At 46.6% G+C, this 70980-nt stretch overlaps 2 protein-coding genes and 1 non-coding gene across 3 annotated transcripts; all 3 read left to right on the top strand.

Annotated features, from left to right (window-relative positions):
• The first annotated feature begins 1365 nt into the window (after nucleotides 1–1365).
• CPLANE2 (ciliogenesis and planar polarity effector complex subunit 2) lies at nucleotides 1366–8083 on the top strand. Its single transcript, XM_070759352.1, has 5 exons — nucleotides 1366–1562; nucleotides 1642–1794; nucleotides 2754–2878; nucleotides 3066–3202; nucleotides 6553–8083. The coding sequence occupies exons 1-5, from the start codon at nucleotides 1457–1459 to the stop codon at nucleotides 6863–6865; spliced, it is 834 nt and encodes a 277-aa protein (XP_070615453.1). The 5' UTR covers nucleotides 1366–1456; the 3' UTR covers nucleotides 6866–8083.
• A 2595-nt stretch (nucleotides 8084–10678) lies between these two features.
• LOC139170767 (anoctamin-7-like) lies at nucleotides 10679–36334 on the top strand. Its single transcript, XM_070758273.1, has 23 exons — nucleotides 10679–10977; nucleotides 12448–12550; nucleotides 14645–14832; nucleotides 15687–15794; nucleotides 15884–16020; nucleotides 17829–17886; nucleotides 18075–18185; nucleotides 18857–19022; nucleotides 20153–20243; nucleotides 22385–22481; nucleotides 24031–24174; nucleotides 24804–24941; nucleotides 26051–26149; nucleotides 28551–28653; nucleotides 28892–29003; nucleotides 30356–30410; nucleotides 31234–31331; nucleotides 31462–31598; nucleotides 33322–33527; nucleotides 33682–33824; nucleotides 33911–34001; nucleotides 35023–35160; nucleotides 36133–36334. The coding sequence occupies exons 1-23, from the start codon at nucleotides 10837–10839 to the stop codon at nucleotides 36157–36159; spliced, it is 2691 nt and encodes an 896-aa protein (XP_070614374.1). The 5' UTR covers nucleotides 10679–10836; the 3' UTR covers nucleotides 36160–36334.
• On the top strand, nucleotides 25531–25694 carry LOC139171742 (U1 spliceosomal RNA). Its single transcript, XR_011559796.1, has one exon. It is a non-coding gene; the product is annotated as a U1 spliceosomal RNA (small nuclear RNA).
• Nucleotides 36335–70980: the final 34646 nt, after the last annotated feature.

A 70980-nucleotide genomic window follows, 5' to 3' on the forward strand; every position in this document is an offset into this window, starting at 1 on the left:
AAACTGCAGGAGCCTGTTTCGATCTCCAGTTTCGGGCCACACAATGTTTTTAGGGATTTCGAGGTAAAGACCAGACGTATTTGAAAGCTGGTCCTTGTAGAATGCAGGTTTCCTCCCCGTCCCCTGATCTCCTGGCTCTTGTCAGTGGTAGATCGGTAAATGATGCGCAGACATGCATACCTCTTCAGTTCCCTCTGGGGTCCTCCTGCAGGAGCAAACAGCCACCACACCAGGTGAGGCTATGAGACACCTTGGAAGCAAACAGAGCAGTGGGTGACTTTAAGGCGACTGCTATCCTCTCCCCCCCATAAGTTGGAAGGGATCTTGGAGGTCATCTAGTCAAATATCCCCTTCCCAAGCAGGAGATCCTACACGGTTTCTGACCGATGGCAGTCCAGTTTCTTGAAAGCCTCCAGGGATGAAGCTCCCACAACTTCCGAAGGCAACTTCTGTTCCATCGGTTGATTATTCTCACTGTCAGGAAATTCCTCATTTGCAGGTTGAATCGCTCCTTGGTCAGTTTCCATCCGTGATTCCTTGTCTGGCCTTCAGGGACTTTGGAGAATAGCTCGACACCCTCCTCTCTCTGGTAGCGCCTCAAATATTGGAAGACTCCTGTCTCCCCTGGTCCTTCACTAAATTAGCCATGTCCAGTTCCTGCAACTGTTCTTCATATGTTTTAGCTTCCAGGCTTTTGATCATCTTAAATTGATTCAGATTAACAGAGATGGAAGGGACCTTGTAGGTCATCTAGTCCAACCTCAACTCAAGCAGGAGACCTACACCGTTTCTGACCAATGGCAGTCCAGTCTCTTCTTGAAAACCTCCAGTGATAAAGCTCCTACAACTTTATTTATTTATTTAATTTATTTATTAACTTCTGTCCCATGGATTGATTCTTCTCCCTGTCAGAAATGTTCTCCTTATTTCCAGGTTGAATCTTTCCTTGATCCATTTCCATCCATTATTATTCCTTGTCTGGCCTTCAGGTACTTAGGAAAATAACCTGACGCTTCTCGTGGACTTCAACTCCCAGAATTCCTGAGCCAATCATGCCAGCTCAGGAATTCTGGGAGTTGAAGTCCACATGTCCTAGAAGAGCCCACTTTGCCTACCTACCCCGCTCTAGACCAGCCCCGGCCAATTCCTACAAGCGTTAAGGGCTCCTCCATAGGCAGCCACGGGACCCCCATGCCCTTCCTCTCCGCCCCCGGCCGCAGGGAACCCGGTTGGAAGAAAGAAAAACCTCTCCTCTCCTCGCGGGACGGATGGGCCTACGAAGGGGCAGCGCTGCACCGCCCCCGCCTAGCAGCACCTGGTAATGACGGGGGGGCGTGGCCACACGCCTCTGACGTCAGGCCAAAACAAACCAGAGGGCGGAAGAAGCGAGAGGCCGGTTCGGACATGCGCAAGGGAAAGGGAGCGATCCTAACGCCTGCTAAATTGGCACAGGGAGATGATGGTCCGCCCGGGTTCCGTGCTCGACCCGGACTGGTACGGCACGGAAGAAGGCAGAGCTTACGCGGGCGCGCTCTTGCGCCGGGGGCAGCGGCGATCCTTCGGTGAGATGCGCGCGGCTGGAGATGCGGCTGCTGGCGGGAGGGCAAGCCGGGCTTCTCATTCTCTCTCTCCCTCGGGCAGGCCTGCTGGAGAGACCCGTGCTGGCTCCGCGGGCGGCCGCCGACGTCGCCGCTTACAAAGTCTTCGTCTCGGGCAAGAGCGGCGTGGGGAAAAGCGCTTTGGTGGCCAAGTTGGCCGGTCTGGAGGTGCCCCTGGTGCACCACGAGACCACAGGTGAGACCCCTTCCCCCTCTGCCTTTTTTTGTGTTTTCCAAACATGTTTTTGTATGTTTCTTCAGATACAACTTCATAGACCTTCACCAGTCTACTGTACTATTTGTCTTCTTTTATCATTGCTTTCTATTTTATGTTTATATAAACTATTATCTTATACTTGATTGACAAATACATACATACATACATACATACATACATACATACATACATACATACATACATACATACATACATCATTATTCAAATACAATAAACCGAATCACTTTCCAGGTTCGCTTTATATTATTTCATCTGTTCAATTGTTGCCAACCTGCCTTCCATTGAGGACCTGTAGACTGCATGAGTCAAAAAGAGGGCTGTGAAAATATTTACGGATCCTTAACATCCTGGACACAAACTGTTTCAACTCCCACCCTCAAAATGTCGTTACAGAGCACTGCACACCAAGAAAACTAGACACAAGAAGAGTTTTTCCCCAAACGACATCACTCTGCTAAACAATTCCCTCAACACTGCCAAACTATTTACTAAGTCTGCACTATTGTTACTACGTACTAGTTTTTTCTTATCATTCCTATCACCTACCTCCTCCCACTTAGGACTGTATGACTGTAACTTGTTGCTTGTATCCTTACGATTTATATGAATATTGTTTCCTGATTTCTTATTTGACTCCTCTGACAATCATTAAGTGTTGTTCCTCATGATTCTTGATAAATGTATCTTTTCTTTTATGTACACTGAGAGCATTTGCACCAAAGACAGATTCCTTGTGTGTCCAATCACGCTTGGCCAATAAAGAATTCTATTCTGTTCTATTCTATTCTATTCTACTCTATTCTACTCCATACTCTACTCATTCCAATATTCTATTCTATTCTATTCTGTATCCAACTCCTGAGGCAGGGGTCCTCCCTAGGAGCTGGTCTAGCTGAAACAGCTCTTTCTTTCACCAGGGATCCAGACCAGCGTTGTCTACTGGCCGGCCAAACTGCGGGAGAGTGGCCAGGCGCTCTTCTTCAAGTTCTCCTTCTGGGACTGCGGCGAAGGCGTGCTGAGGAAGTTTGACCACCTTTTACCCGTGAGAATCGGTCCTGGAGGGTGGGTTGGGAGGATGCTGCTGTGGAGACACAGAGATGCACACAGCCGTTTCTTTTCGGAGTTGGGAGCCCTCTTGACCAGCCACCGAGAGTCCTTCGGGAGTTGGGCAAGTATATAAATTAAATAAATAAAATAAATAAAAATTTCCTCCCCCCCCCCCCCCGCAGGCCTGCAGAGAGAAAGCGGACGCCGTCCTCTTCTTGTTCTCCTTCACGGATCGCACGTCGTTTCTCGACCTCCCTCAGCAGATCGCTCGGGTGATGGACGGAACCAGGGAGGTGGTCCAAATGGTTGTGGGCACCAAGTATCCTTTTGAGGGGCTTCTCACCAGCCTGGAACAACCCTCGGGGGAAGGCCTGACTCTTTTTCACAATAAACCCGTGATAATGAACCTATGCCACAGGTGCCACGCAGAGTTATAGCTGAGGGCACGTAAAGCGCTGCCTTGGGCCAACCCCAGCGCACTTGTCAGCTGATTTTTGGCCTTCCAGAGGGTTGACGGAGGCTATTTTTACCTTCCAAAAAACCTCCAGATCCTGTGAATGGCGAAATACGCCCCAACGGGCCTACCAGAGGTTCAGAGATTTCAGCGAGGCCTGCACGCATGCATGGGAAGGGTTGTACATGCATGCGCTGGGGGAGAGCATTCCATTATGGGTGTGGGCACACACACACATGCGCTATCACACACGCGTGTGCTTTTTTGGGCACCCAAGCAAAAAAAGGTTCACCATCCATCATGTTGGATAAACATCTGTCTGAAGTAGTGTAGGGTTTCCTGCCTAAGCAGGGGTTGGACTAGAAGACCTCCAAAGTCCCTTCCAACTCTGTTGTTGTTGTTATTATTATTGTTATTAACCGCCCCAAGTTTTTGGAAAAGGGCGGCATACAAATCTAATAAATTATTATTATTATTATTATTATTATTATTATTATTATTATCATCATCATCATCATCCCTGCAATAATAACCCATCTTTTTCCTTATTGCAACCTGTCCTTGATCAAACAAATAACATTAATAAATGGTGGAAGATCTTAAGCATCAAACTTTTCAGGAAAGATTTCATGAACTCCATCTGTATAGTCTGGAGGACAAGGGAAAGGGGAGACACGATCAAAACATTTAAATATGTTAAAGGGTTAAATAAGGTTCAGGAGGGAAGTGTTTTTAATAGGAAAGTGAACACAAGAACAAGGGGGCACAATCTGAGGTTAGTTGGGGGAAAGATCAGAAGCAAATATTATTTGACTGAAAGTAGTAGATGCTTGGAACAAACTTCCAGATGTGGTTGGTAAATCCACAGTAACTGAATTTAAACATGCCTGGGATAAACATAGAACCATCCTAAGATAAAATACAGGAAATAGTATAAGGGCAGACTAGATGGACCATGAGGTCTTTTTCTGCCGTCAATCTTCTATGTTTCTAAATATCCCTTCAAAACCCACTAGATCAGTGGTTCTCAACCTGGGGGTTGGGACCCCTTTGGGGGTCGAATGACCATTTCACAGGGGTGGCCTAAGACCATGGGAAAAGAGATATTCCCCATGGGTGTTAGGAACTAAAGCTTCCATTCTGGCGCCTGGGAACGTGTTTTTACAATCTGACCAATCAGGCGTTGACAGTGGGGGCGTCCCTCTGACCTTCCTGCCAATCAGCTTCAAGCACTGTTGAGAGAATTGGCGCTAGACTTATGGTTGGGGGAATTGGCGCTAGACTTATGGTTGGGGGGTCACCACAACTGTATTAAGGGGTCACAGCATTAGAAAGGTTGAAATTGACTAGATTAAAATACAACCATTGCAAGGATTCAGTGGGTAGCAGCCATTCCCGTAGCCTATAACAGTACAGTGGTACCTCGAGATACGAGTTTAATTCGTTCCGGACTTGGGCTCTTAAGTCGAGCAGCTCTTATCTCGAACGACTTTTCCCCATAGGAATTAATGTAAATAATTTTAATTGGTTCCAGCCCTCAAAAAACTCACAAAGTTAGTCTAAATTATGCAGAAAGACATGTTTTTAATGAAGAAATGTACATGTACATATAAATGAATAATGAAGTTTCTTTCACTTAACTTGTAAACTTTCTTAAACTTTTAAATTTACATATGTTCAACTTCTCTGCCACCCAATCCTGTAGGACAGAGGTCCCCAACCCTTTTTGCACCAGGGACCGGCTTTAAGCGATCAAGAGAGGAATGGGTGAATGAATGGACGGAGGGTGGGAAGGAAGGAAGGAAAGAGGGAAGGGACAGGAACAGAGGAAGGAAGCAAGGAAACTTATGAAAGGGGAGAGTAAGAGAGGAATGAGTGAAGGGAGGGAGGGAGGGAAGAAGGTGGGAAGGAGAAAGAAAAGAAGAAATAGAGGAAGGGAAGGTAAAAGAGAGAAAGAAAAAGAGCAAGAAAGAAAGAAAGAAAGAAAGAAAGAAAGGGGGAAGGGACAGGAACAGAGGAAGGAAGCAAGGAAACTTATGAAAGGGGAGAGTAAGAGAGGAATGAGTGAAGGGAGGGAGGGAGGGAAGAAGGTGGGAAGGAGAAAGAAAAGAAGAAATAGAGGAAGGGAAGGTAAAAGAGAGAAAGAAAAAGAGCAAGAAAGAAAGCTGCAAGCACCCCCCCGAGCCCCCCAGGCCGGCTGCAACCTTTTAAAACACGTGCGCCGCTTCGCAGCTGTCTCCTGAAGCTGAAGGCGGAAGTTAGCGTTTGGCTTCAGGAGACAGCTCCTTGGCGCTTGTATCTCGAATTTGGGCTTGTAAGTAGAACAAAAATATCTCTCCCCTCCCAGCTCTTATCTCGAGTTGCTCTTAAGTAGAGCAGCTCTTATGTCGGGGTTCCACTGTAATGGCAAATCTTTTTTTCCTTGGGTGCCAAAAACAAACATTTGCTTGCTATTGCACGCAGGTGAGTGCCCACACCCATAATGTACATACGCATGTGATTTCCCCCATGCTGCCCCATTCCCTTTACATGCACACACGCCACCCCCCCTGCTCCCCCATTTCCTGACTTCGGGTGGGCCCAGTAGGCCCATTTTAGGTTTATTGGGTTTAGGTTTATTGGATTTATATGCCGCCCCTCTCCGCAAACTCGGGGCGGCTCACAACAATAATAAAAAACAGTACAGTACACAATACCAAATCCAATGCCCACCCATCCAGTTCCAATTGAAATTAATAATCTCATAAAAAACAGTATATATAAAAAACAGGCACACAGTCAATCAATCAACAAAACAACATGGGCAAGGGGGAGGTGTTTTAGTTCCCCCATGCCTGACGGCAAAGGTGGGTCTTAAGGAGTTTACGAAAGGCAGGGAGGGTGGGGGCAATCCTAATCTCAGGGGGGAGCTGGTTCCAGAGGGTTTTTTGCCCTCTCCAGGCTGCAGAGATATTCTTGGAGTTTGAGGAAGGCTAAAATGGCTTCCCCCACTCCTCCAGAGGCCAAAACGCCCTCCCAGAGCCTCAATGCAAGCCCAAAATCTGCTAGCCAGCACACACATGCACCCTGGATCTGAGTTAGGGCAACGGCTCGCATGCCAGAGATATATGCCACAGGTTACCATCACTGGCCTATAAGAATTGGCTCAGGCCGAATTTGGCTTGGGCAGGTTCCCTTCATAGTGCTCAGCGATTCCTTGACTAACTTGTCTCCAGGTTTGACCAGTTTGCCCACACGGATGTGACAGAATCGGACCTAGTGGCTTTCTCCCGCACTTGGGGTTTGCCGATTTTGCGGACACAGAGCGTCGGTGAGCGGCATTCGGATGGATACGCCAGCCTAGCTGAGGTGGCCCACCTCTTAAACAGGCTCGCCGAACATCTCTGGCGGCAGGACCAGGTGGCAGCTGGCCTAGTTTTCTGGAGGGGAGAGCCCAGTGGTCCCGGAAGCGCTGGCTCCATGAAATCCAGGTTCTACTGCACGGGTTTCCTTTCAGCAGAACTTCCGGTGGCTCCTAATGGCCTTTAAAGCCCCAACCTTTGTATCTTCTGGCAGCGAAGCCCGTTGGGCCGAATTCTGGGGTTCCCTCGGTGGTAAAAACGCATCAAGGAAGACGACGAGTAACAGAACATAAAATCCAAAGAGACAAGCAGTAATAGCTTCCGATATATTAACCTCTGTATCTATTTCTCAAGGCTACTCAGTGATATTTTTATACACATAAGTATAATGAACCACTACTAATCTATTTTACTTGCCACAACTATCCTATCCCTTTGAATAATATATATTATATATAGATGTGTTAATAAGGAATGTAATAGAGTGGCTTATGATCTCTCAATGACAAATGTGAACAATGTTTGTTTTAGTCTTTCGTATTTGTGAAAAAAACAATAAATAAACTTTTTTTAGAAAAAGGAAGGCAAGAGGGGACAGAAGAAAGCCTGGGAGGGCAGGCCTCCGCAGATCCAATTTGTGAGGTTCCCAAGAGTTACCGTATTTTTTGGACTATAAAACGCAGCAGTGTATAAGACACATCATTTGGATTATAAAATGCAGCAGTGTATAAGACATCAAAGAGGAAAATAGGGGGGGGGGAGATTTTGTCCTCCACAGCCCCCAGGAGCATTCTGCAGGCCTCCCAAACCTGCATGTCCCATTTTTTGCAAAAATTAGGGAGTTTTGGGGAGGCTTGCAGAGTGCTCCAGGGGGCTGGGGGAAGGGGAAAAAAACGGTTTTTGCAAGAAACGGCCTGTTTTTAAACCAGGTTTTGTTTTTGTTTTTTTGCAAAAAAAGTGTTTCTGTCTTCTTCTAGCCCCATGGAGCACTCTGCAGGCCTGCCAAAGCCTCATACCCCGTTTTTGTGAAAAATGGGTCCCAATTTTTGTGGAACCAGAGTGGTGGCTTCAGTAGGCCAGAAATGGCTGTATTCGGTGTATAAGATTCACGACATTTCCACCCTCTTTTAGGGTGGGAAAAAGGTGTGTCTTATACTTTAAGATAATAGGGCATTTGTAGGTTCGTGCCAGATTTTCTTGCCAGACAAGGGGAGAACTGGATCTAGCCTGCTTGGAAAAGAGGGTGGCTTTCGGCCCTGAATTCTCTCTGGCCAACAGATGAACCAGAAAAAAACCCCATGTTTTGCCACAGATGATCTCATAAGCAAGTCTACATTCAATGCCCATTTCATTGTACAGGGTTTTTTTTCTTCATGCAAGTGAGTTAATAAATCTTTTGAATTTAGACGCTGGACATATCTCTATAAATGTGCACATACACAAGTAATCCTCGACTTACAACAGTTTCATTTAGTGACCATTCTAAGCTACGGCACTGAAAAAACAGTGACTGCCGCCCCATTTTTCATGCTTTTAACCACCATTGCCACATCCCATGGAGTCACTCCATCCGAATTCAGACACTCAGCATCTGATTCACATTTATGACAAGTGCAGGGGCCATGTGATCGCTTTTTTTTAAACCTTCCGACAAGCAAAGTCCACGGGGGAATTCGGATTCATTTAGCAATGGGGTTGCTAACTTAACAGTGCAAGGGACCCACTTTACAAATGTAGCAAGAAGGGTCGTTAAAAACTGAGCAAAATTCACCAATGTTTCACTTAAAGACATAAATTTGGGACTCCGTTGTGGTCATAAGTTGGTGTGCCACAGGTGGCACGCGGAGCCATATCTGCTGGCACGCAAGCCGTTGCCCTAGCTCAGCTTCAATGTGCATGTGTGTGCCAGCCAGTTGATTTTTGGCTCACATGGATTTTTGGTGTTTTTGGGTTCCAGAGAGCCTCCGGAGGGATGGGGGAGGGCGTTTTTACTCTTCCCCGGCTCCAGGGAAGCATTTGGAACCTGGGGAGGGTGAAACAAGCCTATTGGGGGCCACCAGAAGTTGGGAAACAGGCCGTTTCTGGCCTCCAGAGGGCCTGCAGGAGGCAAAGGAAGCTGTTTTCACCCTCCCCATGCATTGAATTATGGGTGTGGGCACTTGCGCACGTGTAATAGAGCGCGTATAACACTCTTTTGGCACCCGAGGGAAAAAGGTTTTGCCATCACTGCCACAAATCATCTCAAAACATACACTTGTATCAGATGTATCATCACTCAATATCCTATTTTTTGCCCCAATTTATACTGCTCTTTATCAGTCTTTTTTCCTACTTTCTTTGCCCTCCCTCCCTCTATCTCCTCCTTCTACCTTCTTTCTCCTTCTCTCCCCCTTCCTACTTCCCTCCCTTCCCTTTCTACTCTTTCTCCCGCTTAACCTTTGCCTAATAATAGTTCACCTTCTGTTTTAACCTGTGCATGCACACCGTTTGGGCATGGTGACTAAACATTCACCATCACTACTCTAGAAGGAGTGCAGAGGAGAGCAAAAAAGGTGATTAGGGGACTGGAGGCTAAAACATATAAAGAACGGTTGCTAGAATTGGGGATGTCTATTTTAATGAAAGGAAGGATGATGGACAGTGTTCCAATATCACAGGGGTGTCAAAAAGAAGGGTGGGTCAAATTATTCTCCCAAAGCACCTGAGGGTAGAACAAGAAGCAATGGATGGAAATTAATCGAGGAGAGAAGCATCCTGGAACTAAAATTTCCTGACAGAACAATTTACCAGTGGAACAACTCGCTTCCATAAGTTGTGAAAGCTACAAGACTAGAAGCGTTAAAGAGGAGGTTGGATAACCATTTGTCCAAGTGTGTGTAGGGTTTCCTTCCTGAGCAGGGGGTTGGACTAGAAGACCTTCAAGGGTCCCTTCCAACTCTGTTATTCTGTCCCTATCCTATCCTACACAGTATTCCATTCTACCCCGTCCCATCCTACATTCTATTTCTACTCAATCCAACATTCCTATTGTATTCTATTTTTTCATTAAAAATAATCTTTATTAAATATATACATTAAAAATAACAGAAAAGAAAAAAGAAACAATAAGATTCTATTCTATTCATTCCAATATTCTATTCTATTCTTATTCTATCCTATTCCATCCCATCCTACATTCTGTTCCGTTCCATTCCACTCCATTCCATTCCACTCCATTCCATTCTACTCATTCCAGTATTCTGTTCTGTTCTGTCCTATTCTATTCATTCTAGTATTCTATTCTATTCTATTCTTCTATTCCATGCCATGCCATACCATGCCATCCTACATTCTGTTCTGTTCTATTCTACTCTATTCTATTCTTATTCAATCCTATTCCATTCCATCACATCTATTCTACTCTATACACTACTCATTCAAAATTCTATTCTATTCTATTCCTAATTCTTAATATATTCCTTCCCATCCATCCCATCCTACATTTCTATTCTATTCTGTCATCATTTGGCTGAAAAGGTGAGAATCCGGGCCTTGCTTCTCAACCCTCCCTTCATTTTCATCACCCCCACAGTCTTCATTTCCATCCAAAAGAGGACGAACCTCCCTGCTCATGTCGCCACCTCTGACCCTCTTGAGCGGAAGGGCATTCCCTCTCCTGGGCACCGATGCTGGCTGGCCAATTTCTTTGTGATGGCTTCTGGCCTAATGCTGCTGCTGCTGCTGCGCAGCCCCTCCTCCTCCTCCAAGCCCCTGCAGAGAGAGCCAGTCTGGGAACGAGAAGCTGGGAAGCAGCAGAAGGGGCTGTAGCCCATTTCCATAGCTACGCAGGAGGCAGCACGGGGACCTGCCCTGAAAGGCAGGCGGGAGGGAGGGAGGGAAGGAGGGAGGGAGGCTGCTTCACAGCTGTCTCCCCTCTTTGCCAAGGCAAGGCCACTGCTGCTCTTGGCTGCTCGGATAGCAACGCTGCCGCTTCGACTCTCCAGAAGATGCTGCACAAGCATCTCCACAGCAGGTCCCAGGACCAGGGATGAGCTGAAGTAGGGAGGAGCGCCTTCCCTGGATGGAATCCTCTCCTGGCTTCACCCCCCACTCACGGCCAAGAGCTGATGGGAAGAAGAACGGAGCAGGTCTCGGAATTTCCTCCTCCTGCCCAACACAATGATCCGCAAGAAAACCTCTGCTCCGAGTCCGCCTGATGCCAGCCTCCTGCTCAGCGCTGCCAAGAGCTCCTCCGGGGAAGGAGGCCACTTTGGCCGACACCGCAGCTGTTCGAAATGGGGTCCCTCGCCCGGGAGCTTCGTAAGTAGACGGGTGTGGAGCCAATGGAGGGATACATAGAAACATAGAAGATTGAGGGCAGAAAAAGACCTCCTGGTCCATCTAGTCTGCCCTTATACTATTTCCTGTATTTTATCTTAGGGTGGATATATGTTTTATTCCAGGCATGTTTAAATTCAGTTACTGTGGATTTACCAACCACGTCTGCTGGAACTTTGTTCCAAGCCTCTACTATTCTCAGTCAAATATTTTCTCACATTGCTTCTGATCTTTCCCCCAACTAACCTCAGATTTGTGCTCTCTTGTTCTTGTGTTCACTTTCCTATTAAAAACACTTCCCTCCTGAACCTTATTTAACCCTTTAATGTATTTAAATGTTTCAATCATGTCCCCCCCCCCTTTCCCTTCTGTCCCTCCAGACTATACAGATTGAGTTCATGAAGTCTTTCCTGATAGGTTTTATGCTTAAGACCTTCCACCATTTTTGTAGCCCGTCTCTGGACCTGTTCAATTTGATCAATATCTTTTTGTAGGTGAGGTCTCCAGAACTGGACACAGGATTCCAAATGTGGTCTCACCAGGAGGTCTATACAGCGTGATCACAGTCTCCCTCTTCCTGCTTGTTATACCTCTAGATATTCAGCCAAGCATTCTACTCCGCTTTCCCCTACTGCCTGACCACACTTTTCACCCATTTTGAGACTGTCGGAAATCACTACCCCTAAATCCTTCTCTTCTGGAGTTTTTGCTAATAAGGTTGGGGTTCAATGTTCAGAGCATCTTCCATTCCCCTCAGGGATGGTCATGATGGAGAAAGTGGGCAAAAGCCCTCTGTGCATGCTCGGTGTGAACCTCCTAGCATCGACCCCCTTCGCAGGACCCAGAAGAGAACTGGGGCAAACAGGTTCAAACCCCTCCAGCAGGGCCTTCAAAGCTTTATAAGCTGCTGGGCGATCTGTCGTCATGCCAATAAAAATCATTAAAAGTTAAGAGGGCAAAGAGTTGTAAGGTTCCACCGGGAAGGAAGCCAGCTGTTCACCAGGGAGACTTGGCAATGAATTCAGGACCCTGAAATTATCGAGGGGTCCCATCTCCATAGAATTAATAGGATGGAGGAAAAGGGTGAGCATGCATCCTGGCCTAGGGAATGCATTATGCCATGCCAAGCCACGCTCTGTGATGTGTGGCACAGCCAATCACCCCAAAAATTGGACGCGTTGTGCCCATTGCGTGGCACTAAACAAGCAGACAAGGGAGTGCGGAGGGGTGGGGGGGGATGGACACATACGCCGAGTTTGGTGATCCGAGCCATGAAAATCTCTTAAAATACATCCTGTAATGAAGGATTGTGGTACTGTCCAATGTCTCCTGCCAAGCGGTTGGGTTTTTCCGACCCACATCCTCAACTGGCTCCAGAGGCTTCCCAGAGTCCTTCTAGAGTCCTGAATACAGTTAATGGGCTCATCCCCCCCACTTTGACCTTCTTGGTAGGATGCGGAAGAGGATGATACGGTCTACAGTTACGGCCGAGACAGATACGGTTCTTCGAACAGTCCCAGAGGAAATTACTTCAGGGATGGGAAAACGAAGATCGGTGAGTATGCCTTCCTCCACGGCATAAATTAATAGGAATAGGAATAGGAATAGGAGGGATACAACTTGTATACCTTTTAGTACATTCAGAAATATCGAAAGAGTGTTTTGTTCCAGGGCTCAGGATAGTAATAGGGTAGGAATAGGAATAAGAATAGAATAGAAATACTATAGTATATAGTATAGTATAGTATAGTATAGCATAGCATAGCATAGCATAGCATAGCATAGAATAGTAGTATAGTATATAGTATAGTATAGTATAGTATAATATAGCATAGCATAGCATAGAATAGTAGTATAGTATAGTATAGCATAGCATAGCATAGGTATGGTATGGTATAGTATAGTTTAGGTATTGGTATAGTATAGCATAGTATAGCACAGCACAGCACAGTATAAAATGGAGTGGAGTGGCATGGAATACAATGGAATGGAATAGAACAGAACAGAATGTGGAGTGGAGTGGACTAGAATAAAAGTAGAATTAGAATAGGATAGGACAGAACAGAACAGAATAGAATGTAGAGTCGACTGGACTGGACTGGAATAGAATAGAATGGAATAGAACTCTTTATTGGCCAAGTGTGATTGAAAACACAAGGAATTCGTCTTGATGCAGATGCTTTCATTGTACATAAAAGAAAAGATACCTTCATCAAGAATCATAAGGTGCAACACTTAATGAGTGTTGTCCAGGTACAGATAAGCAATCCAATCATATTAGGAACCAGTCAATATAAATTGTATGGATAGTAGCCACAAAGGTACAGTCCTACAGTCATTTGTGGGAGGAGATGGGTGATGGGAACGATGAGAAGATTAATTGTAGTGCAGACTTAGGAAATAGTTCTGGGAGGGATCTTGGATGCCGTCCCAACTGAACCCTCGCTCAGCATGCGATTCCAGCAAAGTTAATGCTCAGACTGGGGTTTGGTTTGGGTTTGTTGTGGTTTTTTTTTGCAAGTTTACCCAGATGATTTAGCCAAAGCAGAATCTTTGATTCCTCCCCAAGAGCTCTTTCCAGAGGAGGGCTACTACCAGTTCTAACCGGTTCTTTAGAACCATTAGTAACTCAGCGATGACATCATGAAGCTGGTTCCTGTCAGTGTCTGTGCGGGGGCCGCCATTTTGGATTTTACTTCTGTGCATGTGTAGCGGCTATTTTTTGCTTCCGTGTATGCGCAGGAGCTATTATTTTTATTGCTGCGGGCAGGCACATGTGCACGATGCAACCCTGAGCCCATCGGCAACCAAAGGATCCAGAAACCCACCTGACACTTTCCCAAATATCAAAGATAAGATAAGCCAGGAACCAGTTTCCAGGCCAAGGGACAGCACCTGGGGAAAATTGAAGAGCACTGCATGAAAATTAAGAACACTTTCAATTTGTATTATTATTATTATTATTATTATTATTATTATTATTATTATTATTATTATTTTTATTATTTTTATTATTTTTATTATTTTTGTTGTTGTTGTTTTGTTGTTGTTGATGTTGTTGTTACATAATTAAGTTGTTTGTTGTTATTATTATTATTATTTATTAGATTTGTATGCCGCCCCTCTCCGTAGACTCGGGGCGGTTCACAACAATAACAAGAACAATGTAAGAACAAATCTAATAATTTAAAAAACGCTAAAAACCCCATTATTAAAAGTAAACATACACACAAACATACCATGTATAAAATGTATAGGCCCAGGGGAGATGTCTCAGTTCCCCCATGCCTGACGGCAGAGATGGGTCTTAAGAACTTTACGAAAGGCATAAACCAGTCCAAGTGGTCCCAGAGTAACTGGTACAGTGGGTGCTGTGCTAAAAGACCTTGAAAACAATAAACAATGACAAAATCACGATCTGTCGGCTGCAAAAGGCCAGTGTATTTGGATCTGCGTGCATCATAGCAAAATACCTCACACGGTCCTAGACGCTTGGGAAGTGTTTGACTTGGGATATTGTGATATGAAATCAATCCCGTTTGCTGTGAATTACCGTTTTTGTGTGATAACAACAACAATAACAATGTAGCCTATTGACGAAAAAGCCTTTGGACAAGGGTTCAAAACTGCCTGTTCATTTGGGTTGCAGACTTCGTGCTGGTTTGGGAGGAGAAGGCCCGCCCCTCCAAGAAAAAGCGTGGCAAGCAGCTGCACCGTCAGGGCGAGGAGGCGGCAGTGGCCACGAGAGCCGGCTGCGACCAGGGCTACGGGCGGCACGACAGATGGAGGCGGAAATTCCTTAAAAATCTGAGAAACACCAGCCTCTTGATAGAGAAGGTGAGGTCGGAGGTGGGCTTAGAAATCGCCCCCCCCCCCCATGGATGGGCAGTAATATAGAGAGTGCCATGTTGGCATTAGAGACCGTCTTGGCTTAGTTGGCATTGGCGGGAACAGCATCCCAATCAGACGTGTCTTGGTGTCGAAATGGAATATTTGGCAGACGGCAGAGCTCGCCATCACTCAGAAAATGGCTGGGGTTTTAATCAGGGTCCCTGGGGTCTTTGCTTGCGGTGTTGCCCCCTCCTCTTCTCAACCCACCCCCAACCCAAATGCTTTTATTTATTTATTCAATTTTTTTTTATGCCACCCTTCTCCTTAGTCTCAGGGCGGCTTACATCATGTTTAGCAATAGCACTTTTTAACAGAGTCAGCATATTGCCCCTACAATCCAGCTGCAGAAAGACCTTGGATGCTTGCTTGGATCTATTGCCCCTTTACCAAGGGGACACTGTCCTCTTTCTTCACTTTTTCTATGTCCCTGTCCCCCACTCTGCTTCTCCAGAGGAGACCCGGCAGCATCCACTGGGCACAGACAAATTCTTCCCATTCTGTAGTTCAGGGCTCCCCAAACTTGGCAACTTATTTATTTATTTATTTATTTAATTTATGCCGCCCTTCTCCTTAGACTCGGGGCAGTTTACAACATGTTAGCAATAGCACTTTTTAACAGAGCCAGCCTATTGCCCCCCACAATCCAGGTCCTCATTTTACCCACCTCGGAAGGATGGAAGGCAGAGTCAACCTTGAGCCAGTGGTGAGATTTGAATTGCTGACCTGCAGATCTAGCGGTCAGCTTTAGCAGCCTGCAGTACTGCACTCTACCCACTGCGCCTCCTCGGCTGATTTTTCAGGAGGAGACCCAGAGCGAACACAAGAACATCCACTATCTGAAGCTGAGCGCCCCCTGGGAGGTCCTGGTGTACTACGCCGAGGAGTTGTGCATGCGAGCGCCTCTCCAAGTAAGCCCCTGACTAATTGTGTGTGTTATTCCGCTCCGCTTCCTCCCCGTCCTGCCACCTGGCTCCCCTGAGCTCTCTTTCCTTCCCAGGCTCACCCCAACCCGGACCGTAATAGTTCCGACCACCTGCTTCGGAAGTTGCGCATCCCCAACATCATGGATCAGAGGGTGCCCAACAAACCTGTGGACTACTACACCTGTGCCTTCCGCAAGTCCAAGCTCGACAGGTAAGCGAGGATAGGGATGGCGTGGCAATGAAGGGTTCCCCATCGCTGGCATTACCGGTACAGTACCGGTGACTGGTGTGGGCACTTACGCTTCCAGTGTGCGCACGCATGCACAAGATTTGACTTCTGTGCATGTGCAAAAAGCAAAATCTTGCATGAGAAAACTCATAATAATAATACTAATGAATAATAATTTATTCGATTTGTATGCCGCCCCTCTTCGTGGGAGATTTTGCTGATTTCCAGCGATTTCTTGGCTTCCGTACATGTGCTAAAAATCGGTGCAATCTTGCGCGTGTGAGCATTCTCGCACGAGATTTCACTTTCTTTTTTCTTTTCTTTTTTTAAATGGACATTTCCATAATGTGAATTGTACATGGTACACATCATAAAAGTGAAAAGATATAGTATAGTATTAAGAGATTATTTTTACGATACATCGGGTTTGTTTATAGTAATTTATCACTAGGTACACAATATACGTATGGATGTATATATAAATGTGGATTAATATAGTTTACATTTTGACCCTTATTTCTTTATATTTAAGTCTCGTACAGTTCAATTAGAGATTTCACTTTCTGCACATGGGCAGAAGCTGAATCTCATGCAGGCATCCATGTGAATGCATTGGGGATGCAGAGATGCGTATGCACCTCCATTTTCTTACCTGGACTGCATACCAGACTGTCCATGCTGCAACCCAATGCTGGCACATGGGCTCTGGTGCTCAAATGGAGCATTAGGTCTGGGTGTGAAGGGTTCTGGCTCCAGATTGGCAGCGGGAGCGAAAGAGAGAGTGTCCCATAGACTCACAGTGTCCTCATGTGACATATCGGGACTTTTCTCCTGCTTCACTAAACCAGGAATGGGTATGGCCAGCGCATGACTCATTCGGCAATTGGGCCTGGGGTTTGACAGCCTTGCTGTAGACAAACTCCTGAGAAGATCCTACCTTCCTAGGATTTTCCTCCACCTGACGGGAGGTGGGGTGGATTGCCGGACGAAGGGTTCAGTCTAAGGTGGCAACTGCACCCCACAAACTGCACCCCTTTCAAGCTTTGAAGAACATTTCATGTACCTTGCTCAACAGTAGTAACTGTGACAGGGATCTTGGAGTCCTAGTGGGCAACCATTTAAATATGAGCCAGCCGTGTGCAGCAGCTGCGAAAAAATGCCAACACATTTGTAGGTTGCATTAACACAGGGGAAAAATCAAGATCATGTGAAGTGTTAACATTACTTTATAAGGCCTTGGTAAGGCCACACTTGGAATATTGCATCCAGTTTTGGTCGCCACGATAGAAAAAGGACATTGACATTTTAGAAACAGTGCAGAGTAGAGCGACAAAGGATGATTAGGGGATTGGAGGCTAAAACCTATGAAGAACGATTGCAGGAACTGGGCATGGCTAGTTTAATGAAAAGAAGGACCAGGGGAGACATGATAGCAGTCTTCCATTATCTCAGGGGTTGCCACAAAGGAGAAGGAGTCAGACTATTCTCCAAAGCACCTGAGGGCAGAACAAGATACAATGGGTGGAAACTAAAGAAGGAGAGAAGCAACTTAGAAGTAAGGAGAAAATTCCTAACAGAACAATTGATCAGGGGAACAGCTTGCCTCCAGAATGCTCCAATGTTGAACATTTTTAAGAAGATGTTGGATAACCATCTGTCTGAAGCGGTGTAGGGTTTCCTGCCTAGGCAAGGGGTTGGACTAGGAGAACTCCAAGGTCCCTTCCAACTCTGTTATTTTATAATTCTGTTCATGTTGGGTTTGGCTTTGAATCTGTTCCTCTCTATTCCAGGTTCCTGGGCAGTGATTCGCATGACTCCTACTTCACCAATACACAAAGACATCGCATCGTAAGCACTCTTAGGGGTAAAGACTCCAGCCCAGTTCCAGGGCTGGCGTGGCAGATGTGGCCCACACAGAGGAAGGAAGCCTTCCTTCCCTTTCTCTTCTGTTTTGGCCGTGGGCTCGCTTTTCTTGAGGGGTGGCCTAACATTGCCACAGCCACTTCGCTTTCCTGACCAGTTAATACCACCTGCAGGTGTATGAAATCTTGGCACGGACTATTTACGGGAAACGGAAGCACGCGGAAATAGGCATCGACCGGCTGCTAAACGAAGGGGTCTATTCGGCTGCTTTCCCGCTGCACGAGGTAAGCGTGACCCCAGAGGCTTCCCGAAGGGGAACAGCAGAGCATCAATGCAGAGAGGTCGTGGCCCGAAAGGGTTGGGTCCATCTTGGCCCACTGGGGGTTGAAGAGCAAGGTCTGTTCAAGCCCCACTGGGGTCATCGGTCCAGGAAGGGGCTCCCCTATCTTCTTCCTGTCTTGTCTGTTTCGTGGTAGTCAAAGGAAAAATGACACCTGGCGTTTTTGAGCATCCTAAAGCAGCCCTTTGCTAACTTTCCTGTAATATCCTTTACATTTGTTTTTTGGGGGAATAAGTTGTTTAGCTATTGTTCTTCTTATTGGGTTCTGTATTCCAGATCTAGCATTTTAAAAGTCCCACAAAAGTTTTTGGGGATGGACTTCCTTGCCTTGTGGATGATGGGTATCACCCCCCTCTTCCTGCCTCCCTCCCTCTCCCTCCCACCCTTTCTCTCCCTCTCTCTCTCCCCCTCCCTCCCACTCACCCTCCCTCACTTTCCTTCTCCCGTCCCACTCTCTCTCCCCTTCTCCATGCCTCCTTCTCTCTCCCTGCCTCCCTCTCTCTTTCTCTCCCTCTCTCTCACCCTCCTTCTCCCTCCTTTCATCTCCCTCCCTCTCTCTTCCCCTCCTTCCTTCGGTCTCTCTCCATCTCCCTCCCTTCCTCTCTCTCTCTGTAGGGCCCCTATGAGCTGCCAGACTATGAGGTGCTGAATGAAGAGCTGAATTCCCGGCAGATCCTTTACCGATTTTGGGCCCGCTGGGCCTGCTGGTACAAGTATCAGCCCCTCGACCACATCCGGGAATATTTTGGAGAGAAGGTGGCCATCTACTTCGCCTGGCTGGGTGAGACTTGTCCATGTGGGTGCGGGGGGGGGGTAGCTTGCTTCCTTTGCCCAATCTAACCTCCCCTCCCCTTCCAGAACATAAAACATTAATCAGGCTTTGAGCAAACTCTGGGAACATGATGATTAGGGAATTGGGGGCTAAAACATATGAAGAACGGTTGGAGGAAGTGGGCATGTCTTGTTTAATGAAAAGAGGGACCAGGGGAGACATGATAGCAGTGTTCCAATATCTCAGGGGTTGCCACAAAGAAGAGGGAGTCAAACTATTCTCCAAAGTATCTGAGGGCAGAACAAGCAATGGGTGGAAACTAATGAAGGAGAGAAACAACTTAGAACTAAGGAAAGAATTCCTGACAGCTAGAACAATTGATCAGTGGAATGGCTTGCCTCCAGAAGTTATGAGTGCTCCAACACTTGAAGTTTTAAAGAAGATGTTGGATAACCATATATCTGAAGTGGTGTAGTGTTTCCTGCCTAAGCAGGGGGTTGGACTAGAAAACCTCCAGGGTCCCTTCCGTTATTCTGTTATAATGCTTTTAAAGAAAAATTTCCTGACAGTGAGAACAATTGGAACAACTTGCCTTTAGAAGTTGTAACTGCTCCAACACTGGAAATTTTTAAGAAGGGATTAGATAACCATTTGTCTGAAGTGGTGTAGGGTTTTCTGCCTAAGCAGGGGATGGACTAGAAGACCTCAAAGGTCCCTTCCAACTCTTCTCTTCTCCTCTCCTCTCCTCCATTCCATTATGCTGCACAGACCCTAAGAAAGGTCAGATCTATTGGCAAAACTCTCATTTCATTGACCCATGATTCATTTCAACCTTTCTTTAATCCTTATCCAGATCACATTGTGGTACTGGGCAATCTCCACCCATATTTAAATTATGGCTTAATCTACTGTGAAGACACCCAAAGCGGTTTCATGCAAAAACAAATTTAAACATACATGCAAATCGAAGTGGCAAGCAAGTGATTTCAAGCGCCTGAGCCTGGCCCGAACGAAGCCGTACCTGTGCTACTCATGACTTACCCTCTCTGACACATTGCCTTCTCTAGGTGGTGGGGGGGTTGGGGAGAGAAAGGGCAAAGGGTTTTTATTTTCCTGAACCCCATCTCTCTTCTTTGCAGGCTTCTACACAGCCTGGCTGATCCCAGCCGCGGCCATTGGCAGCTTGGTGTTCCTGACCGGCCTCTTCACCATGGACATGAATGTGCCGGCGTGAGTGTGGAAGGACACTGGTGGGAAGCGGGGGTGGGGGAGACATGGCTGCCTGGAGTGGACATCCGAGAGTCACCCCTTTCAACTGCGAATTCTTTCTTTCTTTTATTTTCTTTTATTTCATTTTATTTCATTAGACTTGTATGCCGCTCTTCTCCGAGGACTCAGGGCGGCTCACAGCATATAATATGACAACACAAAGGCAAATCTAATTAAATTTAAAATTGCAGTCCAAAAATTCCAATATTTAAAAACAGTCGTATCAGTTCAATCATACAGCATGCATCTCATTTCGTTGGCCAGGGGGTTGAGACCTAATTGCCCCAAGCCTGACGACATAGGTGAGTCTTAAGACTCTTACGGAAGACGAGAAGAGTGGGGGCAATACGAATCTCCAGGGGGAGCTGATTCCAGAGGGCCAGGGCCACCACAGAGAAGGCAAGTGACATTGTCTGGCTGATGGGACACGGAGAAGGCCAACTCTGTGGGACCTAACCAGTCGCTGGGACTCGGCAGAAGGCGGTCGCGCAAGTAATCTGGCCCAATACCATGTAGGGCTTTATAAGTCATTACCAACAGTTTGAATTCTGTCCAGAATCCAATTGGCAACCAATGCAGTCCGTGAAGTATTGGAGAAATATGGGCATGCCTAGGGAGGCCCATGACAGCTCTCGCGGCTACATTTTGCACGATTTAAAGTTTCCGAACACTCTTCAGGGGTAGCCCCACGTAGAGAGCATTGCAGTAGTCGAACCTCAAGGTGATAAGGTCATTTCCTTTTCCAAAATGAGCACTTACTTACTGGATTTACAGAGCACCGTTTTGTTCCCTGAAAGTAGCTGTTGACGAAGCTCTTCCTTGAGGCAGTGAGGGCGAATCTAGGGCACGGGTGCCACAGGCGTTGGCTCATGGAGCCCTATCTGAGGGCACGCAAAGTGTTGCCCTAGGCCAGCTTCGCCATGGCTTGGTTGGCGGGTCATTTGACTGAGTGGGCACGGCCAACCCGACATCACTCACAGCAAAGTGAGGCGGTGTTCAGGAGTGTGCAGAACCCTTGAGTTATCAAGGACACGCACAGAGGAAAATGTGGGATTCCAGCAGACGTCCAGGAGATATGAGTAATTATTCAGTCGTACAAGACAGATACATTAAAGTTTACACAATAGTGTTTACTTTAGAGATAGCACAGTTAAGTTAAACAGTCTGGTCATACACAATCAAATCAGTGAATATCTCTGAATACAATAATAATATTACAAGCCTTTCCTTGTCTTACATATCAGACATACATTGCAGCTTACAATATTACATCAGCCTAGGTGAATCAGCATAAAGAACAGAGAGAGCAGAGAGAGAGAGAGAATCATGCTTTCTGGCTCCCTCTTATGGCAATTTGCAGCACTACCTCTGAAAGCTATAGTACTTCAAAACATACAGACATCCATTGTTAGCTTATTTATATATTGCAAACCCAACTGTTTTGTACACAGTAGTAACAGGCGGCACCACCCCCACCGAGCCACAGCCACAGAACTGACAGAAAAGTTCGGCCCAGTCTTCTAGCGTTCCACCTGGCTGCTTCTCGCCTCCTTCTCATGTTTGCTCTGTGTGTGTGAGCTCGAGAAGGAGGAGAGAAGGAATGAGTGGGAAGGGTGGGGCGGGGTCAGTCCGTGGTATGATTTACCAGTTCCCCGAACTGCACATAATCGCCGCCACCGGTTCTATAGGACCTATCCGAACCTGCCGAATTTCAGCCCTGCCCTCAACTCATCTAGCAAAGATGGCTGTTTGTTTTTGCCAAGAATATACTGCAAAGTAAATTTTCCTCTCCCTTCTTTCGGCTATCCCCGTTATTACTAAATGTCCAATGAGGGGCTTGTATCTTGTTTCGGAAACAGATTCTCGGTTCCCGGCTCTATATACCGATGGCTGCCTAAAGCTTCTCCCAATTCACCCGGTTCAGCTGAGCTTCCATTTCCCCTCCCCTTCTTCTTACTTGCTTTCCAATCTTTCCCTCCACCCCCCCCCCCCCCCACCACAACACCACCATTGCTAATGTCAGGCTGTCAGCTCATGAAGCTCATGGGTAGGAGAGATGTGGACATAAGACCTCTTCTCTTTTCCTCCCCCCTTTTTTCTAGGAAAGAGATCTGCAACAGTGGGGGGGAGTTCCTCATGTGCCCTCTCTGCGATACTTGTGGCAACTGGAACATTTCCGAGATCTGCCCCATGGCAAAGGCAAGGGGGCTTCCTTCACCTTCTGGGGATGGTGGGGCGGTTCAAAGCAATAGCACTTTGATTGGTGGTTCTCAACCTGGGGGTCGGGACCCAATTTGGGGGTCAACTGACCATTTCAGAGAGGTAGCTTAAGACCCTGGGAAAAGAGAAATTTCCCATGGGTGTTAGCAACTGAAGCTTCTATTCTGGCTCCTTGGAACATATTTTTACAATCCAACCAATCAGGCGTTGACAGTGGGGTTGTCCCTCTGACCTTCCTGCCAATCAGCTTAAAGCTCTGTTGGGAGAATTGGCACTCAACTTATGGTTGGGGATCACCACAACATGAGGAACTGTATTAAGGGGTCACGGCATTAGAAAGGTTGAAAACTACTGACTTAGATTTATATACTACTTCATAATGCTTTACATCCCTCTCTAAGAGGTTTACAGAGTGTCAGCCTCTTGCCCCCAACAATCTGGCTAATTCAACCTTGAGCCAGTCAGGATTGAACTGCTGGCAGTGTGTAGAACTACCCTGCAATACTGTATTCTAACCATTGGGAGGGAGGGAGGGAGGGAGGGAGGAAGATAGCAATAGCACCTGGACTTATATACCACTTCATAATGCGGCACAGCCCTCCCTAAGCAGTTTACAGAGTCAGCCCCTTACCCCCAACAATCTGGGTCCTCATTTTTACCCACCTCGGAAGGATGAAAGGTTGAGTCAACGTTGAGTCAGTCAGGATCGAACTGCTAGCTGTGGGCAGAACTAGCCTGCAATACTGTATTCTAACCATTGGGAGGGAGGGAGGGAGGGAAGGAAGGAAGGAAGAGCATTAGACTTATACACTGCTTCATAGTGCATTTTATAGCCCTCTCTAAGCTTACAGAGTCAGCCTCTTGCCCCCAACCATCTGGCTCCTCATTTTACCCACCTCGGAAGGATGGAAGGCTGAGTCAACCTTGAGCCTCGTGAGATTCGAACTGCCAAATTGCAGTCAGCTGGCAGGCAGCAGAAATAGCCTGCAGTACTGCATGTTAACCACTGCATCACTGTGGCGCATAACTAAAGGGGGAACAAGGCTTCCTTGTCACAATTAGAGGGAAGATTTTCCTTAAGGAGAACAAGGGAGAAGATCTGAGATCCACTGGCTCCCAAGATGCATACATATTAGCCCTTTTGAGCCCCGGCCCGGTGGTGAGGCAGAGGGTACGGACGATCCAACTCCCCGGTGTGTAAAATGGGAAGAATTGTCCAACTCGATCACCAGCTTACTTATACATTTTTTCATTCCTCGTATGTTTGCACAGTATCCCAAAGGGCAACAACTCTATCGTAGGGAGCCACTGGAATAGGAGGGCAAACCCGGTATCCAAAGTTCTAACCCCGGAATGATTCACTCTTATTTTCTGACTTTGGAATCGGTGAATCCTGGGATTGTGGTGAAATGCAGGATAGATAGATGTTTCTTAGGAATGGAAACAAAGGGAGATAGCTGCCTGCATATCAGAACTTCTAGGATCCGGGAGAGGGTTTTTTCCAATTCTGTTTCTCCATCTCTTCCAGATCGGTTACCTTTTTGACCACCCGGGGACCGTTTTCTTCAGCGTCTTCATGTCCTTCTGGGCGGTGACATTTTTGGAGTACTGGAAACGGAAAAACGCCACTCTGGCTCATCATTGGGACTGCATGGACTTCCAAGAGGAAGAGGCGAGGGCTTTTTCGCCACTCTTTTCTCCCCACTGCTCTGCCCAAGCAGATCGGCCGTCATTCCTTCCTTCTGCTGCTGTGCAGGAGAGATTCTGCAAAACCCCAGTGCAGTGATGATGAACCTTTGTTTGTTCATGTGCCAAAAGGAGGGTGTGTGGGTGTGCTAGCATGTGCGCACATACCCACACCCCTTCCCTCCCTCCCACGCATGCCTCCCCCACTGCCATCCCCTTTCTGAAGCCTGGTAGGCAGTGGTGGGTTCATACCAGTGTGGTCCAGGGTGCCGCATTGGTATGAACCCACTGATGCAATTTTTGGTGATTTTTTCCTGGTGTCTCCGTGTCGGAAGAAGCCCACGGGCTCACCCTCGTCTTAATGTCTTCGTCTGAAAAACAGCTGAGAAGCTCCTTCTCAGGAGACGTCGGGGAAAAAATTGCCGAAAATTGCACTAGTGGGTTCCTACTCCTACGTCTCCTGGTCCTTAAAATCCATGACCAGCTGAGCCGGACGTGGACCACTCAAAACAGAAGGCATTAAAAAATCCTCAAAATTAAACTAAACCTCCCATTGAATTCAACAAGGTTACTCTCTTGTCCATTCCCTTTCCTCTCCTACTTTCCTCCTCCTAGGAACGTCCTCGCCCAGAGTTTGCTGCTATGGCCCCTTGCCTGGAACAGAACCCCATCACGGGACTAAAGGAGCCCTATTTCCCTGAGCACGACCGACTATCACGAATCCTGACTGGATCCATGGCTATTGTCATCATGGTGAGGGGATGTTTGTCAGGGTTCCAAAGAGCATCTGAAATTAAAGGCACAGATTTCCTCAAAAGTTCCAATTTATTAACAGAACCATGTTGGCACATCTGCGCGAAACTCGAATCTAAAGCCACTAGGGCAGTGATGGCGAACCTATGGCACAAGTGCCACCGGTGGCACACGGAGCATATCTGCTGGCACGCAAGCTGTTGCCCTAGTTCAGCTCCAACGTGCATGTATGTGCCAGCCAGCTGATTTTGGGTTTGCACAGAGGCTCTGGAAGGGCATTTTTGGCTTCCCGAGAGCCTCTGGGGGGATGGGGGAAGGCATTTTTATCCTCTCCTGGGCTCCAGGGAAGTCTTTAAAGCCTGGGGAAGGCAAAATACAAACAAACAGGTCCCACCAGAAGTTGGAAAACAGGCCGTTTCCGGCCTCCAGAGGACCTCCGGGGGACGGGGGAAGCTGTTTTCGCCCTCCCCAGGCATTGAATTATGGGTGTGGGCACTCGTGCATGCACAATAGCATGCATGGCCTTTTGGCACCCAAAAAATGTTCACCATCACTGCACTAGGGTTTCTCCACCTAGTTTAAAATTCATTGCCTTACCTGACAGCGGAGACACCACGATCATGAAGATGGTTTTCCTGGGGTGAGGCTCATCCATTGCACTCCAGGTGGGCTGACCCCTGCGATTTCCCCAAATGCAGGAAACTCGACTGCATAATTTGTGGTAGTGGGGGACTGCGTTCACACTTTCCTCTGAAACAGATTTTTTTTTAAAAAAAATGCATTGCCTTGCTCCCACACCCACAAGTTCATCACGTTGACTGGTCATCTTCTGTCAACGTGTCCTTTACTCCCATCAGCTTCCGGGCAAATACTGAACAAAGGATGACCTTGAGAATCTAGAAGGAATTTGTTATGGCTACATTTCTACATCCCTCACGCAACAGCCTCTCCCACGTTCCCACAGCAAGAAGGCATTCTAAAGCATCACGTGTGGCAGGCCAAAGTCTCCGAAATTAAACGATGGCTTCGCCCTGACACGGGGGAGAAGAGACAGCGATCCCTGTTCCAAATCCCTGATGCTCCTCTCGTGTCTTGCTTCTCCTCCATAGCTCTGTGTCGTGATGATCTTTTTGGTGTCGGTGATCATGTACCGTGGGATTGTCAGCACCGCAATGTACCACACCGGAAACAGAGTCCTGATGACACAGGTGAGAGCTGCTTGGACCTCCTCCCCCCTCGCAAGATCCCTTTGTGCTTCCCTGGAGATATCCCGTATCCTTTCTCCAAATTTAGGATTTCACAAGAGAATAGAATTAGGGACAGTCCCTCTTTCTGTTTGCACCGAGGGGAAAAGCATTAGTGAAAGCAGAGCTCCATTTTAAATCATCCACAGTCCAGTTTGGTAGCGCTCTAATACAGTGACGGCTAACCTTTTCCTTGTTGTGTGCTGAAAGTGTGTGTGTGCCAGCATCCATAATGCAATATGTGTGTATGAACCCTCGCGTGCCCCGCTCCCACCCATGCACATAAGACCCCCCATGCATGTATGTGCAACCCTCCTGAACTCCTCTGCTCCCTCTGGAGGGCCTCCAGGGCCTGAGGATGGCCATTTTCGCTCTCCCGGAGGCTCAAAGTTTCTGGAGCCTAGCGAGGACAAAAAACAGGCCTCTCGGAAGTCCAGAAATGGGCTGTTTGCCAGGCTGGGGAGGCCGTTTTCTGCCTCCCAGAAGCTCCTTCCCAGAAGCCCTGGTTTCTGACCTCCAGGGCCTAGGGGAGGCCCTTTTTACCCTCCTGGAAGCTCAAGGGAAGCCTCCAGAGTCTGGGTTGGGTGAAAAACAAATCTGGAAGTCTGGAAATGGGCTGGTTTCTGACCTCCGGAAGTCCAAAAACAGGCCTCCATAGACTGGGGGAGGCCATTTCCGCTCTTTCGGAAACTCAAGTAAAACCTCTGGAGCCTGGGGGTGTGCCCCACCCTTCGTGCATGCACAGCAGATACCCAAAAATCAGCTGGCCGCCAAGAGGTGCCTGGACATGTGCGATGGAGCTGAGCTGGGTGATGGCTTGCGTGCCCGCAGAGAGAGCTCTGTGTGCCACCTGTGGCACACACACCATAGGTTCGGCATCATGGTTCTAATACAAGGCCCACAAGACAACAACAGCAGTAATATAAACAGGGGCTTTTAACCTGCCTTTCGGCCTTCTGCTTGATGGCCATAGGTTATGGCAATCTGAAATCACTTTCTGTGTAAATATTATCTTGAAAGCCTCAATGTCAAGGTTCCAGGTAGCATCCAACTAACTCAGAGTCCAAATACTCCTCAAAGTTATAATTTATTGCTGGAGCCATCCTGCAATAGGAAACCTGAATCTGAGTTTCCCACCCAGTTGTAGGTTCCACATCCCTTGTCCCCCACCCACAAACTTGTCACATTGCCCACTCAGATGGTGCCATCATGACAAGTCCTCCTTTCACTTCCGCCCAGGTGGATGGACACAGGAAGGCCTTGAACCCCTCGAAAGAATGCTTTGGTGCTGCATCTGTTCCTTCATGAAAATCACCCCTCCCAAGTTCCCATAAACATCAAGCCTTGTATACATTGTGTGGCAAGCCGTTAATTCATCACCAACTTCTGCACCAGCTTGATATCCAGGCTGCTTGTGCTATAATGTATATATGTGTGTGTGTGTTTGTGTGTGTGTGTGTGTGTGTGTGTGTGTGTGTGTGTGTGTGTATATATATATATATTTGTTTTCGTAGATTTTCACGGGTATATGTATGTAGATTGTTCTGAGTTCGGGTTTTGCCCCGTGTAATATTTTGAGTGTCTATGCGACGTTTCGGTTTTGTATTTTGTATTTATTTATTTATTCATTCAATTTTTATGCCGCCCTTCTCCTTAGACTCAGGGCGGCTTACAACATGTTAGCAATAGCACTTTTTTAACAGAGCTAGGCTATTGCCCCACAATCCGGGTCCTCATTTTACCCACCTCGGAAGGATGGAAGGCTGAGTCAACTTTGAGCTGGTGATGAGATTTGAACAGCTGACCTTCAGATCTACAAGTCAGCTTCAGTGGCCTGCAGTACAGCACTCTACCTGCCGCCCTTCTCCTTAGACTCAGGGCGGCTTACAACATGTTAGCAATAGCACTTTTTTAGCTAGGCTATTGCCCCACAATCCGGGTCCTCATTTTACCCACCTCGGAAGGATGGAAGCCTGAGTCAACCTTGAGCTGTTGATGAGATTTGAACAGCTGACCTTCAGATCTACAAGTCAGCTTCAGTGGCCTGCAGTACAGCACTCTACCTGCTGCGCCACCCCGGCTCATTCTCTCTTCGGAGAAGGGCGGCATACAAGTCTAATAAATAAATATAATAATAATAATAATAATAATAATAATAATAATAATAATAATAACAACAACAACAATAACAATAATAATAATAATAATAAATGATGATGATGTCAGCTCTTTGATTTATGCATCTTTATTGCTCTCTAGAATCTCTCGTTGGGAAGTGCAAAATGAGCTCCCTTTCTGGGCAGAGGGGTGTTGAGGGAAGAGAGACCGGGATGAAGTGGGGCCTCTTTCCCTTCTTTTCCTGCAGGCAGGGAACATTGCGAATATCAGCAGCTCCATGGTGAATTTGGTGCTCATCCTTCTGATGAGCCAGGTCTACACCTCCTTGGCCGAGAAACTGACCAGATGGGGTGAGTGGAAGTTCTTACCACAGCCCAATAATTTTTCTGCTTTTATGAAACTCACTTCTTCCACATTGTTTGGGAAACTGTGGGCGGAGGAAAAAGCATTTCACAGAATTGGCACCTTCATTGCTGATTATCAGGATTCCCTCTTACTGGAAAAGGAAGCCTATCAGAACTCCGGCCGGTTGAGTTGGCATCTACTGACCCAACCATCCTCCTCCACCTCTTTGCTTTCCCCTTGCAGAAATGCACCGGACTCAAACGCAGCACGAGGATGCCTTCACTTTCAAAGTTTTCATTTTCCAGTTTGTGAACTTCTATTCGTCTCCTTTCTACGTGGCTTTCTTCAAAGGCAGGTAGGGGACGCGGTGAAAAGGTTTCCTGCTTGAAGGTTGAGAACGGGAGGGGGCTCCTCAGAGGGGGGAGGTCTTTGCGCAATCTGGCCCTTCTCACAAATCTAGGGAAAGGCCCAGGGGTGGAATTCACATAAATTGCGGGACCGCCTTCTGCGCATGAGTCACACCGACTGGTTAGATCCCACAGAGTCGGCCTTCTCCAAGTCCCATCAACTAGACAATGTCATTTGGCGGGACCTAGCGGAAGAGCCTTCTCAGTGGGGGGCCCGACCCTCTGGAATCAGCTGCCCCCAGAGATTCGCACTGCCCCCACCCTCCTCGTCTTCCGTTAAGAGTCTGAAGACTCATTTGTGTTGCCAGGCTTGGGGCAATTAGATCCTAACCCCCTGGCCGACAAATGTTATGTATGATTGTTGTTCAAATGGGTATCATTGATTTTTTAAATATAGCAAGCGATTTCAGAGTAGTTTATTTAATTTTACTTAATTGGATTTAGTGTATTGTATTGTATTGTTCTTTTTTATATGTTGTAAGCCGCCCCAAGTCTCCGGAGAGCGGTGGCGTATGTATGTATAAATAAATAAATAAATAAATAAATAAACAAACAAACAAACAAACAAACAAACAAACAAACAAACAAACAAATAAATAAATAAATAAATAAATAAATAAATAAATAAATAAACAAACAAACAAACAAACAAACAAACAAACAAACAAACAAACAAACAAACACACACACACACACACACACACACACACACACACACACAAATAAATAAATAAATAAATAAATAAATACACAAACAAACAAACAAAAAAATAAAATAAAATAAAATAAAATAAAATAATAAAATAAATAAAATAAAATAAAATAAAATAAAATAAAATAAAATAAAATAAAATAAAATAAAATAAAATAAAATAAAATAAAATAAAATAAATAAAATAATTTACCTACCGGTTCACCCAGTAGCACCAAAAATGTGAGCATGTGGATGGTATTTTCCGGTTCTCCAAACTACTCAAAATTGCTGCTACCGGTTCGTCCAAACCTACTGACTACCACCTCTGGAGATGCTAAGCCAGATTTGAGGTGCCTCCGAGTTGAATTGGGGCTTCCCCTTGGGCTGAGACCTGCCCTGTCTTTTCAGCCTGCTCTCTCAAAGTTTTCCTCCAGCCTGATTAGCCAAATCTGAATCTCTCCCTGTCAAAAGTCTGTGCTGGCCCAGAGTTGGGTTCATAACACAAACACACAGCAAGAATTGAGCCTCCTAAATCCTCAAGGGCTGGACCTGCCCATCCTCAGATGACTTTCTGTTCTTTTCAATACCTTCCATTTTTCCCAGCAGGTTTGTGGGCTACCCTGGTCAATACGGACAGCTCTTGGGCATGAGGAATGAAGATGTAAGTAGCAGCGAGTCCTTGTGCACCTGGCATTTCTGGGCACTGGCACCTCAAAAGGATTGGGCAGAAGCTGCATCCCACGCCATGCGTATCCGCCTTTTCTTTTGCTGCACTGTCACTGCTTAGCAAATGGGTTTGGTCAGTGAATGCAATATTGATTGATTGATTGATTGATTGATTTGATTTGTATTCCGCCCTTCTCCAAAGACTCGGGGCGGCTCACAAGATACATTATAAAACAATGCGTACAAACAAATCTAATTAGTTAAAAACTACAAGCTAAAAACCCAATATATTAAAAAGAATCAACCAATTCAATATTGCAGAGAGAACTTTGTTAGGCCTCTTTAACAAAGGCCACGCAGAATAACAACAGAATCGAATGCAGAGTAGAGTAGGGAAGGGTAGGGTAGCATAGAGTAGAAGAATGGAATGGAATAAAATAGAAAATATAGAAAATAGAATGCAGAGTAAAGTAGAATAGGAATAGAATAGAATAGAATGCAGAGTAGAGTTAGGAGTGGAGCAGAGCGGAACAGAACAGAACAGAAGCAACGCAGAGCAGAGCAGCAGAGTTCGAAGGGACCTTGGAGGTCTTCCAGTCCAATCCCATGCTTGTCCCAACTCTTCTTAAAAACTTCCAGTTTTGGAGCACTTACAACTACAAAAGTGAGCAGCAAGTGTCTTTTTAAGATTTTGGGTCTTCTTGTTCAACGTGGCCCAAAGTGACAGCTTGTAAACCAGCGCCTGGAGTTTTCTAGGCCACCTTGAGGTCCTAGTAACGGTTGGCACATCTATGCCCCCCCACCATCTCACCCTACAGTGCGGTCCCGGCGGATGTCTCATCGAATTGGCCCAGCAGCTGTTCATCATCATGGTTGGGAAGCAGATAGTCAGCAACGTCCAGGAATTCTTTGTTCCGTGAGTTGCTTCCTTGGGAAATGGCAGAGAAAAACGGGGCGGTTTGGTCAAAGGAGGGCCAGTAATCGAGGGCCATTTCCCGACCCGAGAGGGACAGCCAGACTGAAGCGGTCCATTTCTTTTCCTTCAGCAAACTGAAGGCCTGGCACCAAAAAAGGAAGCTGGCCAAGGTGCGAGGGGGGCAGATCTGCCAGGAGCCCAAGCGGTGGGAAGAAGACTACGAACTGATTGAATGCGAAGGCCTCTTCGAGGAGTACCTGGAGATGGGTGAGCAGGAACGGGATTCATCTCCTTTGGGAGCACAGAGGTTTGACTACTGCAATGCTCTCTACGTGGGGCTACCTCTGAAGAGTGTTCAGAAACTTCAAATCGTGCAAAATGCAGCCGCAAGAGCGGTTATGGGCTTCCCTAGGCATGCCCATGTTCCTCCAATACTCCGTGGACTGCAAAATGTTGGTAATGACCTATAAAACCCTACATGGCGTTGGGCCAGATTATTTGCAGGACCACCTTCTGCCATATGGGTCCCAGCGACCGATTAGGTCCCACACTCGGCCTTCTCCAGGTCCCGTCAGCCAGACAATGTCACTTGGCAGGGCCTAGAGAAAGAGCCTTCTCTGCGGGGGGCCCCACCCTCTGGAATCAGCTCCCCCTGGAGATTCGAACTGCCCCCACCCTCCTTGCCTTCCGTAAGAGTCTTAAGACTCACCTATGTCACCTGGCTTGGGGCAATGAGGTCTCAGGCCCCTGGCCAACGAAATGAGATATATGTTGTATGATTGAAGTGGTATGATTGTTTTTAAATATTGGATTTTTATATTGTAATTTTAAATTTAATTAGATTTGCCGTTGTACTGTATTGTTATATTATATGCTGTTAGCTGCCCCGAGTCCTCGGAGAAGGGCGGCATACAAATCTAATAAAAGGAGTTTGGGGTCTAGATTCAGCCCATCCCTTGGTCCAGTGAGACTTGGAGATCCTTTCTACAAGTGGCTCTCCATAGATTGAGAATGAATGTGATCACCCAGCACATGGCACAGAGATAACAGGCAGTTCAAACTGGCCCTTTTAGTGCTCCAAATCTTCCTCCCACACAAACAAATTTCAAAGCGCCTCTGGTTTCAATTAATCCAGCCCAGCGCTGTCTACACCAAGGCTGTACAGCAATGAATCTCAAATTTATCTAGCAAAACAAGAACAAAGCAAGGAGTTCAGGGAGCAAAAGATCCAGATAATAAGCCCAAAACCCCACGCAGGAATTGCAAGGATTCTTGGCAAGTTTAAACATCGGCACACAACACTCCAGTGTTTGTTCCTGACAAAATGCCCCTCCCCACAGTGTCTCCTTAAGTCTCACTCCCCAGGTGTGCCTGGTGAAGCTGGGCGGGGCACTCTCCTCCTGAGTGGCCTCCTTCATCTGAGTTGATCCTGCCTCCTCTGCACTCTCCAAGCCCTTGCATCAGAAGGGGGTGGTTCCTGCTCCTTGGCTGAGCTCTGTTCCTGCCTTCCTGCAGGCCTTGCTAATTCTGAACAGCCTGGCCTGGCCTGTCTCTGCCCTTCCCCAGTTTCCTCCAAGGCCAACGGAGCTGCCCTCTCACTCACTGCCCATTCTTGTTCCAGCTCATCTTCCACCACAGACTCTGAAAGGCGCATGACAGCTCCACTGATTGAGTGGCAGGCAGCAGACTTGTCCACCCTTCCAACTTTTAAAAGATAATTTTTCAGCAAAGCAAGTCCAAATTATATTGGATGTTCCCACTTTCGTTAAACTTAAGTTGTTTAGCATAACTCCTCCAGTGGTCCTTTGCCCTGAAAGTTTGGTCATCCAAACAGCCTTTGATTTCCACTAGAATGACACGCAGTGGTAAGGAAGGAAGAGGCACCCAAAGGAAAGTCTTGTCAGATACAAGTCTTGCTTCTCCAGCCGCTTCGAGGATTCTTTAGGATTCTTTAAAACAGTGACACTGAACATGGTCTCTTCTTTCTTAGTGCTCCAGTTTGGTTTCATCACCATTTTTGTGGCTGCTTTCCCACTGGCCCCTCTCTTCGCCCTCCTCAATAACTGGGTTGAAATCCGTCTGGACGCCCAGAAATTTGTCTGTGAGTACCGCCGACCGGTGGCTGAGCGTGCCCAGGACATCAGTGTTTGGTTCTTCCTCCTTGAGGTCTTGGCCCAGATCTCCGTCATTGTCAATGTGAGTCTGGAAGAAGTGGTGGAGATCCTCAAGCCATTCCCCCCTGATTGGTGGCTATCAAGGTCCCTCTGATGGGGGAATGTGGAGGCTATGAGTTAAACAGCAGAAAACCTCCTCCTCCCGATGACGGTCACTCTTGCCTGTTTGCCCCCAGGCCTTTCTCATCGCCTTCACTTCGGACTTCCTACCACGGCTCCTTTACCAATATGAGTATGACAGCCACCTCCACGGCTACGTGAACTTCACCCTGTCTTACTCCCCACCCGCTTATGTGCACGGCAACCATACCATGTGCAGGTGAGCGGAGGGTCTCCATCGCCAGCAATCATGGTTAGGCCTCCCACCCCACCCCATGATGCTGATCTGCTGTGGCCCATTCACAGGTACAAAGCCTTCCGCGACGCTCACGGGAACTACACCCTCTTTTATTGGAAACTTCTGGCCATTCGCCTGGGCTTCATCATCGCCTTTGAGGTGAGTCCCAGGCATTTCTCCGAGGACTGTGCACTATTTAATAGGTTTTTTTATTGTCCTTCCTTCTCTACTACCTTAGTATGATCCTTAACTACTTTTAAAATAGAAAATAATTAAATAGTATGTTTTTACCCATAAACGCTTTAATCATTATCTAGAACTGAACTTTTATAGCGATTAGAGAAAATTGAGCTACTTGCCTAATCTGTTATCATACCGAATCTTCTGGGTTCAGTTCAAAACCTTAAAAGGTTACTGTGCTCCTCAACAAATAATGCTGTCTATCATTTGCCCTTTTTGTGGCTATTCAAATAATGTGACTTAATCAACTGAAAGAGTCCAAGCACTTATTTGAAAACTTACCTTGATCGGTAAGCAACTCCCACCCAGTCACATGACCTTTAAGCCACTACCCCAGTCACATGATTGTCAAGCCCCTCCCACCTGGTCACATGGCTGGCAAGCCACTCCTACCTGGTCACATGACCATCAAGCCGCACCCACAAAATAAGCCACGCCTGCAGTGTGGCAGTAAAACTTTTGGCAGCTCATCACTGGCCCCGGGGGTGGGGGGCAGTTGCTAAAATTTCTGTGCCCAAGAGCTGATTTAGGAACAGAAAAGCCTCTGAAATTAGACTTTCGGGCTGCCCTTTTATATATCACAAAATTTCATTGCCAAAAGAGAAAGAGTGTGTATGGTATTGGCTTACCTGGCTAGGTGTTTGTAACGGCTGCTAATAAACCATGGTGGCGCAAGTGGTTAGAGTGCAGTACTGCAGGCTACTTCTGCCGACTGCCTGCAATTTGGCAGTTCGAATCTCACAGGCTCAAGGTTGACTCAGCCTCCCATCCTTCTGAGACAGGTAAAATTAGGTCCCAGATGGTTGGGGGCAATTGGCAAGACAGCATAGAGAGGGCTGTAAAGTACTATGAAGTGGTATATAAGTCTAAGTGCTATTGCTATAATCCTGGGATGGGCGGCCCTCCCTGGGCCCTCCTCCCTCCCTCCTTCTCTTCCCAGCACGTTGTCTTCTTCTGCTTGCGCCTGATTGATTGGCTGGTGCCAGACATCCCCGAATCCCTGGAAGTCAAGATCAAGAGGGAGCGTTACCTAGCCAAGCAGGCGCTGGCCGATAACCAGGAAGCGTTGTTGACGACGGTGAGTGACGACTCTTCTCCCACTCCAGGTCAGTCCACGTGTGCGGCACAAAAGCACGTGTGTATCCATGTGGTGTCTGTGTGTATTGCTCCAGTGCCAAGAGAAGAGTTCGGAAGAGGGAAGAGGGACGGACCCTTCCCGTGAACCAGCGCCACGTGGGTTTAATGAGGGGCTGTGCCAGTCGCTCTCTGGCAAGTTGCAAATTTCCAGCTGAGAAACTCAGGTGGACTTGTAGCGTGCACGCACACACACACGCACACACACTGCCACCAGTCTCTCAGAATCTGGGCCTGCCTCTTCACCACTGGTTGAGCTGTTGTCGTGTGGTGTCGTCGTTCTCTGTGTCGTGGGGTGCAGTCTGTAGTGTGATGTCTGTGCCATCTGTGCTTCTGTACGGCAAGACTGTCAGAAGGTGGGGCCCCGCGATGGGCTCTTCTCGACCACAAAGGTGACTCAGCTCCAGAATCGCAGGTGTGGTGGTGGTCTTTTTTTCCACGGGTGGTGATTGAATATGGAGCCACCACCCAGTAGGAAACAATACTTGGGTTTCTCTCTCCTCTGAGGCTCTGTTTGGCTGGGAATGTGGTCCTGAGGGCTGTCTAGATCAGGGGTCTCTAACTTTGACTACCTGAAGACTTGTGGACTTCAACTTGTGGTGTTGAAGTCCAAGGTTGGAGACCCCCTGGTCGAGATAATGGAAAAGAAATTGAGAAGCCACAGAGATAACTTCCTTCGGTAGCTGATCTGACCCGCCCCCCCGATCACTTTCACTACTTTATTAGGTTAAATAAACCGCTTCTCCCCCTTAAATACTCAGCTAAAATGGCTGCTTTCATTAGAGCTGCCCTTTCAGGTCCTGGCTGCAGCCCTTTGCTGGAGCGGTGTTGAGATCTCGAAAAACTGGAGCAAGATTTTGCTCTCTCGCTTCTAAGTAGGCTCTTCTGTTTTCTTTCCACTTCTTTTTTTGTGCAGCAAGCAGCCTTTTCTCCAGCAGTGTGAATGAGCAATACTGGTGAGGCCGAAGCATGGGCAGCAGGGCATCCCCATCAATTTTTTTGATCACCGCTCGACAGCGTGAACGATGGCCATGACGGGAGGGAGGCCATTTCCTGTGGCAGTCTTTGAAGGATCCAGAAGATTGGACATTTTTCAGTGTTACTCTGAGATAGTCTCTCTCCCCCTCTCTCTCCCCACTCTCTCCATTTCTTTATTTCTCTCTCCCACTCCCTCCATCTCTCTCCCTCTCTCCTTTTCTCTCTCCTTCACTCCCTCCTTCTCTCCCACGGCCTCCCTCCTCCCTCCCTGTCTCTTTCCCCCTCTCCATCTCTTTCTCCCCCCCATTCCCTCTCTCTCCCTCTCTCCCACTCCCACCCTCTCCACTCCCTCCCTGTCTCTCTCTCTCTCTCTCACGCCCTCTCCACTCCCTCCGTCTCTCTCTCCCCATCTGTCTCTCCCCCATTCCCCCTCTCTCCATCCCTCTCTTCTTCTCCTACCCTTCCTCTCCATTTTTTTCTCCCACTCCCACCCTCTCTCTCCATTTCTCTCCCTCCCTCCCTCTTCCTCTCTCCCATCTCCTCTCTCAGCTTCCCAGGCAAGGGGCTTGGGAGACCACTTCTGGGGCAAAGCCACTCAGCCTCCACTCCAGTTCCCTGCAGCCTTGGCTCCTGTGGCCAGCGGCTTCTTCTTCGGCCGTGCAGGTTTCAACCAGTGCCTGCATCTCCACTCCTTCCCGTCAATACCAAGGCTCATCTGGAGGGAAGGCAGGGAAACAGTTAAACATTTGATTCCCCCCCCCAAATGAAACTTCAATCAAACCACCAGAAATCCTTGCAGATGGCGATGGACGTGGGGCAGGGGAGGCCATGGACTGTGGGAGATGCGGTGCCTTCCCTTCCCTTTGTCCCACAGCTATGGCTGGTGGCTTGGGGGAGTGAAACACAGCATGCTTTTAGCAGGCTCTCCCATCTTTCTGACTGCCATGATGAGTATTCAAGAATTGCCACTGTACAGCTTGTATCAGGGGATTTAATAAAATCTGGAATGATCTGGATTTCTTGTCTCCATGAGTGGTCAAATGAGGGGTGGACCTGGGCGCTTTGCTGGTGCTATCTTAGAACAAAAGTCCTGGCGTCTTTGATATTCCTGAGTTGCTAATTTCTAGGGGGGGGGAGAGACTAGGATAGAGCAAGGGTCCCCAAATGTGGCACCTTTAAGACTTGTGGACTTCAAGGCTTACGTGTCCTGCTGTGGCCTTCTAAATGTGCGTGGTGCTAATCAAATTAAAGCTAAAGCCTAGCTTCTTATATATGCTATAATTATGGACTCCTCCACTTTTAATGCCAGAGAAAAAGACCCTAAGATATTTGAATGTGAGGAGGAGGAGCTGGCTTTTGTTTCAGAAAAAAGAAACTCGGGAGAAGAACATGTGGCACGCCAGCAGTGGACCGATGATCTCAAGTTGCAGTAGAGTCAAAGGTTTCGGAGGCAAAATGGAGAAAGGAGATGAAAGAAGGGATATGTGGGAGGGGATTTATAAACATTCAGTAGCCTGAGGGTCTTTCCAGGCAAGACTTGACAGGCTGGCAGGATGCCACGTGGCCACTCTGTCTGAGGAAATAAGGCACCGTCCTGGACGCTTCATCAAATGGCACATTGGCAGTTTCCAACGGATTCATCACAAAGACAGGCAATAAATACAGGGCGTGAAGCAAGCGGGGAAGAGAGGCACTAAACTGCCAGCATCTTTGGTGAGGAGAGGTCACTGTTGATGCTCCACTTCAAGTATATACCAGGAAGTCTGTTTTGCGAGTGGTTCTAGACCAAGGGTCCCCCAAACTTGGCAACTTTAAGACTTGTAGAATTCTGGGAGTTGAAGTCCACAAGTCTTAAAGTGGCCAAGTTTGAAGACTTCTGCACTAGAAGAAGGCCAATCAAAGGGCAAGATTCAGTCTAAAGGAAAAAAGGGGGGGATTTTTTCATGTAATTTTAAAAACATTTTCTCCACCTTAAAAGCATACATAACAACGCATATACCTTCAATGAACAACAATATGTTTGTGAAATCCTAAATCACCTTCCAGATCACAAAATATTAAGTCTATCTAAGAAAAAAGAAACTAACAAGAGAAAACTTTATATATATATAGGAACAAATCTGAAATATAATTTTGATAGCTAATTTTAATTTAAAACACGACAGACTGAGTAAATTTCCTTTATTTTTCAATTCTAATAATCCTATTCTTAGATCTTAAATTCCATTTCAAACCCATTCTAATGTAATTTAAAGTATATGTTACATATCAGTGCTGCCTCCTTTTTCTATTCTTGCCAACCGGGTTCTCTCAATCATATTTCTCATTTCTTTACCTATTTTATATTAAACTTACATTAAATGTTTTATCCATTTTTTACTTTCAATCCACTCATAAAATTTCCCCCAAATTTTATAAACAGTTTCATCAGAATCTCCAGATGTAATTTCCCCTTCCTCCTCAAGACCCAACACCAAAGCAGTAAGTGGGGAGAGGTCTCCAGCTATGGCAGGCAGAAGATGGGGAGAGCAGGGACTATGGGACAGCAGAGCTCTTGCCCCCAGAGTGGGGGCGATGGACATCAAAGATGTTTCACACCGAAGACATTCTATATTTTATAATCCTATGTATTCAAGTCAATATGTAATCCTATGTATTCAAGTCAATAAGCAACACTGGTTTCTCCCCCTGGTGGGAGTGAACCACAATGCCCAGGATTCGGTCCCTGCTCACTAAGCGCTAAATGAGAGAGGGGGCTTCTTTTTTGTTTTATGGAACTTGACCGCCATCATTTGTGAGAGAGTCAAGGCTGAAGTTGCCAGATTTTTGTTCCAGTTCTGTTCCTGGCTGAACAGCCTTCAAATTTGCAGGAAAAAACAACAACAAAGTATGGCGGAAATTAACAGCTTCATTGACTGGATCTCTGTGTTCTGGCCTACAGAACTGGTAGTAAAATAAATTTGAATCCCACCACTGGATTCGAAGTTGGGAAAGGCTAGGTGGGGACAAGTAAATAGCTTGAAATAGATATACAGTGGTACCTCTACCTACAAATGCCTCTACTTATGAACTTTTCTAGATAAGAACCGGGTGTTCAAGATTTTTTTGCCTCTTCTCAAGAACCATTTTCCACTTACAATCCCGAGCCTCCAAAACTGTAACTGGAAAAGGCAGGGAAAAGCCTCTGTGGGGCCACTCTAGGAATCTCCTGGGAGGAAACAGGGCCGGAAAAGGCAGGGAAAAGCCTCTGTGGGTCCTCTCTAGGAATCTTCTTGGAGAAAACAGGGCTACCACCCTCCCTGTGGTTTCCCCAATTGCACACATTATTTGCCTTTACATTGATTCCTATGGAAAAAATTGCTTCTTCTTACAAACTTTTCTACTTAAGAACCTGGTCATGGAATGAATTAAGTTCATAAGCAGAGGCCCCCCTGTATACCAGTCTCCCTTTATTTCTTTGTCAGTAAAATATACATTTAACACAAAATAGTTTTCTCGTGAAAGTGACTGCCTGCGAAGGCTCCGGGATTGAGGCTCAAAGGCGAAAGGGAAGCCATATGTTCCAACCCATATTTGGGTAGGCCAGGTTGCCCTGATGGAAAAAAGCTAATGGGATGTCCAACAATGACTGAACACTCCCATGCCACTCCAAAGAACCAGTTTAGAAGAGGCTGCCTTCGGTCCTGTGTAGCGCAGAGCTGCCAGGAAACGACAATCTACCTTCGTCGGAAGCTTTTGACTGATTTTTGCCAACAAGAACTAGACTTATAAATTGGAGAAGGCAGCCAGACTGGAGCTGCCAAGAATCCCTCTAGCCAATAAAGCCATTTCATTGCAGAGAAAGGCAGCTCTCTGAACAAGAAGACGCAAAGACAGCATAAATCAAGAGGCTGGCATTCCCAAAGCCTCTGCATGCAGCTGCGGAATGACCTTGGATGCTTGCTTGGAGGAGGATCTATTGTCCCCTTGTCCAGGGGACACTGCCCTCCTGCCCCAAGGGCTCCACACCTTTTCTATGTCCCTGTGCTTCTCCAGAAGAGATCCGGTAGCATCCACTGGGCACAGACATATTCCTTCGCATTCTGTAGTTCAAGGGTCTGCAAACTTGGCCATTTATTTATTTATTCAAATTTTATTTTATGCTGCCCTTCTCCTTAGACTCAGGGTGGCTTACAACATATTAGCAATAGCACTTTTTAACAGAGCCAGCCTATGGCCCCACAATCCAGGTCTTCATTTTACCCACCTCGGAAGGATGGAAGGCTGAGTCAAACTTGAGTCAGTGATGAGATTTGAACCGCTGACCTGCAGATCTAGCAGTCAGCTTAAGTGGCCTGCAGTACTGCGCTTTACCTGCTGTGCCACCTCGGCTTATGCTGGCTGGAGAATTCTGGGAATTGAAGTCCACAAGTCTTCAAGTTGTCAAGCTTGAAGACCTCTTGTCTAGTTGGTTAACCCCTTGGGGTTTTTTTTGCAGGGGTGGGTTCCTCCCAGTTCGGACCAGATCACCTGAACTGTCAGCGACTCGCTGGTGATGTAATTTTTGGCATCACGAATCCAGTTCTGTGTGTGCCGGCCCATGCTCACTGCCATCTTTTTTTCTGAATTTCCAGTCGATTTTCCTGTGTTCGGATGGCTTCTCCTTGTTCTGTGGTATGAAAAATGCCCTCCTGCCCATCCGCCGGGTTAGTACTGACCTTTATTTCTTCGCCCGAAGCCCAGATGATCAGCTCCTCCTCAGCTGTGTTTCGGGCCGTTTCCTGCTACTGAGCATCAGTAATGGGCTGCTGGTTACGCGGTCCGGTGTGCAGTCCCGGTAGGAAATTCTGGGATGCGCATACTTCTGTGCGTCCCCGATGCGTGCATGAACGTCCCCGTGTGAGATTCGGCTTCTGTGCATGTGCAGCAAGTGAAATCTTGTGTGAAGAAGCTCGCATGAGCTAGATTTCCGTGATTTTTGCTGATTTTTTGCTTCTGTGCATGTGTGGAAGCAAAAATATCGGCAAAAATCGCCGAAATCTCACTCGTGCGTGCATCCCCACACACAATTTCGCTTGTTGCATATGCACAGAAGCTGAATCTCACACCCACGATGGCCTTAGAGGGTGCACCCATAGCACTGAAGATGAGCGGCCCTTCACTGCTGAGCAAGCGCGGAAATAAAATTGCAGGCAGGGACATCGCAATGTGAACCGGTGGTGAAAGTAAGTGGAACCCAACCCCTGTTTTTTCTCCCCACCAAAAAGCCACATAGCTCAAGACGCCAGTGCGGGCACAGGAGCATTGAAGACACCAGTGCGGGCACAGGGCATTCAAGACACCAGTGCAGGCACAGGAGCATTTAAGACACTAGTGCAGGCACAGGAGCATTCAAGACACCAGCGCTGGCACAGGAGCATTCAAGACACCAGTGCAGGCACAGGAGCATTCAAGACACCAGTGCGGGCACAGGAGCATTCAAGACACAAGTGCGAGCACAGGAGCACTCAAGACACTAGTGCGGGCACAGGAGCATTCAAGACACCAACGCTAGCACAGGAGCATTCAAGACACCAGCGCTGGCACAGGAGCATTCAAGACACCAGTGCGGGCACAGGAACATTCAAGACACCAGTGCGGGCACAGGGGCATTCAACACACCAGTGCGGGCACAGGAGCATTCAACACACCAGTGTGGGCACAGGAGCATTCAAGACGCCAGTGCAGGCACAGGGGCATTCAAGACACCAGTGCAGGCACAGGGGCATTCAAGACACCAGTGCGGGCACAGGAGCATTCAAGATGCCAGTGCAGGCACAGGAGCATTCAAGACACCAGTGCGGGCACAGGGGCATTCAAGACACCAGTGCGGGCACAGGAGCATTTAAGACGCCAGTGTGGGCACAGGAGCATTCAAGACACCAGTGCGGGCACAGGAGCATTCAAGATGCCAGTACGGGCACAGGAGCATCCAAGACACCAGTGCGGGCACATGAGCATTTAAGACGCCAGTGTGGGCACAGGAGCATTCAAGATGCCAGTGCGGGCACAGGAACATTCAAGATGCCAGTGTGGGCACAGGAGCATTCAAGATGCCAGTACGGGCACAGGAGCATCCAAGACACCAGTGTGGGCACATGAGCATTTAAGACGCCAGTGCGGGCACAGGAACATTCAAGATGCCAGTACGGGCACAGGAGCATCCAAGACACCAGTGCGGGCACATGAGCATTTAAGACGCCAGTGCGGGCACAGGAGCATTCAAGATGCCAGTACGGGCACAGGAGCATCCAAGACGCCAGTGCGGGCACATGAGCATTTAAGACGCCAGTGTGGGCACAGGAGCATTCAAGATGCCAGTGCGGGCACAGGAACATTCAAGATGCCAGTGTGGGCACAGGAGCATTCAAGATGCCAGTACGGGCACAGGAGCATCCAAGACACCAGTGCGGGCACATGAGCATTTAAGACACCAGTGTGGGCACAGGAGCATTCAAGATGCCAGTGCGGGCACAGGAACATTCAAGATGCCAGTGTGGGCACAGGAGCATTCAAGATGCCAGTGCGGGCACAATAGCATCCAAGACACCAGTGTGGGCACAGGAGCATTCAAGACACCAGTGTGGGCACAGGAGTAGAGAGGCATTTGATCGGTACAGCAGAGCCACTGAGATGTCAAATGGCAGCCCCTCTCCTTCTGCCTCCCCTCTCCAAAACCCCAGAGCAGTGTTTTTCAACCTTTTTTCTTCAGAGGAACCCTTTGGTGTCGTCAGATTTTTTGCGGAATCTGTATTGTTTATGTTCCTTCAAGGTGATCCCCCAATTTTTTTCGATCTAAAAATGTTTATAGGTGAGTTGGACTGTTGGAGACCATTTTGACTTCAAAAAAGTCCACACTGCTATAGCACATTTCATGCCTGCAAATTTTTTCCTCGCACACTTCAGAAATCTAGTCCACTAACTGTGTAATTGTGCAGTTTGCACAGCAAAAAAAGATCACTGATCATGATAGCTACCATTAATCAACAGTATTTATAAGTCTTACAGGAGTAGGTCAAGTACGGGAAAATGTTCATGTGAACATTGTGCTTAGTGCTTTCTGCACAGCAGCTGTATTCTTGGCCGAATTCTGGACAGGCAGACGCGAAGTTCTTCCTCCACAGACAAAAGGCATTCTCGTTTCTTGTGTTTGATGTTTCTCATGGCTGAAAATCCAAACTCGCACATGTATGAAGTGGAAAAGAGCAACAAGTTTTCTCAGCAATTGCAGGGTACTTGTTTTCAACCAACAACCAAAACACATCCATGTTGAGCTCTGCATGTTTGAGTTTAATTTTTTTATTATTATTAAGTCGCGGTACTCCTGGCTGGCCCTTGCAGAACCCTTGGGTCCCGTGGAACCCTGGTTGAAAAACAGTGCCCCAGAGGAACACTCCTCCAATCTCCCTTCCACGAGGCCTTCAGGGAGGGGTGGGTAATTACAGGTCTGGGGATTCACTGGAGGGTGTTTCACGAAGAACCGAAGAGGACGATGCTTTAAAAAAAAAAGGGATTGGCAGGTTGTGTCTTCCTCGATTTAAGGATTTCCTTCCCTGCTCTCTTCCAATAATTTGTCAGAGGATACCGGGGGGGGGGGACACTGTCCTGTGCTGCCCATCCCCGACCTACCAAGAGGGGGAGTTTTCTGACCCCTTGTTTTCCCCATCCACTGAAATAGAAGCTAACCAGGGCGACTTTTGCAATCAGTGGCAGAAGAAGAAACCCTCCTGGGAGAGTTTGGTGTTTTGACAACCAAGCCCTTCGAAAGCACAAACCAGCTTCCCTTTCCCCGACGGGAGACTCTGTGTGTGTGTGAGAGAGAGAAAGAGTGTGTGTGTGTGTGTTTTGCTCCCTTTTCTCAGTGTCTCCTTTCAGACTGACAGAATCTAGACGTGCGGCACGGAGGACCCACAAAGGCAGCTGTCCTTCTCTGCCACTACCCGACTGTCAGGCCTACCGGAGGTTCCCAGCAATGGCGTCCCAGAAACCGGCCCCTCACGGTCCCCGGGAGAATCTGTCCGAGGCCAAGGCAAGGCCATGGCTACACCCGGGCGCCAGGTAATCTTCAATGCTCACCTGGACAGGGCTGGGGGGAAGGGGAAGAACCAAGCCATGCAGAAGGTACTTTGCTTAAGCTAGGGAGTAACTATCCCCAAGCAATGCTACCCGATGTTCCTCGGTTTCCCCATTTTGCTCTGGGGAAACACTGACTTCGGATTTGTCACCTTAACTCAGGGGTCAGCAACTCACGGCTCTAGAGTCGCATGTGGCTATTTCATCCCCCTGCTGAGGCTCTCTGTCGCCAACCAGAGAGACTCTCTGGTGGGGAAACTGGACTTCCAATCAGCTCCAGAATTTAACAGGGGGGGGGGGCTTCTGGTTAGGACCTTTGTAGCTTTTTGAGTGTTTAAGGCTGCCGACCCCTGCCTTAACTGATTTGCTCCATTCCTGTTTGAGCAGTGTTCTTCTCACCAGCCAGGCTCCAAACCATAGAAACATAGAGCAGTGATTTTCAACCTTTTTTGAGCCGCGGCACATTTTTTACATTTACAAAACCATGGGGCACATTGAGGGGGGGGGGCCTAAAAAAAGTTTGGACAAAAAAATTCTCTCTCTTCCTCCCTTTTGCTCTATTTCTCTCTCCCTCTTTCTCTCCCTCTTTTTTCTCTCTCTCTCCATCCCTTTCTTTCTCACTTCCTTCTTTCCTCTTTTTTGCTCTCTTTCTGTCTCCCTCCCTACTTCCCTCTATGTCTTTCTCTCCCACCTTTCCTCCCTCTCTTTCTCTCTCTCTCTTTCTTTCTTTCTCTCTCTTTCTTTCTCTCTTGTTCTCTTTCTCTCTCTCTTGCTTTCTTGCTTTCTCTCTTGCTTGCTTTCTCTCTCTTGCTTGCTTTCTCTCTTGTTTTCTTTCTTTCTCTCTCTCTTGCTCTTGCTTTCTCTCTTGTTTTCTTTCTTTCTCTCTCTCTTGCTCTTTCTTTCTCCCTTTCTCTCTCTTTCTCTTGTTTTCTTTCTCTCTCTGAGCTTCGCGGCACACCTGACCATGTCTCGCGGCACACTAGTGTGCCACGGCACACTGGTTGAAAAACACTGACATAGAGGATTGAAGGCAAAAAAAGGCCTCATGATCCATCTAGTCTGCACTTATACTATTTCTTGTATTTTATCTTAGGATGGATATATGTTTATCCCAGGCATGTTTAAATTCAGTTACTGTGGATTGACCAACCACATCTGCTGGAAGTTTGTTCCAAGCATCTACTCCTCTTTCAGTAAAATAATATTTTCTCATATTGATTCTGATCTTTGCCCCAACTAACCTCAGATTGTGCCCCCTTGTTCTTGTGTTCACTTTCCTATTAAAAACAGTTCCCTCCTGAACCTTATTTAACCCTTTAACATATTTAAATGTTTTGATCATGTCCCCACCTTTCCCTTCTATCCCTCAGACTATACAAATTGAGTTTATTAAGTCTTTACTGATAGGTTTTATGCTTAAGACCTTCCACCATTTTTGTAGCCCGTCTTTGGACCAGTTCAATTTTATTGAACGAGTCTAAGTTTTCCATAGGAAAAAAAAAGCTTTTCAATGGTACTGCTTTCCCTACATAATTCATCTGTAGATTGCTTTGTAAAAACAACAGTGCTGTTGTTAGAGATTAGTGGCAACAAATTTGGGAAATAAATTATAAAATGTCAATGTGTAAGATGTTTTATAGATGGTATATGACACCAGAAAGATTAGCAAAAATGTTTAAGAATAGATCAATGAAATGCTGGAAATGTAATCAGTTACCAGGCTCTTTTTATCATATGTGGTGGACATGCACATAAGTTAAGAAAGTTTGGAAACAGATTCAGCAATGGATACCGAAGATTTTGAAAAAGACTATTGAATTTAAACCAGAAATATTCTTATTAGGTATTTTACCAGAAAATTTTAATAAAGAAGAAACATATTTGATTATACATATTTTAACAGCAGCTAGAATAGCATATGAACAAAATTGGAAGCTGAATAAAATTCCAGACAAAAGAGAAATATTACGTAAGATTTTAGATTGTGCCGAAATGAATAGGCTTACTTTAAAACTTAAAGATAAAGAGGAGTCTGATTACTATAAGATTTGGGGAAAGTTTTATGAATGGTTGGAAATTAAAAATAATTGAGAAGTATTTTCTTTTACATACTTTTGAAGAAATACATGATGATTTAATTTTAATTTTAAGGAGTCAACACAGAGATGAAAGGGTTAAATTAGATATTGAGTTAAGATGTTATGATGTTTATGTTTTATTATAAATAGAAAAAGGGAATATAAGGGAATGAATTTTATAATATTGTTATTTGTAGATGAAATATATCTCGTGTGTGGTTAATTTTAATTAACTTAGCAAAGAAGAGGATAAAAAGTACATATCGAAAGTATTATTAGCGCTTTTTCCCCTCTCCGAAAGTTTAACATATCTAAGAAATCTTATTAATTATTATAAGCATTGATTCTGTTTTTTATTGCTTATGTTGTTTTATTGTACTGTGAAAGAAAAATAAAGACAAATTTTATACCCAGAAAAAAATAAAAACAACAGTGCTGGGAGAAGCTTTGCATCTTTTATTCAAAAGAGAATTCAAGGGCGTTTTGCAAATCTACCAAAAGATAGGACAGAAGGCAATAGCCAACTTCTCCCCAATCTGTCTATCTGTCTCTCTTTCTCTCTCTTGCTTGTAGAACACTCTGGAGAAGCTCTGGAAAAGATGCAAAGGAAGCTGACCCTCAGCAGAGAGAACCAAAATACAGTATGGAAATGAGCCTTTGCTCCCGGGGTTGTCTCTGGGGTGGAAGGAAGGATCCCTAGTCGCTGTTGTGAGTGGTCCACATGCAGCTCTGCTGGTAACAGATTTCCAGGACCAGGTGGCAGATGTGTATTGGGATCCTAGGCCAGTGTGATTGTCACCTGAGTCTGAGAGTGAGAGTAGGGAGAAGTTAGAGACTGAGGACCCACCAGAAATTGTAGTACCCCCAGTTATGGGATTGAGTGAGCCAGAGGACGATGGGGAATTAGAGGAGGAGGACCCCCTGTTAGATGCAAGGGCCAGGAGGACTAAGTCTAGATACGAGTATCTGAAAAGAAGGGGTTCTTGGCATTAGTAGACCTATAGGACACTTGGCCACGTCTTGTCAGTATATAAGGGACAGACTGAGGGGAAGTGGGCATGGTGAACAAGGTGTTTAATCATGCTGGATGTGCCAGCTCCAGGGTTCAAGGAATACTTCGCTTGCAAACTGTTCGAACTCATGTAAGCTCATCGTAAAGCAATCCCATCATCTGAAAAAACCCCATGGAGAATTGTAAGTTTCTATTGAATGACAGATGCACTTCAAAGAAATTTCCCTCATTGGTTTTGGCTCCCTGCCCGGGACTCACTCCTTATCTCAGAGACATAGAAACATAGAAGATTGATGGCAGAAAAAGACCTCATGGTCCATCTGCCCTTATACTATTTCCTCTATTATATCTTAGGATGGATATATAGACAATTTAGCCGAGAACCTTGCCAGCATGGACTAAATTTTAACCTGTTTTATACTGGACATTTTAATAGCAATGTAGTTTTATTTTGGATTCTCTGAGGGTGTGTGTGTGCTTTTTATTCTGATCGGACCCGGCCCAGACAGAACAGTTGCTAGCGATGCCCGGGGAGCCTTTTCCTCTTCTCACCAAAAGAGGACCAGGCTCCCTGCACAGAGGCAACAGAGCAGCAAATGAACAGAGTTACTGAGAAAGATGGCTGGCATTGGTCCCACTGGTTTTGGAGTGCTGAACTAAACATCTCCCTCTGTTCCACTTTTCCGCTCAGAGCCCCTCTCTCAAAACCTTGGGATGAACCGGACGAAGGCACCAGAACAGCAGCCCCGGGCCCTCCCTGTGGGTACCAGCCTCTCCACTGCCGCCCTGCTCTCCTCCGCCCTACTAGGGGCTGCCTCGCTCTCCCCCCAGCGCGATTACAGCTTCTCCTTCTGGCAAGAGATCCCGGAGGTGAAAAGCAGAGGGCTGCTAGAGGGCCTCCTATCGCAGCAGCGCCACCTACAGGAGGTACCCGAAAAAGGCATATAGCGGGGAAGAGAGGGCACAAACAATAGCAGAGTTGTCTCTGAGGCAGGAGGCAAAATCTGGATGATTGGGACCATGGATTGGATTCAGGCGGGGGCTCCTGCTTATCTCCGCTACTGGTGCGCAGCTCAGGGTGACTGGCGGGCGGGCGCAGGTGTTGGAGCAAGATTTTGGCTTCTGCGCATGTGCAGGAAGCAAATTTCATGAGACGATACGTGGGCACGTGAGATTTCAGCGGTTTTTTTGTTTCTGTGCATGCGCGGAAACAGAAAATCACCCAAAATCACTGAAATCTCATGCACCCACATATCCTCCTGCAAGATTTTGCTTCCTGCATATGTGCAGAAGCCAAATCTCGCTCTGATGCATGCGCCTGCCGGCTGGTCGCCCAGAGCTGCGCCTGCAGCTCCATTTGCGCTACTGGAATGCCGTCCCCTGCCCCTGTCCAGGTAGGAGCCCAATACTGATCGGGTTCAAGTCCTGACTGAGAGAAGAAAGCAAAGAAGGGAAATTCTTAATTAATAATGTCATTTGTCCAGAGTTTGCTGTATTTTAGAGCAACCTTAGAAGGGAGGTAATTGTGGCACTTTGCTTTTGAGCAGAATCCTGGAATTAGTCATTCTGAGGACAGGGACTGATTTTAAACCATTAAATGAGAGATAGGCAGGATTTCATCCATCCAAAAGTTTAAACCAGTTAAGGTTTAAAGACTTTCCAATACTGCATTGCCGGAAGGTTCAGTGGCACATGGAAATAATTTTGGCTATGTACCAGAAGGTTCCCATTTAGCTTACTAGAGAAAAAACCCAGTGGTGAAATGCTACTGGTTCACCTGGTTTGGGCATACCAGCAGTAGCGGCCAAAGGTGGTTCAGGGAACCAGTAGCGGCAGCAGTGTGAGGCTCCGCCCACCTGCACGGGTGCCGCTATTTTCTTTTTTAAATCCTCTGTGCATGCACAAAGTCTTCTACATACGCACAAAAATGCATGCAATGAACCAGTAGCGAAGGCAAGTAAATTTCACCTCTGGAAAACACCCCAAAAAACCTTTCCTTGTTGCACGTAGGCAAAGAGCTTACAATAACACAAATAGCTCCAAGTCTTCAGAAAAGGGTAGCATACAAATCTAAATAATAATAATAATAATAATAATAATAATAATAATAATAATAATTATTATTATTATTATTTATTTATTAGATTTGTATGCCACCCCTCTCCGTATAATAACAATAATAATAATAACAACATTATGTTATGTAAAAGAAGCAAAATTCTCTGATTGAACACTCAAAAAAGTGGGGAAACTCTCATTTCCCAAATGTTGTATGTACATATGTTTTGTGTATGTCTTTTTCTTTTCTTTGTTATATTTGAAAAAAAATAAATACATTTTACAAAAAAAAGAAAAAGAAAATTCAGCCGTAACTGAAAACCTAATAATAATAATAATAATAATAATAATAATAATAATAATAATAACAACAACAACAACAACAACAACAACTTTGACCTGTGAATTTACTGCAAAAGGGAGCCGTGCTTTGGACAGGTTGTGCTTCCCTCTAGGGCAGTGATGGTGAACCTATGGCATGCATGGCACAGGTGGCAAGTGGAGCCATATCCGAGGGCACGTGAGGCATTGCCCTATGTCAGCTCCAGTGCGCATTTTGGCCAGCTGATTTTGGCTTTCTTTTCAGCCATCCCTAGGCTTCAGGAGGTTTGAACCTTGGGGCTGATGAAAAGTGGCCTAAATGGAAGTTCATTTCCAAACATCTGGTTGGTCCATTGGGCTGTTATTATGCCATTCCCAGGCTTGGTGGTTTTTCACTCTCTCCAGGCTTCAGGAGGCTTCAGTGAGGCCTGTGCGCATGTGCGGGTGGAGAGTGTGGTAGGGTTGTACGCATGCGTGGGGGGGTTGGTACAGGAGTTGTGCTCAAGCATGTGGAGTGCATTGCATTATGGGTGTGGGCACATGCACCCATGCTATTGCCTGCGCACCTACCATAATGCAATGCAATTCACCATCACTGGTCTAGGGCAGTGTTTCCCAAACTTCTGACATATGTGTCCCCCTTCTATAATTTTTGTAACGCTTAGTACCCCTCGTCAAAAAAAATGGATGTATTTTAATAACAATTTTTAAAAAATCTTTTTTTGGTAAAGACACAAAATAATAATAAATGAAAAATAAAATTATTCCTAGTAAAATATAAATAAAAGTTATATTATAAATAACATTTATTTGGATCAATGAGAAGGATGAAATTGTTTGTGTTGAGATAAGAGATTGTCATAATTTGGTTCCCTGGTTGTTAATTTTAATCTGAGATGCCTTTCCACATCTGTTCCTCTTTTTTGACTTAATGTCCACAAATGCTGAAAAAGCAACTTCACATAAATATGAAGTTGGAAAAGGCAAGATGTATTTCAGAATTTTTGCTGAATGCGTACCCCCACCAAACCCTTCCTGTACCCCTGGGGATAAGCATACCACACTTTGAGAAACACTGCTCTAGGGAATCCAATCTCTCCCCGCAGCCTTGATTTGACAGGCACTGTAGGAATTGATCCCTGGGTTGGGCAAAATTCGTTTCCGCTCCCAGCAACCCACCTGCCTTTGTCTCCTCCGTGGCAGGCTCTGTTCGAGGTGATCACTTCCGAGGCCTCCTACCTGCGCAGCCTCCGGGTGGCCGTCTTCCACTTCCAGCTGTCTCCCGCCTTGCGCGCAGCTATCACAGGGCCCCAACTGCAGCAGCTCTTTTCCAACCTCTCGCAAGTCAAGGACGTCAGTGAGAGGTAGAGCGACCCGCTGTTCCTTTCCCTCTTCTGCTCCTCTTCAGTAACCCACCCAGGTCTTTGGAAGCCTCCATGGACAATAGCAATAGCATTTAGACTTATATACCGCTTCCTAGTGCTTTTACAGTCCTCGCTAAGCGGTTTACAGAATCGGCATATCACCCCCCATAATCTGGGTCCTCATTTTAGCCGGCCTAGAAAGATGGAAGGCTGAGTCAACCTTGAGCCGGTGGTGAGATTTGAACTCCTGAACTACAGCTAGCAGTTAGCTGAAGTAGCCAGCAGTGCTGCACTCTAACCACTGGGCCACCCCAGCAATCACCTACGCAGTGGTTCTCAACTTTTCTAATGCCGTGACTCCTTAATATAGTTCCTCATGTGGTGGTGACCCCCAACCCTAAGTCTAGGGCCAATTCTCCCAACAGAGCTTGAAGCTGATTGGCAGGAAGGTCAGAGGGACATCCCCACTGTCAACTCCTGATTGGTCGGATTGTAAAAATACATTCCAAGGCGCCAGAATAGAACCTTTAGCTCCTAATACCCATGGGGAATGTGTCTTTTCCCATGGTCTTAGGTGACCCCTGTGAAACAGTCATTCGACCCCCAAAGGGGTCCCAACCCCAAGGTTGAGAACCACTGACCTACGGGGCATCCAACATGCTCTTCTTCTTCCTCCTCCTCCTCTTCTTCTGTCCCCTGCAGGTTTCTGCTGCAGCTGGAGGATCACTTGGATCAGGATGTCTTCTTGCCGGGTCTTGGGGAAGTGGTCCTGAAAAACTGCCCTGCTTTCCACCGAGCTTACGTTCCCTACGTCACCAACCAGATGTATCAGGAGCAGCTCATGCAGCGGCTGATGTGAGGAGGGATGCAGAGGGGCAGTCCTGCTGATGGAAGAGTTGTGGGTCGCTGGCTGGGGCAAGGGGCCCACTGCTTTAGGCCCGTGGTAGCAAATCTATGGCACGGGTGCCACAGGTGGCACGCGGAGCCATATCTGCTGGCATGCGAGCCGTTGCCCTAGCACAGCTCCAACATGCATGTGTGTGCTGGCCAGCTGATTTCTGGCCCACACAGAGGCTCTGGGAGGGCGTTTTTGGCATCTAGAGAGCCTTCAGGGGATGGGGGAGGGCATTTTACCCTCTCTGGCTCCAGGAAGCCTTTGAAGCCTGGGGAGGGCGAAACATGAGCGAGCCTACTGGGCCCACCAGAAGTTGGGAAACAGGCTGTTTCCAGCTTCCAGAGGGCCTCCAGGGGGTGGGGAAAGCTGTTGTTGCTCTCCCCAGGCATTGAACTATGGATATGGGCACTCATACATGCGCAATGGCACATGTGCTTGCTCTTTTGGCACCCAAGGGAAAAAAGGTTCATCATCACTGCTCTAGGTAAACATCTCCTTGACTCGTTCCACAGATTCACAAGGGATGTTGGCCCAGATGGGTTCAAGAGAATCGATCTTAACTGTGCTAGCTTTCCTCAGCTCTGGGGCATGCAATTAGTGCCCTGAAAACTTTGTCCCTTCCACCAAGCCAGGAAGGGGAACAGCCGCTTCCTGCAGGCCCTGCGCACACTGGAGGAGCAGCCCATCTGCCAGAGACAGCCCTTGAAAGCCTTCCTGGTGTTACCTTTTCAGAGGATCACTCGGCTCAAAATCCTACTGCAGGTAGGGGGTGGGGGAGAGGGATGCTTATTCCATTTACTATCATGCTTTTCTGAAAATACGACCTATCTCAAAAGTAAGTCCTAGGCAAAGTTGGCTCTTCTATGATTTGTGGACTTCAGCTTCCAGAATTCCTGAGCCAATCATGCTAGCTCAGGAATTCTGGGAGTCAAAGTCCATTTGTCCTAGAAGAGTCAACTTTGCCCATCCCTGATTTCAGTCTTATTTTGGCCTCATCAGCTAGCCATACCCTCACTGGGACTTGAACTTGCAACCTTTGCCTTGTAAGACAGAGAATTAACCTCTAGGCTACAGTATCCAATCCCTTCAGTTCTGTACCAGGGAAGGGTTACATGTTTTTGTGTCGAATCACCCTGGTATATTGAAGGAACATCACAGCTCCTTTTTTGCCTCTCGGCCCAACCCAGGGCCATTTCCAAGGCAGTTAATTTATGCATAGCCGACAAACTATATTCTGTATGTGTCACATGTTTTTGCTGAATTTGAAAATTAAGGGAGACTAGGATAGATCTATCTTGGCCTTATTTTGGCCTCATCAGTTAGCCATACCCTCACTGGGACTTGAACTTGCAACCTTTGCCTTGTAAGGCAGAGAATTAACCTCTAGGCTACAGTATCCAATCCCTTCAGCTACACACAAACACACATACACACACACGCATATGCATATACATATACAGTACATATACATATACTATTTCCCTCACTCCCTTTCAGAACATCCTGAAATGGGCCGGACCCAATTCTGAGCTGGCAAAATCAGTGGGCTTGGCCCAGGAGGCTGTGGGGGAGGTAAGTGCTGCCGGGGGGAGACGAGACCCTCATTTTCATTTCTTGGCTCCTTCCTTACATTTGTTCTCCCTGAGTCGCAGGCTCCTCCGCTTGGGCCCAGTGTGGCTCTCCCCATCCGAGACAAACCTCTTGCTGCCTTTTTTTTTTTTCAGATTGTGTCTCAATGCAACAAGAACGTCCAAGCCATGAAACAGAAAGAGGAGTTGGTGATGCTGGAAAAGCGGATGGACTTCTCCAAGGTCAAAGTGAGTTGACTTTTCATGCATGGGAAAAGTTGTCATGGATTACAATAATACGAGGGTTATCTGGAAAGGAAGGTTACAAGGCACCTAACTCTTGTGGGAATGTTCACAGGGGAAGTTGGTATTACTATCGTGTAGCGGGAAGCCAGCGGAGGAGAACAAGCAATGCCAGCGGTCAGTAGATCATCGACTGGTGTTGTGGTGAAGGTTAGAGATAGAAACATAGAAACAAAGAAGTTTGACAGCAGAAAAAGACCCCATGGTCCATCTAGTCTGCCCTTCTACTTTTTCCTGTATTTTATCTTAGGATGGATATACAGTGGTACCTCTTCTTAAGAACTTAATTCGTTCTGTGACCAGGTTCTTAAGTAGAAATGTTCTTAAGTAGAAGCAATTTTTTCCCATAGGAATCAATGTAAAAGCAAATAATGTGTGCAAACAAATTAGGAAAGAAATAAAAGCTCGGAATTTGGGTAGGAGGAGGAGGAGAAGGAGGACAGTCGCTGCCGAAGGAAGGTGAGGTGAGGGGAATTAAAAAAAATCCCAAACTTTAAGGCTTAAAAAAAAAAGAGGGACTCTGAGGTGGTAAGGAGGAGCATGTGCCTCCCATACACCTGGCGCGAGGCTGCCTCCCACACACTGCGCCAGAGAGGGAAACACAGGCGGGCAAGAGGGGGGAACCTCCCACTCTTTTGACCGAAAGGGGGCTGCTGCTGCTGCTGCTACTACCTGCTGCCTCTTCCTTCCCATGCTGAAGGGCTCCCCTCTCCTCTCGCTCGTTCGCTTTGTAGCCGGCGCCTTTCCTTCACTGTGGTGACTCCTTGGTTTGGCTGAAGCTGAGTTGATCTGACCGGTGCGAAGTGCCCCCTTTTGCCTTTCCATGCCCAGATGCTCTGGGAGGCAACCTCGCACCAGGTGTATGGGAGGCAGCGCGAGGGAATCACCACAGCGAAGTGGTTTATTCCCTCTCAAAGCGCCCAGAGAAACGAAAATGTTCCATTCGCTCTGGGCTGCCAAAGCCTCCTTAAGCGCCTCCAAAAGGCTCCTCTGGCAGCCCAGAACAGCCCGAGACGGTTGGGGTTAAAGAGAGAATGGCAGGAAACTGGCCTTTGTGCCGCTCTCAAATTTCCTGGGAAATTATTCCGGGCTCGGGTTCTTAAGTAGAAAAAGGTCCTTAAATAGAGGCAAAAAAATCTTGAACACATGGTTCTTATCTAGAAAAGTTCTTTAGAGGCATTCTTAAGTAGAGGTACCACTGTATGTTTATCCCAAGCTTATTTAAATTCAGTGACTGTGGGTTGACCAACCACGTCTGCTGGAAGTTTGTTCCAAGCATCTACTACTGTTTGAGTAAAATAATTTTTTTCTCACGTTGCTTCTGATCTTTCCCCCAACTCAACTCAGATTGTGCCCCCTTGTTCTTGTGTTCATTTTCCTATTAACAACGCTTCCCTCCTGAAACTTATTTAACCCTTTAACATATTTAAATGTTTTGATCATGTCCCCCCTTTTCCTTCTGTCCTCCAGACTCTACAGATTGAGTTCATTAAGTCTTTCCTGATACGTTTTATGCTTAAGACATAAGAGATGAGCATCCTCATTCTGTTTCCCTCCAAGTGCGAAGTGCACGCTGTCATACGCTACCTGAATGCTAAGGGCATGAACGCTGCTGCAATGGGTGCCCAAGGCGCTTACTGAAGCATACAAAATTGACAGAACCTTTGCTGCCTGAGAATTTCTGGATTGTTTCGAGATTTGAAGGCGAGGCTTTTCTCAACTGCATAGTGACAGGAGATGAAACTTGGGCTTATCACCCTACTCCAGAGAGCAAACATCCATCAATGCAGTGGCGCTATACCCATTCTCCTTCAGCCAAAAAATTAAAAACTCAGCAATCGGCGAGAAAAATCTTGGGCACCCATCACGCACAAATCTTGGCCATCCATCACAGCAGTGTTTATGCCCTTAGCATTCAGGTAGCGTATGACAGCGTGCACTTTGCACTTGGAGGGAAACGGAATGAGGATGCTCATCTCTAATCATCACCACAACAACAGTCGATGATCTACTGACCACTGTCACTGCTCATTCTCTTCCGCTGGCTTCCCGCTACACGATTTCCCCTGAGAACTTTCCCTGCGAGAGCTACATGCCTTATAACTTTACTTTCTGGATAACCCTTGTAATTATAATTACAGATATAAATACTGTGATCTGGCACAAGGGTTACAACCAGAGGTGGGTTTCAGCAGGTTCTGACTAGTTCTGGAGAACTGGTAGTGGGAATTTTGAGTAGTTCAGAGAACTGGTAAATACCACCTCTGTCTGGACTCATTCCCCATCTATTCTCTGCCTCCTGAGTCCCGGCTGATAGGGAAGAAATGGGGATTTTGCAGTAACTTTCCCCTCAGCTGGGTGGGAATGGAGATTTTAAGGTAACCTTCCCCTGCCACAGCCACCAAGCCACGGCCATGTAGTAAAAAATTTAAAACCCCACCCCTGGTTAAAATATCCCATTTTCCTTAAGTTTTGGGGAGGGAATGCAGATGCTCCTGAAAGAATATTGATCCACTGTGAAACTGCTTGGATAAAAATACTCTTGTAGGGTGGGTGGACGACAACAAACTTACAGGCAATACAAGGCACAGTTCTGCATATTCACAGGCTGCCACGCAGAAGATAAAATTCTCTTTTAATGTTCTACCAATACAATTCTTTAACGTGTCTGACGCTGGACGAGAAAATGTCTCATCGTGGCTGAAACCAGAAAAGTTGCATCTCTGTTTATATCCTCCTTTTTTTCCATCTTTCTGCTTTTCTTACATCATGGTGCAGTTTCTTTGCCAATTGGGTGGTAGGGTGGCCAATCTTGGCGATTTAAAGAGAACAAAGTGTTCACCTCTGTTCCTCCTTCAATGCCAAATAGCTGGCAAACTCTTTGCAACTTAAAATGATTCTGAATTTTACTTCTGAGGGAAATGGGGGTGGGAATTCCAAGCCCCTGTTCTCTTTTGAAGAACGCACTAAACTGAACGCTCTGTTTTGCTGTGGTTTTTTTAAGGGGGGGGGGAACTGCATTTATTTAGAGGGAAAGCTGAACCATAAGCCAAAGCCTGGTGTTTAATTCTTGCAGCCCCTTTCTCCCATCAGTCCCCTCACCTGCCTATGGTAGCCTGGATCAGATTCTCTGCCACTGTTTTGCCCCAGCTACGAACCAGAGAAAAGGTAGCACACACTCAGTTTGTTCAAACCTATATTTAACTGAGTAAGCACTACTAATAAACTGGCTTAATAGTGTTCACACACAAATAAATCTTCAGTCTTTTCTTGAAAAAAATGAAGCTGTTAATTATACGGCATTAACAGCTGGCGTAAGTCCATTAAGTCAAGAAAGGAAAGGTAAGTAATTAGCCTTGGATATCGCAGGAAGCTTACGGAAGTTGGCAAGATGCCTGGAATCAGTCCACAAAATGGAAGCCAAAACAGATAAGCCTAGCAGAGATTTTTCAAACAAAAGTCTTGGAGAGGGGCGGCATACAAATCCAATCAATCAATCAATCAATCAATCAATCAATCAAGAAACAAAGAAACAAACAAACAAATCAATCAATCAATCAATCAATCAATCAATCAATAAATAAATAAATAAATAAAATTCACATGAATGAACAAACTATCGAATGAGTTGTTTCCTGCAGAGTTTTTCCTGTTTCCGTCATTCCTTAAGTAGGCTAAGGGAGTGGCCAATTAGCCCCAAGCCTTACTGCTGAGACCTCCTCCTGAGTAGCCATTCCTGCCTTTTGGCAGCTCTGCGTGGTTGTGCGCTAAGAAGAGGCTCCTCTTCTTTCTCACTACTGCCGTCAGGTGCTGGAGATTATGAAGGCCCTGGCTGAACCTCTGCATCTGGCATTGAGTCCCCGTCGGTCTCCTCACTGTCTGACTTGGGTGCCAGTTGCACAAGCCACTCACCATCATCTCATTGACCTCATCATGGATGGCATCCACGACCAGCTGCACGGGCTGTGGTGTGTTACAACAGCCACAAACCCTACTAAGAGCTAGAAGCCGAGTGTCCCCAGAGATGCCCTCGTGAGCTGCTCTTGCATTTTCCTTAAGGAAACTGAGGCTCCATCCTTCCTTTCTGCAGCCTCTTCCTCAACTCAGCCACGGTCGCTGGCTGGTTCACGAAGGAGAGTTCCGGCAAGTCCTGTTCCAAGAGGCTGCATTCGGCTACCGTCCCCAGGTCAGCATGAAGTCCATCCATCTGCACCTGTTCAACGACTTGCTGATAATTTCTCACCTCAAGGAGTAAGTTCCCCCTCTGCCTCGAAAGACCCTCACCTGGCCTAGTTAGGAATCCAGAGTTCAGGGAAATCTATCCGCAAGTTCAGGGGTGTCAAACTTGATTTCATTGAGGGCTGCATCCCGGTTATGTTTTACCTCGGGGACCAGGGTGGGCGTGGCTGGAGTGGGCATGATGTCATTCATGTGAGGGGTGTCTGTGGTGGCCTGAGTGTTCTGCCAGCAAAAACGGACTGCCGAGCTCTGTTTTCAGCCACGACGGCCTCCTGATGCCCTCTGCCAGTGAAAACAGAGCTTGGGAGGGCGGCTCTCCTTCGCTGTTTTCAAGTCGGCCCCACAGGCCAGGTCTAAGCACCCTCGGGCCAGATCACACCCGTAGGCCTTGACTTTGACACCCCTGCACTAGTTGGAGGCGATCTAGCATGTCCACAAAGGCTAACATCTCTCCCTCTTCTTCTTCCTTCCAGTGATGGGCGCTTCTTGGTGAAGGACTACGCCTGGACTGGTCATGTCAAAGCTGAGCTTTTCAGAACAAAATCCATGGGACTCCCAGAATGGAGCTTCTATCTCTTCATGGCCCAGAACCACAGAGATGAAAGCAGAGATCTGGTCCTCAAGGCAGACAGCGAGTGAGTTGTTTTCTCTTCCAATAAACTAGAGATCTCCACAGAGGGCTCCAGGTGACAGCAGCCATTGAGCACGACTCCTTCTGATTGATGGAGGTGGTCATTTTAGAGGAGGGGTGTCAAACTCAAGACACAGGGGCCGGATCTGGCCTGCAAGTTGCTTAGATCTGGCCCGTGGGGCCTCCCTGGTAACAGTGAGGAACCGACCTGCAGTGCCTCTGCCAGCAAAAATGGAGCTCTGTTTTCCCAAGCAAAGAGTTGCAAGAGGCCATTGCAGCCATAAATAAAGCTCGGGAGCCCGTTTTCACTGGCAGAGCATTCGGGCTGCCAAAGGCGCCCCTGACATGAGTGATGTTGAGCTGGCCACACTCATCCCGGCCACGCCGCCATCTCTCCACCCCCACATCAAACACAGCCCTGATGAAATCGAGTTTGACACTCCAGTTCTAAAGCAACTTAACAGTGGGTGTCACAATTTGTGGAAAGTGCTTAACCGATCTGCAAAAAAAGCTAAGCAGCTCAGACCTGGTTTGGGCTGAATGTGACACCGCCAGCAAATCCTATTAGTATAGGAAGCAAAAGCAAAACAAAGGCAATGGGTGGCCAGAGGGTTTTAAAAAAAGGAAATGGTGGCGTCTGGGTGGGTGGGCGGAGTTTAAAGCTGCCGCCACTACTGGTTCTCTGAACCGTTGGTGCTCGCTGCTAGCGGTACGCCTGAACTGGTAGCATTTCCTCCCTACCCTCCAGAAGTCAAGGCCTTTTGCAGCAGGAGAAGTTGGTGCCCTCCCACCCTCCTCTTCCTTCCCATCTGGTAGCGGAGCAAAGCAGGCGAGCCAGGGAGCTCATGTCCTCCTCACTGGGGAAGGTCTCAGGGGAAAAATACTCCTGATTCGCTCGTGCCTGTCAGTCATCGGAGAGCCGTCACATGAGGCTCCACCCACCCTCCCAGACGATGCCATTTGGGTTCTTTTACCCTCTGTCCTGTGCATGTGCAGAGGGTAAAAGAGCCCAAATGGCGGCCTCTGGGCTGGTGGGCGGAACCTCACACTCTCTTCGCGATCAGCATTCCAGCGATTGACAGGTATGAGAGAACCGGGAGCATTTCAGCCCCCTGGAACGTCTCCTTTGAACTGTCTGGTGTCTTGCTTTTTAAATTTTTTTTCCTGCCAAGGGCCCAGAGAAAGGACTGGATTTCACGGCTGACAAGCCCCTGAAACCTTGAGGCAAGAATTCCCGAGGAGCCTGGATCAGACTCCCCACCTCCGCCAGGCCTGGCTGCTCCTAGCATCCCCAGGAGGCGTCTCACGTTGGAATGACCCACAGGCGGCTTCGAAGCCTGGAAACTAGGGGTAACCGTGAGTCAAAAGAGGCTTTTTAGGTAAAGGGGAGGCCTCGCTTTCCTCTTCACAAGAGGTTGGCGCATATCAGGGTGTTTCCACGACCCTCAAAGCCACAGAGACTGAATGGAAACAAGAGACTCCTGTTCTGTGGAGATGCAATTATTCTGAGGATGGACAACGCAGAAGCAGGCAGAGCGGGCCCAGGCCTTTTGGCCCCCTGAGCCGGGCCAGCAAATGTCGCTCCCTGAATTACTGAAAGTTTTGCTAAAATTGTTAACATAAAATCATTAAACATTTCTACAATAAGGTTGTGCTTTATTTTTATAGTTAGTAATGTGAGTTTAGCATGCTTGGTCTCAGAAGAGGAGGGTTTTTTTTAAGTATTCCTTAACAAATGAGCCACAAATACAGAAGGGTTGGAAGGGACCTTGGAAAAGAGCCACGGTGGCAAAGTGGTTAGAGTGCAGTTCTTCTGCTGATCACCAGCTGCCAGCAGTTCAGCAGTTTGAATCTCACCAGGCTCAAGGTTGACTCAGACTTCCATCCTTCCAAGGTGGGTAAAATGAGGCCCTAGATCAGTGATGGTGAACCTATGGCGCGGGTGCCACAGGTGGCACGCGGAACCATATCTGCTGGCACACGAGCAACTTCCCTAGCTCAGCTCCAATGTGCATGTGCTTGCTGGCCAGTTGATTTTGGGCTATGGGAGGGTGTTTTCATCTTACAGAGGGCCTCCGGAGGAATGGAGAAGGGCATTTTTGCCCTCTCCAGGCTCCAGGGAAGCCTCTAGAGCAGTGTTTCTCAACCTTGGAAACTTGAAGAGATCTGGACTTCAATTCCCAGAATTCCCCAGCCAGTATATGGGAGTTGAAGTCCAGATCTCTTCAAGTTGCCAAGGTTGAGAAGCACTGCTCTAGAGCCTGAGAAGGGCGAAAAACGGGCCTACATGCCCCACCAGAAGTTGGGAAATGGGCCATTTCTGGCCTCTGGGTGGAGGGGGAGGCCATTTCCACAGGCATTGAATTATGGGTGTGGACACTCACGCATGTGCGATAGTGCACGTGTGAACACTTTTGGCATCCATGGGAAAAAAGGTTTGCCATCACTGATCTAGATTGTTAGAGGCAATATATGCTGACTCTGTAAACTGCTTTGAGAGGGCTGTAAAGCACTATGAAGCGGATTATAAATGCTATTGCTATTGGAGGTCATCTAGTTGAACCCCCTATTCGAAAGTAGGAGACCAGTGAAGTGTCTGCCCAGTCTCTTCTTAAAAACCTCCAGTGATGATGCCCTCAAAAATTCTGAAGGGAGGCCGTTCCACTGGTAAATTGACCTCTCGCAGTCAGGAAATTTATCTTTAGTTCTAGGTTGCTTCTTTTTTTGATAAGTTTTATGTCCATTGGCAATTTTCAATTTTTTTCATTTTTTTTCCAATTTTCCTTCCACCATCCCTAAAAATTATAAAGCAGGGGTCCTCAAACTTGACAACTTTAAGACTTGTGGACTTCAACTCCCAGCTATTCTGTGCCGGCTGGAGAATTCTGGGTGTTGGAGTCCACAAGTCTTAAAGTTGCCAAGTTTGAAGATCTCTCTTATAAAGCACCATTTCGCATTCAGCAGATACTGACAAACCCAAAAAGCCAGCATGTGAAAAAAACCCAAAAAGGGATGCTTAAAAAATGGAACTTTCAGACCGCACAGAATGTGTCTCTTTAACTCCACAACTTCATGACTTTCTAAAGCACGGCAGCTGTCCAAGGCAACTTAAAAGGACAGCTCTAGACTCTTAATTTTGAACGACGCTGCAAAAGGTTAATTTCTAATTGCAGAATTAACCTGACCCTGTAAATCTTTTCAGGGAAGGAATGTCCCGTTGCTTTCTCTGGCCACTAGGAGGCAGCAATGTCCTATCAACTAAACAGAATACCCTACCCAGCTAAACTTACAATCCTAGGATAAGCAAGCTTTGAACCTAGTCATCTTAAACACGACCTAAGCACAGCCCATAAAATCATCTGCTACAATGTCCTTCCTGTCAATGACTACTTCAGCTGCAACTACAACACACGAGCACACAAGAGATACACACTTAAAGTAAAAAGCTCTAAACTTGACTGCAGGAAATACGACTTTAGTAACCGAGTAGTTGATGCATGGAACTCACTACCAGACTATAGTATCATCACCAAACCCCCAAAACTTTTCCCTTCGACTATCTACTGTTGACCTTTCCCGATTTCTAAGAGGTCAGTAAGGGGCGTAAGTTCACTAGAGTGCCTTCCATCCCCTGACCTAATATTTCTCTTTTACTAGTATCATGTACTATATATAAATATTACTATATAGAAACATAGAGACATAGAAGATTGATGGCAGAAAAAGACCTAGTCTTCCCTTATACTATTTCCTGTATTTTATCTTAGGATGTGTTCTGCCGGTGTGTTTTTTTCTGCTTTTCTGTTGATAAAGACTTTTGGTTTTCCTTCTATCGTGTGGTGTGTGTCTTTCTGGACTAATTATAGGGTAATTAGTCCAGAAAGACACACACCACACGATAGAAGGAAAACCAAAAGTCTTTATCAACAGAAAAGCAGAAAAAAACTCCCTTTTTAAATGTCAAAGGGATTTTCTGGTACACACAAGGCACAGGTTAAATGCAATCCAATTTCTCACCCAGTAACTGGGAAATTGAGTCCAAATTCCAAAGTCCAGAAAGTCCACATACAGTCTTGAACAGGGAAACAGCAAAACCACGATCTTGACGAACTATGGATCAGATAAACTTCCACAAGGCTAAATCAGCAGCTGCTCTTTTTATCTGTAGCACTAATTACAGCAGCCCCACCCAACTACAGATGGCCTCACTTATCTCTTGTAATAATCCTTCAGTTGTTCTCTCCTATGCATTACTCTCCACATGCGTGGGTCTGTCATAAGTTCTTGTTCAGAATCCAGGGATGATAAGGAAGATTGATCTCCTCCTGGGCTGTCTGCCAAACTCCCCTCTTCCCTGTCACTCACACTTCCTTGGTCAGAGGAGACTTTGTCAGCAGATTCTATTGGGAGCAAAACAGGCCTGTGGCATGTGGATGTTTCCCCCACATCCACCTCCACATTCCTTGGGGCAGGAGCTGGGCTAGAACTAACCACAACAGGATGGATATATGTTTATCCCAGGCTTGTTTAAATTCAGTTACTGTGGATTTACCAATCACATCTGCTGGAAGTTTGTTCCAAGCATCTACTACTGTTTCAGTAAAGTAATATTTTCTCACATTGCTTCTGATCTTTCCCCCAACTAACCTCAGATTGTGCCCCCTTGTTCTTGTGTTCACTTTCCTATTAAAAACACTTCCCTCCTGAACCTTATTTAACCCTTTCACATATTTAAATGTTTTGATCATATCCCCCATTTCCCTTCTGTCCTACAGATTGAGATCATGAAGTCTTTCCTGAGAAGTTTCAGACCTTCCACCACTTTTGTAGCCCGTCTTTGGACCCGTTCAATTTTATCAATATCTTTTTGTATACCACCAATACGTACTTGACAAAACAAACAAACAAACAAATAAGATGGCTTTGTGACAAGTTGCATGAATAAATAAATAAATAAATATGGCCAAGGAGAAAATGCAGGTTCGAAACTGTGAAATAAGTAAGTTTTCTGCTGGCGAAAGCAAGTCACACTGCTGTGATTTGGGGTGGGGTGGGGGACCTGTCTTTCTTCAGTAAGGCTCGACATTCCATTATGAGAAAAAAAAACTTTAACAGAATTGTAATTCATTGCTTCCTATTCTCAACACACGGATCTCTTATATATGTTCAGATTTTTTAAAAAGTGAGTCTCAGGCCTTCCATTTCCCCCAAACCTCCAAAGAAGCCCTGTGTTTCTTCTCGCCTCTTGTTACAGGTCTCCTCTGAAGAGGTTTATATCATTTATGAATAGGCTCAATTTGAGGGAGCAAGAGAGGGCTGGCTTGGCTCACATCAGCAGCCCCAGAGTGCCAGTTCCCCAGGCAGTGGGGCAGCCCTTCTGAATAGGGCAAAGGGAGGGAGGAGGAACAGGGGCCCCTGGAATGATCCCCATGGAAGCTGCGGGAGAGAGAAGGATGCACATAGTTCAGTCCTGCCATGGAGAGTTGCTTTGCGTGTGAGGGGGGGGTGTGGAGAGGGAAAGAGAGATAGGAAAGAAAGAGACAGAGATGGAAGAGAGAGAAGGAGAAGAAACGGGAGTGTTGAGAGAGAAAGATGAAAGAGGGAGAGGTGAGAGAAAGAAGAGAGGGAGGGAGGGAGATGAGAGAGAGAGAGATGTGTGTGTGTGAGAGAGAGAAAGAAATGAAAGAGAGGAAGGGAGGGAGGGAGGTGGAGAAATGTGTGTGTGTGTGTGTGTGTGTGAAAGAGAGAGATGAGGGAAGAGAGAGATGTGTGAGAGAGAAAGAGATGAAAGAATAGGAGGTTGGGAGGGGGAGAAATGCCTGTGTGTGAAAGAGAGATGAGAGAGAAGAGGGAAAAAAGGAGGGAGAGAGAGATGTGTGTGTGTGAGAGAGATAAAAGAGAGAGGAAGAGAAAGAGATGTGTGCGTGTTCAAAAGAGAAAGAGAGAGATGAAAGAGAAGGAATGTGTGTGAAAGAGAGAGATGATGGAGATATAGGAGAGAAAGGAAGAGAGGGGTGTGTGTGTGAGAGAGAGAGAGAGAGAAAGAGAATTACAAGGGCATAACTACCACTATACTGAGGAGGGGAATATTCAACGATTTAGTAAGCCTAACATTACACACACACACACACACTCGTCAAAAAGCTACAGCTACCAGTGCATGGTAGGGGGAGGCTGCAATTTTCCCACCCCTGAATTTTGTGGGGCTGGGCCCAGGGGGCTCCGATTCCACTCTGCTTCTCGCGGAGAAGGGGGTATAAATAAGTGACCAAGGATTTGCTTCAGTGAACGCTTAAGCGCCACCTGCCAAGCGATGCCGAATTATGCCCCGGGGGGGGGAATTGGCCTCCCCTCCTTGTATGGCTTAGGCCGTGTTCTCCTCTGAGGATTTGCGGTCCAAATGGGGCTGCCAAGAAGTGTTTTTCCAGCCCGGGTGAGGGGTGAGATCCAACTGGCTCTGCTCCCCATTCCCTCCACCTTCTCCTCGAATTCTTTGCTCACCATCAGACTAATGGTTAACCTACAAGTAGTCCCAACTGGTGTTCGCCGGTTCCTTTTTTTTCAAGTAGAAGAAGAGGAAAAGCCATCCAAAGACAGAAAAATTCACAGAAAATTCTTTTTTAAAAAAGATGGTGGCACCCATGGACCAGCACAGACAGAACCAGATCCGTGACACCATGGTCACATTACCAGCGAGTTGCTAATAGTTTGGGCGATTTGGTAGGCACCAGGAGGAACCCACCCCTGATCCTCCTCCAGCCCTCTGCCAGCGAAAACGGAGCTTAGAAGGACAGTCCTCCCAATGGAGCTCCATTTTTACTACTAGAGGCACCGTAGGCCACTACATTGCTATTTCCAGGGTGGTTCTGGAGGCCAGATCTAAACTTCTCATGGGTCAGATCCGGTCTCCAGACCTTGAGTTTGACACCCCTGTTCTAGAGCAGGGATAGGCAAAGTTGGCTCTTCTATCTATGACATGTGGACTTCAACTCCCAGAATTCCTTAGCTACCATGATTGGCTCAGGAATTCTGGGAGTTGAAGTCCACAAGTCATACAAGAGCCAACCCCAGTTCTAGATAGTCAGCTGAAAAGCCACTTATTTTATTCCGCTGTAAGCGCTGACCATTTATGACAGACGCCACAGCAGTAATGGGCTCCTACGGATACGTCAAGTACGCAGAATGGGTAGAAAAATTTTGAATTTTTTTCTTTTTTCCCCTTCTGGGCTCTGGGTGTGTTTTTCCTATCATAGTAAATGAGGTTGAATGTTGTATAGCTGTGTGTGCATGCGTGTGTACATACACATACACTTTATATAGTAGATAATTTATATTTTGGTGTGCCTGTGTATAATCTAATAAATAAATAAATATGTATGTACACATATGGCATATATGCATAGAATTAAATGGTATATTTTGGATGTTCAGTAATAGTAAATAGAGAGGGAAATTGTATCTCTTTGAGGCGAGAAGAGGCTAAGCACCCTCACCCAAACCCTTGATGTGCGTGACATCAAGCTGGCCACCTTTAAGCCAGTCACATGATCATCTAGCCACTCCCATCTGGCCACATGGCCAGCAAGCCACCCCCACAAAATAAGCCATGCTCACAGTGTGATAGTACAATTTTTTGCAGCCTTTCACTGGCGCACAGGTGTAAAGGGCAAATAATAATCATAATAATCATAATCATAATAATAATCATAATAATAACAACAACAACAACAATTTATTAGATTTGTATGCTGCCCTTCTCTGAGGACTCTGACCTGTCTCCTTAGAGGGAAGGCAGCATACAGATCTAATTCATAAATAAAATAGGGAAAAATATGTTGCACTATTAGCAAGAGTGGGATATAACTTACCTCACCATCTATTCGCTCATTCCCAGGCCACATGGCTGAGCCGCACAGGCACACACATGCTCAGTGCCCAAAACTTGCAATTTTTTTTAAATTTAAAAAGCTAAAAATAAGATGGTGGCGCACGTGTAGTGCCGGAAACCTGGCTTCTGCACATGTGCAGAAGAAAACAAATAAGCAAAAAAATTCCCCCAAGGAATTCTGCCAAGGAAGGCCAGGTACCAACAGAACCAACTCCATGATGTCACCAGCGGTTTGCTACTGGTTCTATAAAACTGGTGTGAACCGTGAGGAACCCCCTCTGACTATTAACACACATCAACCTATACCAGAGGTCGGCAACTTTAAATACACAAAGAGCCACAAAGGTCCTAACTGGAAGCCCCCTCATTCAATTCTAAAGCCGACCGGAAGTCCACTTCCCCCGCCATAGAGTCTCCTCCTAGAACGGAATCCTTTTTCCTCTACCTGTCCTAACCGAAAGCCCTATCAATTGTGGAGCTGACCGGAAAACCCACCCCTTGCCATAGAGTCTCCTCCTGGCACAGCCTGCTCCCTCCTCCCCCAACCAGAAGCTCCTCTCACAATTATTTTGCCGAATGGTGACAGGGAGCTACGGAAGAGGGTGGAAAGAGCCACATGCGGCTCCAGAGCCACAGGTTGCTGACTCCTGCCCAGACCGACTTGAATTAGAAAAGAGAAATGGGGTGGGGGTGGAAACAAACTTAAAAGAGGAAAACAAGGTTAATTCTTATGTGGGGAGGAGACAGGGTTAACTTACTGAGGGCCAAAGAGCTTGGGATATTTTGGGATGGTCTTCAAGCTGGCTCGGGTAAGTCCAGCAAAGCCAGAGGTTTATTTATTATTATTTTTGTTTTTTTGTGCCGCCCTTCTCCTTAGACTCAGGACGGCTTCTAACATGTTAGCAATAGCACTTTTTAACAGAGCCAGCATATTGCCCCACCACCACCACAATCCAGGTCCTCATTTGACCCACCTTGGAAGGATGGAAGGCTGAGTCAACCTGGAGCCGGTGATGAGATTTCAACTGCTGACCTGCAGACCTAGCAATCAGTTTTAGTGGCCTGCAGCACTGCATTCTACCCACTGCGCCATCTCGGCTCATAATAAATAAATAAATACTTTATTGTCATTGTATGTATATACACAGTATACCCATGCAACGAAATCCGTATGACCCCAAAGACCAATCTCAACATACATAACAATCCGAAAGAGCATGCTCAGCCCACCACAATTTCCCACCTGAACCATTCAACATCCACACAACAGACCAAGTAGTATTGTCCAGCATGGTGTACTATGGTGACCCCCCTAGTATATTGTTAAGTGCAATTACAGCTCTGGGATAAAACCTGTTCAGAAAATGTGTGGTCCGATTTTTAATTGTTCTGCCAAAAGATTGTGAGCAGGATGAGAAGAGTCTCTGAGAATGTTGTGCCCCTCTCTAAAACAGCGAGATGTGAAGATATCATCCAGGGCTGGTACCTGGAGCCCAATTATATTCTGGGCAGTTCTAATGATTCTAATAATAACCCAAAGCCTTGTGTTAAAATCACACTGTGGGTCATCTTGATTTTTCTGAAACACCCCCCCCCCCTTCCCGGGAACCTCCAGCTCCAGGGAGCAGTTCAGCCAGAGGTTTTCCATTCTCCCTGATTATGGGGCAAAAGGAGAGGATGCCCAGCTGGTGCTCCTTTAGGGGCCGAGATTCAATTCAATTCAATTTATTAGATTTGTATGCTGCCCCTCTCCAAAGACATCTGCCTTCTCCACCTCTTTCTTACCCTATTCATTCGTTCTATTTTATTATTTTATTTTATTATAATTTTATCTATTTTATTTTATTATTTTGTTTTATTTTGTCAAGTACGTATCGGTAGTATTTAAAGATATGGCACGGTTTATATGCATGATATTGATACTTATAAGAGGGAAACATTAGGACAGGGGACGGAAAGCACACTGGTGCAGTTATGCACACCCCTTACTGACCTCTTAGGAATCGGGTGACGTTAACAGTGAATAGTCTAAGGGTAAAGTTTTGGGGGTTTAACAACTCAGTTGCTGAACTCATATTTTCTAAAGTCGAGTTTGGAGCGGTTTTTCTTTGAGGACGTTGTAGCAGATGATTTTATGGGTGCTGCTTTAGGTCGTGTTTAAGGCGACGTAGTTCTAAGCTTTCCAAGCCTCGGATTTCAAGTCTGGCTTGGGTAGCCTCTGGAGTGTGTGTTTGTGTGTGTGTGTTTTGTGCGCACACACGCCAGACAATTAATCCCAGTCCTTTCTGGGAGGAACTGTTCTTACTCAGCAAACACTGCCACCCCATCTGTCCTTTGATGTTGTTTGAGGAACCCGGCTGAGGCTCTTGTGGCAACTTGCTGTGTTGTGGTTGTATTGGTTGTTGTTGTTGGGGTTTTTTTTGGAAGCTCAGCCATTCCCTAACCTCAGTCTGAAGATCATTGGCTTGCTTAGCTTCCTATCTATCCACAGCCAAAATAATAATAATAATAATTTGCCTTTCGTAACTGGGGTATTTGCTCAGCTCGGAAGGAATGGAAGGAATGTGGCAGGGCAGCAATGGAGAGGAGATGGGGGAAGGGGCTGGGTGGGGGCCCTTCACTGGATCCCAAGAATCGAAGTCTGATCTTGAAGGCATGACTGGCAATGGGCCTAACCCCCTCCAATTTGTCCTGAGAAAAACAATAAGCAATAATAATATGTATATACAGTATATGTATGTGTGTGTGTGTGTGTGTATGTATATGTGTGTATGTATATATGTGTATGTATGTATGTATGTATGTATGTATGCATGTATGTATACCATTTGTGGCCAGCTTTTAAGTGCTTAATGCACCTTAGCTAATTTATACAACAAATGTGGCAACCTTGTTTATTCCTTTCCCTAATAGTATCAAACTGAATATAGATCTCACAGCTTATGGATTGTAATTTTAGTAGTATTGACAATGCATAATTGATAGACTGGATTTTATCGTGGATTTTATCTGTTATTTATTATTTTATCCTACAACTTTTGATTGCGTATTCACTAAGTGTTTTAATTTGTTTTGGTCTATGACTGTAATAATAAATTTGAACTAATAAACCTGAAAATGCCCCGAGCCGTTTTTCTTTCCTAGCCCATGGGCATGCCTCCCGCCAGAGGTCAGGTGAGCAAAGGGACAAAAGGATGGGCTGGAAAGCTAAAATGTTTTCCCAGATGTCTCCTGTAAGCTAGCCAAGCTACACTGTCTAGGAATAGCCCCAGTCCAGGCAGCGGAATATGCTTGTAAGGTGATTCAGTCGCCTGACAAAAGAGATGGGTTCGAAAAGGGAGAGTGGGCAACAGTACTGGTACGGATTAGGACAGCGCACCAGTAGCGAAAATTGAGATGCGCGCACAGCTTTGCTTCTGCTACTGGCGCGCATAGGCAGCCCAGCAAGATTTCGCTTTTTAAGGGTTAACGGTTCCTGCTTGTGGAGGTTTAACAGGCTGGGAGGAAATGGAGAACTTACGCTTGAAAACTTCTTTCCTTACCTTTAACCCCAGTTAAGCGTAAAGAAGCACGTTTTCCTGCCAGCTGCATCCAGCTTCCTCTCGGGCCAAGCGCTATCGAGGCAGGAACCAGCCAAAGTCAACTTTTTGGCAAGGCGGAGAGGAAGGAAAGCCTCCTTATCTGTGGCACATTTCCCAGGAGGAGATATGTATTCGCCGTGGTATTTCTAGCGGGGAGCCAGCTTCTACCACCCGCCCGCCCGTCCAGCTTGCCTCCTTCCCTGGAACTCAGCTCCTCTTCTAACTGAAGCCTGGCAGAACGGGATGGGGCCTGGCCTTCCTTGGGCTGCGCATCATCCCCGCTGAAGGAATTTCCCTGTCCCTCTTAGCCAGGAAAATCCCACCCTCCTTCTCTTCTCTCATCGCTACCAGGAAGCCATTTCCTTTCTGGAGAATCCTAATAATCCAGAGGTGAAATCTGCAAATATTCCTCAGGTCAAAATTGGAAAGAGAGAGGTACTGTATTTTTGGAGTATAAGACCCACCCCCACCCCCCATTTAGAGAGGGTAAACATTTGGGTGCGTCTTATACACCAAATGTAGCCAAAAACCACGAGGCACGGATGGTCTGTGGCAATCCCTGCAGCCTGGAACAGCTGATTGGAGATATTCCAGGAGGCTGATCCATCCGCCAATCAGCTACTGGTGCTGAATAATGTGCTGAAACTGACCTGGCTGTTTGCTATTTGTTGCAAGGACGTGTCAAGAGTTTGCAGCAGCAATCACACGCAGAAAGCACAGACAAGTAACTGATTCAGCAGGATTCAATGACTTTTCT

The sequence above is a fragment of the Erythrolamprus reginae genome, chromosome 8 (genome assembly GCF_031021105.1).
Source record: "Erythrolamprus reginae isolate rEryReg1 chromosome 8, rEryReg1.hap1, whole genome shotgun sequence".
Lineage (NCBI taxonomy): Eukaryota > Metazoa > Chordata > Lepidosauria > Squamata > Dipsadidae > Erythrolamprus > Erythrolamprus reginae.

Coding starts and splice junctions, on each gene's coding strand:
- CPLANE2 (XM_070759352.1), top strand. CDS start 1,457: ATGATGGTCCGCCCGGGTTCCGTGCTCGACCCGGACTGGTACGGCACG. Junction 2,879..3,065: donor AGTTTGACCACCTTTTACCC/GTGAGAATCGGT, acceptor CCCCCCCCGCAG/GCCTGCAGAGAGAAAGCGGA. Junction 3,203..6,552: donor CAAATGGTTGTGGGCACCAA/GTATCCTTTTGA, acceptor ACTTGTCTCCAG/GTTTGACCAGTTTGCCCACA.
- LOC139170767 (XM_070758273.1), top strand. CDS start 10,837: ATGATCCGCAAGAAAACCTCTGCTCCGAGTCCGCCTGATGCCAGCCTC. Junction 31,332..31,461: donor GTCCAGGAATTCTTTGTTCC/GTGAGTTGCTTC, acceptor CTTTTCCTTCAG/CAAACTGAAGGCCTGGCACC. Junction 33,825..33,910: donor GGCAACCATACCATGTGCAG/GTGAGCGGAGGG, acceptor GCCCATTCACAG/GTACAAAGCCTTCCGCGACG.